We start from the raw sequence: 72,089 nt of genomic DNA on the forward strand, positions 1-72,089 counted from the left end.
GGGTCTTTTCCAAGGAGTCAGTTCTTTGCATCAGGTGGCCAAAGTATTGGAATTTCAGCTTCAGCATCAGTCCTTCCAATGAATATTCAGAACTGATTTCTTTTTGGATTGACTGGTTGAATCTTCTTGCAGTCCAAGGGACTCAAGAGTCTTCTCCAACACCACAGTTCAAAAGCATCAATTATTAGGCACTCAGCTTTCTTTATAGTCCAACTCTCACATTCATACATGACTACTGGAAAAAAGTATTGGTGTTAATTCTCCCTTTAAATGTTTAGTGGAATTTATCAGTGAAACCATCTGGCTTTCCTTTGGGGGTAGTTATTTTAATTGATATTTAATCTCTTACATGAAGGTTATAGATATGTTCAGATTTTATTTCAACTTGAGTCACATTCAATAGCTTATGTCTTTCTAAGAATTTGTCCATTTCACCCAAGTTATCTAATAGGTCAGCATACATTTGTCTTTGTTTTTCCTTATATCCTTTTTTATTTCTGTAAGATCAATAACACTGTATTCTCTTTCATTTCTAATTTTAGTAATTTTAGCCTTCTATTTCTTGGTCAGACTAGCCACAAATGTTTTGCTGATTTTTTTTTCCAAAGGACCAAGTTGTAGTTTCATTCATTTTCTTTATTGCTTTTTTTATTGCCTGTTTTATTTATTTCTACTCTGAGCTTTATTGTTTTCTTTCTTCCACTTGCTTTATGTTTAGTGGCTCTTCTTTCTCTGATTTCTTAAGGTGGAAGATTATATTATTAATTTTTTAATAAAGGCATTTACAACTTTATATTTCCCTCTAAGCATCCTCGTGTTAACTGCATCTCATAAGTTTTGGTATGTCTTCATTCATCTCAAAATATTTTCTAAATTTCCTTGTGATTTCTTCTTTGGCCCATTGGTTGTTGGGGAATGTGCTGTTTAATTTCCACATATTTCTGTCAATAACAATTCAACCCATTTTTTAATCAGATGGTTTGGTTGTGTTTTTTTTTCATATTAATTTGTATGAGTTCTTTATATATTTTGGGTAATAACCCCTTATCAAGCACATCATTTACAAATATCTTTTCCCATTTAGTATGTTGCTTTTTTGTTTTGTTGATTGTTTCTTAGCTGTGCAAAAGCTTTTAAACTTAATTAGGTCCTATTTGTTTATTTTTGCATCTGTTACCCTTGCCCTAGGAGACAGATTCAAAAGGATATTACTAAGACATGTCAGAATGTTCTAACTATGTTTTCTTCTAGAATTTTTATGGTTTCCAGCCCCACATTTAGGGCTGGGCTTCTCTGGTAGCTTAGATGGTAAATGGTGGCTTAGATAGTAAAGAATCTGCCTGCAATGCAAAAGACCCAGGTTCAGGTGAGGAAGAGCCCCTGGAGAAGGAATGGCTACCCACTCCAGTATTCTTGCCTGGAGAATTCCATGTACAGAGGAGCCTGGTGGGCTACAGTCCATGGGGTCACAAAGAGTCAGACTGAACAACTAACACTTCACTCACTTCACTTCACTTCAAGACATGTCAAAGAGTGTTATAATTATGTTTTCTTCTAGAATTTTTATGGTTTCCAGTCTTACATTTAGATACTTAATCCATTTTGAGTTCATTTTCATGTATCTTTTTTTGTGCCAGTACCATACTGTTTTGATTACTAAAGCTTTGTAGTATAATCTGAAGTCAAGGAACATGATACTTCCAGCTTTGTTCTTTTTTCTCAGGATCTTATCTTGTAGGGTAGTTCTGAAGTCAATAAATTCGTTCCACTTCTATCTGGGGATATTTTAAATCTTAATTTTTGAAGAACAGTTTTGCTGGATAAATAATCTGGGGTTGACAGTCTTTTATTTCAGTACTTTGAATGTGCCATCCTATGGACCACTGGCTTCTATGGTTTCTGATGAGAAATTAGCTGTTAATCTTGTTGAGGATTCCTTGAAGGCAATGTCGCTTCTTTCTTGCTGCCTTCAAGATTCTTTCTTTGTCTTTGTCTTTTGTAATTTATAGTGGATATAAGTCTCTTTGAATTTATCATCCTACATGAAGTTCATTGAGTTTCTTAAAAGTGTAGATTAATGTTTTTCATCAAATTTTGGAAGCTTGCAGCCATTATTTCTTCAAATATTCTTCCTGCCTCTTTCTCCTCTCCTCTGGCAATGTACATCATGTTGCTCAGCCCACACATTACCCACCTCATGCGGGTCCCCAATGTCACCTGCTCAATCATGGGTAGCACCTTGGGATTTGTTCCCACATTTGAGCCAAAGGGAAGCTGTGGCAAGAGGCACAGAATGGCTTCTAGACTTTATTCCTTCTACGTACCTGCCTCTAATACCAGTTACTTTTGTTTGTCCTTGCTGTTGTGAAATGCTCAGAGTATTCTTCAAGATTCTTGAGTCGGCAGAGGCTAGTAAAGTGACTGTTACCCAGTTTAAAGGTCTTCATGCATCAAAGATGCAAAACTTCATCAGAGTCAAGGTATCTAAACATCTTCATTTCCTCTCTATGGAAGCATGATCTTCCCCCAAGTCAGAAAAATAGGAATCGTGAGGAGGACATGAATTCATAATAAATTTTATCTTTATTATTTAACTCAACTGAATATATTTACACACACCTTCCAGAATTTATTAAGGGCTATATAGAGTACCAAAGTATTAATGATGACAGTCCATGCTCTTATAAATGGGTTATTCTTGAGATAATCTGATATTTTGAAATTTTAAAAAAGCAGATGACATAAATCATGTCCTCAAAACATATATAAAGTGGTTAGTATTGAAAACATCTGACCTTACACCTAACTGGGAGATTTCATAGTTCTCATTTATCACCCATACTAGGTAGCTATCAACATAATCTGCCTAGCTGTGAGCAGGAACCAAGAAGCAACCTTAAGTATGGAGACACCCATGCCAATGACTAGCAGCAGAAAGGGAGAAAGACACTGGAATGTCAGTGCTACACTGGCCCCAAACTGCTTACTCCTGGATTTCTTGACATAAGACACGCAATAAATCCTTAATGTGTTTAAGCATTATTATTTGAGTTCCTAAGCCTTGGGGAGGGGATTCCCAATTGGCTCAGTGGTAAAGAATCCATCTGCCAATGCAGGAGACACAGGAAACTTTGGTTCATTCTCTGGGTTGGGAAGATCCCTTACAGGAAGAAATGGCAACCCACACCAGTATTCTTGCCTGGAAAATCCCTTGGATGGAGGAGCCTGTCCATAGTGGGCTATAGTCCATGGGGTCATAAAGAGTTGGACATGACTCAGCATGCATGCAAAAGCCTCAGGGGATGGGATGGGAGTGGAAAGAAAGAGAAAGGGAGACGAAGAGAGAAAGAAATGCAAAGGAGTTTTAGGAACTTTTTCTGAAAATTCTAGAGGACATCTAGAATTTTACTTAGATTTTTAAATTTTACAAGATTATCTAATTAGCAATTTTACCATGCTTCTAATTTTTATTCTAGTCTGTGTCACCATGAATGATTAGCAATAAAATCTTTTGATACATCACAGACTGATGTCCATTTCCTCGGGGGAGCAAAGGAGGGTAGACTGGGTCCCACTTTCCACTCCAGCTTGGAACAAAGAAAGGAGTAAGGAGTAACCACATGAGGAAAAGAAGGTCCTGAGAGTGCCCCTGGGGGAGATGGGGAGCTGGGAGAACCTGGCAAGCAGTGCCCAGCAACAGAGATGCTCACAGGAGTCCAACATCTCCATTCTGCCATGCCCAGGAGTTAGCAGGACATTGTCTTACACTCATGTAGCTGAATCCCCTGGTTCTCATGTGACTATCTGAATTCTGACCCCAGGCTCGCCTTAGCCTTAGTCCCAGTGTCTATCCTGACTCCAGTCTACCTACACAAGTGAAGTGATTCTTGTAACTTGACTCTGATCCTTAATATCAGCTTAATATCTGAAGCCTTTCCCCAGCTTTCCCTAACTTATTTCTTCTTTCTCCTTTATTATCCCCTACTACATGCCCCGTCTGACTATTTATTTACCTACAAAGAGCTGAAGCAACACAAGCTGAGATACATTCATCTCTCAAGCTCTCAAAGTCATGGTCCCTCTTCCCGTCCCCCTGCCATGCCTCCCCCATGCTTGTAGCCTGAGGGTATCTTCAAATTAAAGAGACCCCATTTCATTTTCCTAGAACCTTTCCTTTAAAGTACTTAGTAATTTGGAGGGCTTTTCCTGAATATTTTTCATTATTTTGCCTACATCCCATGTATGGGGATGTTTATGCTGTCCACTGCCCTTTATCACTTCACTGGCCATTGTCAAAAGCTCTGCTGCCTGGTCTTCCCTGGCTTGGCCAGTTTCTTTGTTATTAAAAGCACAATATCTCCCCTTACATTTTTCAATTATGCTCTTAAGATACTTGTTATCTGTGTTGTTGACATAATCATCAAGGTTCCCAGTCTCTAGGTCTTCCTTCCTGGTGAACAGCACGATCATGTATTTCATAACTTCTGCTCCAAAGATGTGCTCTAGATCCACCACTGCCTTTTTGTCCCATGTAGTGATCTGTCCCAGCTGTAACACCACAACCAGAACTGTACTCCCTTCTTTATAGTAGGACCTACAGTCCTTGACTGCCTTTTCAAGCTGGGATAGGTCCCCTTCAGCTCTGGACTCCTGAAAGAGTGGTGGAGTGTCCACAACCACAACATCCTGCCCTTTCCATGTCCTCCAGCCTTCCTGGAAGCTCGTGGTGACGGGCTGTGCTTTCAGCTGAGAGTGGAACTCCGGGCTCCCGAGGATGGTGTTCCCAGTGGCACTCTTCCCAGTCCCGCTCTTCCCCACGAGGATAATGCACAGGGGCTCTGTTGAAAAGAAAGCAGGAGATATTACCCTATAAATGAGATCAGAGATGCACAGAGCTCTTACAATACGTATTATTGGGGTTTTCCTTATGACTTTGCACTTGTACTGCTATCTCAGTCTTCCATTCAGGCCTCATAGTTCTCAATTGTGAATTTTACCAAGTTACTAATATCCACCTCAAAACAAAGATAGAAAGAAACCTATCGGATGCTCTTCTTTCCAGGAGAAATTATTAAATTATTTATCCTGAACCCACAATCTCATAGTTATACTTACAGGATAAAAAAAAAAAAAAAAAAAAAATGGGAGGGGGGAGGGAAAGATGGCGGAGGAATAGGACGGGAAGACCACTTTCTCCCTCACGAATTCCTCAAAAGAACATTTCAACGCCGAGCAAACTTCACAAAACAACTTCTGTAGGCTGGCAGAGGACATCAGGCAACCAGAAAAGCAGACCATTGTCTTCAAAAACAGGTAGGAAAAAATATAAAAGACGAAAAAGGAGACAAAGGAGGTGGGGAGGGAGCTCCGTCCCGGGAAGGGAAGCCCATCCAGGGAAGGGAATTTTAAGAAGAGAGGTTTCCAAACACCAGGAAACACTCTCCCTGCCGAGTCTGTGGTGAGCCTTGGAAACACAGAGGGCAACATAACAGGAAGGCAAAATAGATAAATAATTAAAACCAACAGATTACAAGCCCAACAGTAACTCCCCCAGCGGAAAAGCAGCACAGACGCCTGCATCTGCCACTGGGAAGTGGGGGCAGGGCAGGGACGCGCGGGAGGCGCGGGCTGCAGAGCTTTGTAAGAATCGGGCAGGAGCGCCCCACGCGCAACCAGAACGATCTAACTTGGGCTAGCAAACCAGACTGTGGGATAGCTACCACGCGAAAAGCTCGAACATAAGACACCGCCAGGACTGAGCACAGAACAAAGGACGGAACGGGAAAAGCCGGCTGCAGACCATCCCCCGCCGGGGACAGGCAGCCAGAGTCGTAAGGACTGGAAAGGGGCAATTGCAAACTCGGAGAGACTTTGCTTACCTAACTGCAAGCAAGCTCCTTTGCTAAGACTTCTGGGGGTGCTGGACAGTCACCATCTACCGCACGGGGTGCGCCAGCGGCCCACCCAGAAAGCTGAGCAGCAGCGGCAGAAAAGGTGACAAGCCGCGGCGATCGCGCTCGCCAAACTCCTGAGCTACTCGGACCTGGGAAGGGCACAAAGCGCAGTTCCAGCCGAATCTGTGCCTCTGAGGGCTGACTGAGCGCCGAACCTGAGCGGCTTGGACCGGGGAAGTGCACGCAGCCTAGGGCCGGCCCCAGACGGTTCCCGGCTGAGCATCCTAGAGCCAGAGCGGTTTGTGCGCCGCGAAAAAGGACAGGTCAAGCCGGGCAGAGATACTGCGTGCACACGACAGTGCTATTTGTTAGCAGCAGCCCCCCTCCCCACAGCGCAACTGTGAGCCTAAAAGGCCAGCAAACAGAAGAAGTTAAACAGAGGGAACCAACTTGGAAGTGATCCCACACGGCCCTTTACACCAGAAAGGGCCAGATATTTTTAATATTTATAAAATCATTCCTTTTTCTTTTTTTTTTTGCTTTTTTTTTCTAACTTTTTTTTAATTGTTAAGTCTTCTATTTCTCCTCTAATTTTTATTTCTATAACCTATTATTACTATATTTTTTTTTTGTTTGTTTTTTAAAAAGACTTTTTTTTTTTTTTTTTAAGGCAAACACCATATACAGTCTTTGGATGGTTGTTGATGGCTTTTTTTTTTTTTTTTTTTGATTGTTTGTTTGTTTTTTAATAATTCTTTTTCTTTTTTTTTTTTCTTTCTTTCTTCCTTTTTCCTTCTGCTTCTCTCTAATATTGTATCTTTGAAAATCCAACCTCTACTCTAGATTTTTAATCTTTGCTCTTAGGTTTTTGTGGTCAATTTTGTACATTTAAAAACCCAAACTTCACTATCCCAGTTTACCTGAGAGCGAGATTACTGGCTTGACCACTCTCTCCTCCTCTGGACTCTCCTTTTTCTCCACCAGGTGGCCTCTGTCTCTTTTCTCCCCCATCTCTCCTCTATCCAACTCTGTGAATCTCTGTGTGTTCCAGACGGTGGAGAACACCTAAGGAACAGGTTACTGGCAGGATTTGTCTCGCTCCTACTCATTCCTCTCTCTGATCCTCCTGGTCACCTCTGTCTACTTCCTCCCTCTCCTCTTCCCCGTATAACTCTGTAAATACCTCTGAGCGGTCCAGGCTATAGAGCGCACATAAGGAAGTGACTACTGGCTAGCTTGCTCTCTTCTCTTTTGATCTCACCGCATCTCATTCCAGTTACCTCTAACTACCCCCTCCATCTTCTCTTCTCCTTATAACTCAGTGAACCTCTCTGAGTGTCCCTCAATGTGGAGAAACTTTTCATCTTTAACCTAGATGTTTTATCATCAGTGCTGTATAGATGGAGAAGTCTAGAGGCTACTGTAAAAATAAAACTGAAAACCAGAAGCAGGAGGCTTAAATCCAAAGCCTGAAAACATTAGAGAACTCTTGAATTCAGGGAACATTAAGCAATAGGAGCCCATCTAATGCCTTCATACCTACACCGAAACCAAGTTCCACCCAAGGGCCAACAAATTCCAAAACAAGACATACCACGCAAATTCTCCAGCAACACAGGAACACTCCCCTGAGCTTCAATATACAGGCAGCTCAAAATTATCCCAAAACCTTTGATGTCTCGTAACCCATTACGGGTCACTCCATTGCACCCCAGAGAGAAGAAACCCAGCTCCACCCACCAAAACTCCAACACAAGCCTCCCTAACCAGGAAACCTTGACAAGCCACTGATAGAACCGCACCCAAAGTGAGGAAGCTCCATAATAAAGAGAACTCCACAAATTCCCAGAATATAAAAAGGCCACCCCAAACGCAGCAATATAACCAAGATGAAGAGACAGAGGAATACACAGCAGGTAAAGGAACAGGAGAGTTGCCCACCAAACCAAACAAAAGTGGAAGAAGTAGGGAATCTACCGGAGAAGGAATTCCGAATATTGATAGTGAAAATGATCCAAAATCTTGAAATCAAAATGGAATCACAGATAAATAGCCTAGAGACAAGGATTGAGAAGATGCAAGAAAGGTTTAACAAGGACCTAGAAGAAATAAAAAAGAGTCAAAATATAATGAATAATGCAATAAATGAGATCAAAAACACTCTGGAGGCAACAATTAGTAGAATAACGGAGGCAGAAGATAGGATTAGTGAAATAGAAGATAGAATGGTAGAAATAAATGAATCAGAGAGGAAACAAGAACAACGAATTAAAAGAAATGAGGACAATCTCAGAGACCTCCAGGACAATATGAAACGCTCCAACATTCGAATTATAGGAGTCCCAGAAGAAGAAGACAGAAAGAAAGATCATGAGAAAATCCTTGAGGAGATAATAGTTGAAAACTTCCCTAAAATGGGGAAGGAAATAATCACCCAAGTCCAAGAAACACAGAGAGTTCCAAATAGGATAAACCCAAGGCGAAACACCCCAAGACACATATTAATCAAATTAACAAAGATCAAACACAAAGAACAAATATTAAAAGCAGCAAGGGAAAAACAACAAATAACGCACAAGGGGATTCCCATTAGGATAACAGCTGATATTTCAATAGAAACTCTTCAGGCCAGGAGGGAATGGCAAGACATACTTAAAGTGATGAAAGACAATAACCTACAGCCCAGAATACTGTACCCAGCAAGGATCTCATTCAAATATGAAGGAGAAACCAAAAGCTTTACAGACAAGCAAAAGCTGAGAGAATTCAGCACCACCAAACCAGCTCTCCAACAAATTCTAAAGGATATTCTCTAGACAGGAAACACGAAAAGGGTGTATAAACTCGAACCCCAAACAATAAAGTAAATGGTAACGGGATCACACTTATCAATAATTACCTTAAACGTAAATGGGTTGAACGCCCCAACCAAAAGACAAAGACTGGCCGAATGGATACAAAAACAAGACCCCTCTATATGCTGCTTACAAGAGACCCACCTCAAAACAAGGGACACATACAGACTGAAAGTGAAGGGCTGGAAAAAGATATACCACACAAATAGAGACCAAAAGAAAGCAGGAGTGGCAATACTCATATCCGATAAAATAGACTTTAAAACAAAGGCTGTGAAAAGAGACAAAGAAGGCCACTACATAATGATCAAAGGAACAATCCAAGAAGAAGATATAACAATTATAAATATATATGCCCCCAATATAGGAGCCCCGCAATATGTAAGACAAATGCTAACAAGTATGAAAGGGGAAATCAACAATAACACAATAATAGTGGGAGACTTTAATACCCCACTCACACCTATGGACAGATCAACTAAACAGAAAATTAACAAAGAAACGCAAACTTTAAATGATACATTAGATCAGTTAGACCTAATTGATATCTATAGGACATTTCACCCCAAAACAATGAATTTCACTTTTTTTTCAAGTGCTCATGGAACCTTCTCCAGGATAGATCACATCCTGGGCCATAAATCTAAACTTGATAAATTCAAAAAAATCGAAATCATTCCAAGCATCTTTTCTGACCATAATGCATTAAGATTAGATCTCAATTACAGGAGAAAAACTATTAAAAATTCCAACATATGGAGGTTGAACAACACACTTCTGAATAACCAACAAATCACAGAAGAAATCAAAAAAGAAATCAAAATATGCATAGAAACTAATGAAAATGAAAACACAACAACCCAAAACCTGTGGGACACTATAAAAGCAGTGCTAAGAGGAAAGTTCATAGCAATACAGGCATACCTCAAGAAACAAGAAAAAAGTCAAATAAATAACCTAACTCTGCAACTAAAGCAACTAGAAAAGGAAGAGTTGGAGAACCCCAGAGTTAGTAGAAGGAAAGAAATCTTAAAAATTAGGGCAGAAATAAATGCAAAAGAAACAAAAGAGACCATAGCAAAAATCAACAAAGCCAAAAGCTGGTTCTTTGAAAGGATAAATAAAATTGACAAACCATTAGCCAGACTCATCAAGAAGCAAAGAGAGAAAAATCAAATCAATAAAATTAGAAATGAAAATGGAGAGATCACAACAGACAACACAGAAATACAAAGGATCATAAGAGACTACTATCAGCAGTTGTATGCCAATAAAATGGACAACGTGGAAGAAATGGACAAATTCTTAGAAAAGTACAATTTTCCAAAACTGAACCAGGAAGAAATAGAAAATCTTAACAGACCCATCACAAGCACAGAAATTGAAATGGTAATCAGAAATCTTCCAGCAAACAAAAGCCCAGGTCCAGACGGCTTCACAGCTGAATTCTACCAAAAATTTCGAGAAGAGCTAACACCTATCCTCCTCAAACTCTTCCAGAAAATTGCAGAGGAAGGTAAACTTCCAAACTCATTCTATGAGGCCACCATCACCCTAATACCAAAACCTGACAAAGATGTCACAAAAAAGGAAAACTACAGGCCAATATCACTGATGAACATAGATGCAAAAATTCTCAACAAAATTCTAGCAATCAGAATCCAACAACACATTAAAAAGATCATACACCATGACCAAGTGGGCTTTATCCCAGGGATGCAAGGATTCTTCAATATCCGCAAATCAATCAATGTAATTCACCACATTAACAAATTGAAAAATAAAAACCATATGATTATCTCAATAGATGCAGAGAAGGCCTTTGACAAAATTCAACATCCATTTATGATAAAAACTCTCCAGAAAGCAGGAATAGAAGGAACATACCTCAACATAATAAAAGCTATATATGACAAACCCACAGCAAACATTATCCTCAATGGTGAAAAATTGAAAGCATTTCCCCTAAAGTCAGGAACAAGACAAGGGTGTCCACTTTCACCGCTACTATTCAACATAGTTCTGGAAGTTTTGGCCATAGCAATCAGAGCAGAAAAAGAAATCAAAGGAATCCAAATTGGAAAAGAAGAAGTAAAACTCACTGTTTGCAGATGACATGATCCTCTACATGGAAAACCCTAAAGACTCTACCAGAAAATTACTAGAGCTTATCAATGAATATAGTAAAGTTGCAGGATATAAAATCAACACACAGAAATCCCTTGCATTCCTATACACGAATAATGAGAAAGTAGAAAAAGAAATTAAGGAAACAATTCCATTCACCATTGCAACGAAAAGAATAAAATACTTAGGAATATATCTACCTAAAGAAACTAAAGACCTATATATAGAAAACTATAAAACACTGATGAAAGAAATCAAAGAGGACACTAATAGATGGAGAAATATACCATGTTCATGGATCGGAAGAATCAATATAGTGAAAATGAGTATACTACCCAAAGCAATTTACAAATTCAATGCAATCCCTATCAAGCTACCAGCCACATTTTTCACAGAACTAGAACAAATAATTTCAAGATTTGTATGGAAATACAAAAAACCTCGAATAGCCAAAGCAATCTTGAGAAAGAAGAATGGAACTGGAGGAATCAACTTGCCTGACTTCAGGCTCTACTACAAAGCCACAGTCATCAAGACAGTATGGTACTGGCACAAAGACAGACATATAGATCAATGGAACAAAATAGAAAGCCCAGAGATAAATCCATGCACCTATAGACACCTTATCTTTGACAAAGGAGGCAAGAATATACAATGGAGTAAAGACAATCTCTTTAACAAGTGGTGCTGGGAAAACTGGTCAACCACTTGTAAAAGAATGAAACTAGATCACTTTCTATCACCGTACACAAAAATAAACTCAAAATGGATTAAAGATCTAAATGTAAGATCAGAAACTATAAAACTCCTAGAGGAGAACATAGGCAAAACACTCTCAGACATAAATCACAGCAGGATCCTCTATGATCCACCTCCCAGAATTCTGGAAATAAAAGCAAAAATAAACAAATGGGATCTAATTAAAATTAAAAGCTTCTGTACAACAAAGGAAAATATAAGCAAGGTGAAAAGACAGCCTACTGAATGGGAGAAAATAATAGCAACTGAAACAACTGACAAACAACTAATCTCAAAAATATACAAGCAACTTCTGCAGCTCAAGTCCAGAAAAATAAACGACCCAATCAAAAAATGGGCCAAAGAACTAAGTAGACATTTCTCCAAAGAAGACATACGGATGGCTAACAAACACATGAAAAGATGCTCAACATCACTCATTATTAGAGAAATGCAAATCAAAACCACAATGAGGTACCACTTCACACCAGTCAGAATGGCTGCGATCCAAAAATCTGCAAGCAATAAATGCTGGAGAGGGTGTGGAGAAAAGGGAACCCTCCTACACTGTTGGTGGGAATGCAAACTAGTACAGCCACTATGGAGAACAGTGTGGAGATTCCTTAAAAAATTGCAAATAGAACTACCTTATGACCCAGCAATCCCACTTCTGGGCATACACACCGAGGAAACCAGAATTGAAAGAGACACATGTACCCCAATGTTCATCGCAGCACTGTTTACAATAGCCAGGACATGGAAACAACCTAGATGTCCATCAGCAGATGAATGGATAAGAAAGCTGTGGTACATATACACAATGGAGTATTACTCAGCCGTTAAAAAGAATTCATTTGAATCAGTTCTGATGAGATGGGTGAAACTGGAGCCGATTATACAGAGTGAAGTAAGCCAGAAAGAAAAACACCAATACAGTATACTAACACATATATATGGAATTTAGGAAGATGGCAATGACGACCCTGTATGCAAGACAGGAAAAAAGACACAGATGTGTATACCAGACTTTTGGACTCAGAGGGAGAGGGAGAGGGTGGGATGATTTGGGAGAATGGGAATTCTAACATGTATACTGTCATGTAAGAATTGAATCGCCAGTCCATGTCTGACGTAGGGTGCAGCTTGCTTGGGGCTGGTGCATGGGGATGACCCAGAGAGATGTTGTGGGGAGGGAGGTGGGAGGAGGGTTCATGTTTGGGAACGCATGTAAGAATTAAAGATTTTAAAATTTAAAAAAAAATAAAAAATTAAAATTAAAAAAAAAAATAAAGGAAAAAAAAAATGTATATCTTAAGTCCCTTTCTCATACCCTGAGAGAATGTGGTTACCACCTACCTCTACAATCTGGTCTCATGTCCCCATTCCACATCTAGAGGTGTGAGCCCTTCATTTCCATCAAGACCACGACCCTTGGTCCCCTCACAAGTAGATGCTCAGTTCTACATCCTTCCTTCAAGTTGCTAGTGTACCCTCTGGAGCTTTCTGCTCAGTCATCTAAACTCTAGCCACTTCCCAAAGCCTGTTTCAAGTCAGGCTTCCTCCACGCAGCTCCTCTGACTTTCCCACATGCCTATGCTTTCAGGATCTCCATTAAGAATGTGAAAGGGCACACTGAACAGATATGCTCTTTTTGGTCTGATGTTCTTTCCAAGTGAGGATCTTTGAAGCAGAAGAGAATGGGATGAATAGAACTAGGCTGGAAGAATCTCAGCTCAGGTCAATAGAACTTGTAGCACTGAGTAGACGGGGACTTCTGCTTAAGCTCTGGGTAGGGTAGTGTGTCTGGATCAATCAAACCCACGTAGGGCCATGTGGGGCATGACCCTTGGGAGCACCCAGGCTCCCTGTGCTTGTCCAGTAAAATGGCCCCCCTTCTCCAACAGAGGGAAGAGTAAAGAGCCAGGAGGCAGTCCTGGATCCTTTGTTCTACTCTTCTCTTCTTCCTCCCCTCTCCTCTCCTCCCCTCCCTCTGCCTCTACCTTTCCCCTGCCTTGACCTCTTTATCCATTCTCTTGGTTCTTTACTGTCTCATCACCAGCACTAAGTGCTAAGCTCTGGGCAACAGATACACTGCAGGGAAGACAAGAGACTAGAAAAGCTCAACTTTTTTCCTCAAGATGCTCACCATTCAGTTGAAGAGATGGGAGAAGAGTCAGGAGAGAATCAGAGACCAAGTTAGAACTTCCAGGTGGCTAAGATGGTAAAGAATCAGCCTGGAATGCAGGAGACCCTGGTTTGATCCCTGGGTCGGGAAGATTCCCTAGAGAAGGGAATGGAAACCCACTCCAGTAGTCTTGCCTGGAGAATCCCATGGGCAGAGGAGCCTGTGGGCTACAGTCCATGGGGTCACAGAGTCAGACATGACTGAGTGACTAACACTTACTTTCTTACTCACAGGACAGTGCACGGAAAGGCACATACATTTAGTAAAATGTGGGCTTCCCTAGAGGCTCAGTGGTAAAGAATCTGCCTGCCAATGCAGGAGACACGGGTTCGATCCCTGATCTGGGAAGATCCCACATGCCACGATTACTGTGCTTGTGCTCTAGAGCCCAGGAGCTGAAACTACTGAGCCCACCACAACAAGAGAGTAGCCCCCGATCATTCCCTGAAACTAGAGAAAAACCCTGGCAGCAACAAAGACCCAGCACAGCCATAAATAAATAGTTTAGAAAATAATTAATAAAATTTGAGAAAGAAAGGAGAAAGAAGAGGTGGTCAATAGACGATACTTGTCATTTTGATCTCTCTGCCCTTCAGAAAATAAAGTTCTTGGACATTTAGGTCTGCTTTTTAAGTATGCATAAAAGGTTTTCTAGACCTCACTTACCTTTCTCTCTGAAAGTACAAGGCTTGTCCCCATTCTGCTGCACCATGCTCACAATTTCCTGCAGGAGTTTATCCACCTGGCATTGCTTCTCTTCCTCCCTAGCTCTGTAGTTGGAGAGACTGTATCGGTTTTTACATTTGTTGATGAGCTCCTCCAGCCTTTTACTTCTGGCTAAGAACTTTTCTAAGTCTTGATTCTCTAGATCTTCTTTCCTGGTGAGGAGAACGATCATGTACTCGATGAATTTGTCCCCAAAAATGCATCGGATTGTGCTTAGCACCATGTCATCTTTCTCATTGAAGGAGCCCAGGGGAGTCACCAGCAGGAAAGCATGAGGACCCGGGAAGGTGTTGTTCACAAGGTCTTGTTCAATGTCCTTTGAAGATGAGATGTCTGGAGTATCAATGATCAAAACTTGCCTCTCTCTCCAGATTCTGCTCTCAGACATGCACCTCCAGGTTACTGGCTCTTCACTGAATCGAGTCTCAAAGACCCGCTTCCCCAGAAGGCTGTTTCCAACTGTACTTTTCCCCACACCACGCTTCCCCACCAGCAGGACCTTCAGGGCTGGCAGCCTGGGGCTCGGTTCCCATCCTATCATGTGCTGATGCTGCTCCCCTGACCCTGGCACAAAAGGACAGATTCAGAGTCATTTCTCACAGTAGAATACAGAGATGTGGACAGCTTTTAGGATAGCTATAAATCTCTTTTGCATTTTTGAAAATCTCTTATTGCCAGTTTTTGTAGAGAATGGCCGTGATGCTCTGAACCAGGACACCTCTAGTCCCAGCCAGAAACTACCCAGCAAAGTGAAAGCCATGAAAAGGGCCATGACCAACTTAAGAGTGGTGTAAATGGCTTGAGATTTCTCAGGAACGTGAAAACGTTAAACGTGGCCTTCACTGGTCTTGAACCTCGGAATTCCTCTTATGTTGCTACCAAAATCAACTACTGAGGCATGAAGTTCATGGGCTAAGGCGGAACCATGGAGAGTGAGTTTAAAATGCATCTTAGTGGTATATTCATAAAATAGAACACAACTCAGGAATTTAACAAAAAGTAATGGACTGATATGCAGCCTAGATCGGTCTCCAAAACACGCTAAGTGAAGAAAGCCAAACACAAAGCCACATGCTATGTGATGTCATTATCTGAAGTTCAAGAACACACAAAATTAGCTCATATCAATGGAAGTTTAGGGAGAGGCTCCTTTCAAGAAGGGAGAGTAAGAACTCCTAAGGTGATGGAAATGCCCCATATTTTTAGCTGCTGCTGCTGCTGCTAAGTCACTTCAGTCATGTCCAACTCTGTGCGACCCCATGGACTGTAGCCTGCCAGGTTCCTCCATCCATAGGATTTCCCAGACAATAATACTAGAGTGGGTTGTCATTCCCTTTTCCAGGGAATCTTCCTGACTAAGGGATCGAACCTGGGTCTCGTGCATTGCAGGCAAATTCATTGCTGAGCCAGCAAGGAAGCCTGCCAGAGTTACTACTTTCCTCAAAATCACCTCACACAAGCCAACGTCCTATGGAAAGTCTTCTCCAACCCCATCATTTCTAAGGTGCTTCTTGGTTCCCATCATGTGTGATATTCCCTTACTGTCTCAAATCATTCAACCCAATTTTGTTCAATAACAGAAATATTTCTGGGGGTCCTGGCTGAAGGCCATCGACATAATTTTAACTCCCTACCGCTGTCTAAGTTCACGTATTTCTGGCTAATTTCACTCATCTGTAGAAAGAGAATACTGAAAATAGCACGTTCTTTATAAGATTGTTATGAGGACTATATTGTTGGGTTATTGTGAGGATTATATTTTATATGCTATGAAGAGTAAATAATTTACTGGCTTTATATATATGTGTGTGTGTATATTTGTATATATATATTTGGTCCAAAGTTCTTTCAGATTTTTCCATAGAATGTGATGAAAAAATCTGAACAAACTTTTTGGCCAACCCAATATATTTCCCAGCACATAATGTCAGGATTCCCTGGTGACTCAAGACAGTAAAGAGTCTGCCTGCAATGTGGGAGACCCGAGTTTGATTCCTGGGTTGGGAAGACACCCTGAAGAAGGAAATGGCAACCCACTCCAGTATTCTTGCCTAGAGAATCCCATGGACAGAGGAGCCTGGCGGGCTACAGTCCATTGGGTTGCAGAGAGTCGGATACGACTGAGTGACTTCACTTTCATTTTCAGTGTTGGTACTGCATTGCAGGCAGATTCTTTACTCTCTGAGCCACTGGAGAAGCCCTCAGCTGCAATAATTTTCGTTGTTAAAATTGTAAATTTAATTATTAATTTGAGAAGTCCTGCAAGAACACAGATCTCATCTATCTTAGTGTGAAATTTCAGTTCTTGCACAGAACTAGCCTGGAAATAACATCAGCAACAACAAAAAAAATGGCTGAATTAGTTGTGTATGTCCATATCATGAACCAGTTACATCCACTGAACAGAACTAGGCAGATCTGTGCATACTGACTCATGCTCTGTGCACAATACACCATTAAAGGCAATCACCACATGGATACTGAGCTCCATCACTGAATTCTGCAGATGTTATTCTCTTTAGTGTTATCCACGGAGCTATTTGGGGCTTCCTAGGTGGCACAGCTTTCTTTAGAAAGCTTTCTTTAAAGAAAGCTGAGTGCTGAAGAATTGATGCTTTTGAACTGTTGTGTTGGAGAAGACTCTTGAGAGTCCCTTGGACTGCAAGGAGATCCAACCAGTCCATCCTAAAGGAGGCCTGAATATTCATTGGAAGGACTGATGCTGAAGCTGAAACTCCAATAGTTTGGCCACCTGATGTGAAGAACTGACTCACTGGAAAAGACCCTGATGCTGGGAAAGATTGAAGGCAGGCAGAGAAGAGGATGACCGAAGATGAGATGGTTGGATGGCATTACTGACTCGATGGACATGAATTTGTGCAAACTCCAGGAGTTGCTCAGCTTCCTTCATAGCTCAGTTGGTAAATCATCTGCCTGCAATTCAGGAGACCCTGGTTTGATCCCTGGGTTGGGAAGATCCCCTGGAGAAGGGAATGGAAACCCACTCCAGTATTCTTGCCTGGAGAATCCCATGGGCAGAGGAGCGTGACAGGCTACAGTCCATGGGATCATAAGAGTCAGACACAACTTAGCAACTAAACCACCACCACCACCAGCAGCAGTTGGTGATGGACAGAGAAACCTGGCCTGCTACAGTCCATGCAGTGGAAAAGAGCTGGACACAACTGAGCATCTGGACTGAACTGAACTGAGGTGGCCCAGTGCTAAAGAATGTGCCTGCCAATGAAGGGTTTGATCCCTGAGTCTGGAAGATCCCCTGCAGGAGGGCATGGCAACCCGCTCTAGTATTCTTGCCTGGAGAATCCCATGGACAGAGGAGCCTCATGAGCTACAGTCCATGGGGTCGCAAAGAGTCAGGCACCACTGAGCAGGCATACAAGTGGAGTTATTTCTGCTTCCCAGCAGGAGTCCAATATTGGGCTCCCAGGCTGGAAGAAGAGGCTGAGTCAGGTAAAAAGCTGCTAGAGGCAAGCCCAGCTCTGAAACATCTGCAAGAAGGCTGGGGGTACCCATGCCATGTCCAGAGCCTCTGCTGGTGCTGCACTTACTCACAAATGTTTGAGACTCTCTCGGGGACAAACTGTGGGCCCCAGCCTCAGCTAGGGCTCCAGGATGCATTATTTTTTTCCAAAAAAATATTTTTTTTTAATTGGAGGATAATTGCTTTACAACATTGTGTTGATTTCCACCGTACATCAACATGAATCAGCCATAGGTATATATATATGGCCCTTCCCTCTTGAACCTCCCACCCCATCCCAACCCTCTAGATTGCCACAGAGCCCCATGTTGAATTGCCTGAGTCATACAGCAAATTCCCACTAGCTATCTATCTTACCTAGGGTAATGTATATGTTTCCATGCTACCATCTCTCCATTCGTCCCACCCTTTCCTCCCCACCCCCGCCATGTTCACAGGTCTATTCTCTGTGTCTGCATCTCCATTGCTGCCCTGCAAATAGGTTCATCAGCACCATCTTTCTAGATTCCGTATATATGCATTAATAAACAATAATTGTTTTTCTCTTTTTGACTTATTTCACTTTGTATTCTAGGTTCATCTACCTGTATTCTAGGTTTATCCACCTCATTAAAATGGACTCAAATGTTTCCCTTTCCATGGCTGAGTATATTCCATTGTATATTTGTACCGCAGCTTCTTTATCCATTCATCTGTTGATGGACATCTAGATTGCTTCCATGTCCCAGCTATTGCAAATAGTGTTGCAACTCAATACCAGAAAAACAAACGACCCAATCAAAAAGTGGACAGAAGACCTAAGCTGGCATTTCTCCAAAGAAGACATACAGATAGCTAATGGACACATGAAAAGATGCTCAGCATTGCTCATTATTACAGGATGAGCTTTTGTTCTAACTTACCTAGATAATTTTCCACTTTATTTTGATGCATGATGCATTCAAAAGAATACAGATATGAGCTTAACAGTTTTTAAGGATTGTCTTACCATGTGGATGGTCCTTCCTCTGAGATGTGTCTTCATTCATAATATGCTGAGATGTGTCTTCATTCACAGAATCCTAGAAAGAAAATGAAAAGGCGAAATGAGGCACACAGATCTAAAATCTCAGTTTTTCACAAAGTAAAGGAATGGAGACACAAGTATATAATTCAGAGTAATTTGATGATTAGGATGTGATCAAATCACAGTCATGGTCACAGTCATGGTCCCTGCTGGCCTGTGTAGTTTTGTCCATGATGAAACTGATCTTGGGACCCCACTGTTGCTACTGCTGCAATAGGCTTCCTGGAAGTAAGAGGGTTGAGTTTCTCTTTATCTCTTTCTGACTTACTTCACTCTGTGTCTAGGTTCATCTACCTGCATTCTAGGTTCATCCACCTCATTAAAACTGACTCAAAGGTGTTCCTTTCTATGGCTGAATAATATTCCATTGTATATATGTAACACAGCTTCTTTATCCATTCATCTTTTGACAGATGTCTAGATTGCTTCCATGTCTAGCTGGGTTTGTGGGGCTCAGAAGAGCTCCACAAATCCCATCTCACCCAGGGATTGTTCCTAAAGCACTTTCTAACTTTACTTCCCCGCAGTCCTCACTATGAGCCATCAGGGAAGCCCATACTATTACTCCACTAGTAATGTAATTCTGTAAAGTCTCCCAGGGTTCTTGCTATTCCTGGAGAAAATCCAGAAGCTTAAGGAGAGCTTCTGGACTCCCTAGAAGAAACTAGTCAAGCGAGGCCTGTGCAGTGCCTTTGAAGGACATGGGAGGGAAGAGATTGGCAATCAAGCTTCCCATGTTATCTCCAAGGTCTTCTTCCTTCACTGCACCCCCAGGAGAGAGACGACGCTTCTAACGTGAGATCCAGCAGTTTGGATCCTTCCCCATCCAGACAGGCAACTGGAGATAATGAAGAATGGACAGCCAAACAATTATCCCCTTCACCTGCCTGGAGAAGCCTCACTCCCCACAGTTAAACTGGCATGAAATCATGGGGCTTCCCTAGTGGTTCAGTGGTTAAGAATCTGCCTGAAAATGCAAAGGACATGGGCTTAATCCCTGGTTCAGGAAGATTCCATATGCTGCGTGGCAACTAAGCCCAGGTGCCACAGTTACTAAGCCTGTGCTCTAGAGTCCAAGACCCAAAGCTACTGAAGCCCAAATACTCTAGAGTCCATGATCCACAAAAAGAGAAGCCACTGAAATGAGATGCCCATGCACTGCAACTAGAGTAGCCCCCACTTGTCACAACTAGAAAAAGCCCACGGGTGACAATGAAGACCCAGCACAGCCAAAAATGAAAAATAAATAAATAAAATGTTTCTTAAATTGGCATGAAATCAGAAGTCTTAAAATCAACTAAAATATCACTCCACCTATTTGTGTGAAATGGATGGGTGCAGGAAGGGTAAGGCCCAAGAATGAATGAGGGGGGAAATTGTTAGCAGAGTAATTGTAAAATAGTACAGGCAAGACTCCTTAAGAGTCCCTTGGAGAGCAAGGAGATCCAACCAGTTCATCCTAAAGGAAATCAGTCCTGAATATTCATTGGAAGGACTGATGCTGAAGCTGAAACTCCAATACTTTGGCCACCTGATGCAAAGAACTGACTCATTTGAAAAGACCCTGATACTGGGAAAGATTGAAGGTGGGAGGAGAAGGGGACAACAGAGGATGAGATGGTTGTATGGCATCACCAACTCAATGGACATGAGTTTGAGTAAACTTCGAGAGTTGGTGTTGGACAGGGAGGCCTGGCATGCTGCAGTCCATGGGGTCACAAAGAGTCAGACATGACTGAGGGACTGAACTGAACAGGCAAGAGAAGAGGCTGAACTGAATTAGATGGTAGTCATGGTGACAGAGAGAAGCAGGTGGTTTCCAGGTGCCTCAGTCACACAAGATGATGACGCCCTGGAAGCCAAATGCCAGCTGGCAGTGGTATCAAAGCTGACATTTGAGCTTAGGTTTGAAGAGAATGGTGAGCAGGATAGTCATTGGCGGGACTGAGAAGAGAACCGAAGTAGAACAGATTTCAGAGGGAAAAACAAAAGTCTGGACATGTTAATTTTGAGATCCATCAAGAGAGCAACGTCAAATAGCAATCTGATGGATAAAGGAATCAGAACTCAGAGGAAGGACCTAGACTGAAGGGATTAATTTGGAAACTATTAGCCACAGATAAAGCACTTCATGGGAAATAGATGGGGAAACAGTGGAAACAGAGTCAGACTTTATTTTGGGGGCTCCAAAATCACTGCAGATGGTGATTACAGCCATGAAATTAAAAGACGCTTACTCCTTGGAAGAAAAGTTCTGACCAACCTAGATAGTATATTCAAAAGCAGAGACATTACTTTGCTGACTAAGGTCCATCTAGTCAAGGCTATTGTTTTTTCCTGTGGTCACATATGGATGTGAGAGTTGGACTGTGAAGAAGGCTGAGCACTGAAGAATTGATGCTTTTGAACTGTGGTGTTGGAGAAGACTCTTGAAAGCCCCTTCGATTGCAAGCAGATCCAACCAGTCCATTCTGAAGGAGATCAACCCTGGAATTTCTTTGGAAGGAATGATGCTGAAGCTGAAGCTCCAGTACTTTGGCCACCTCATGCGAAAAGTTGACTCATTGGAAAAGACTCTGATGCTGGGAGGGATTGGGGGCAGGAGGAGAAGGGGACAACTGAGGATGAGATGGCTGGAGGGCATCACGGACTCGATGGACGTGAGTCTGAATGAACTCCGGGAGATGGTGATGGACAGGGAGGCCTGGCATGCTGCGATTCATGGGGTTGCAAAGAGTCGGACATGACTGAGCGACTGAACTGAACTGAACTGAACTGAAAAGCTCAAAGCTGTAAAAATGTGGAATCACCTGAGGGAGAAAAAAGTGTCAAGAATGGAGGAAGGGCTTGAAGCAAGCCCTGAAAATGTCAGCTACTAGAGGTCGCCTGAGCAACTTCACTTTCACTTTTCACTTTCATGCATTGGAGAAGGAAATGGCAACCCACTCCAGTGTTCTTGCCTGGAGAATCCCAGGGGCAGAGGAGCCTAGTGGGCTGCCATCTATGGGGTCGCACAGAGTCAGACATGACTGAATTGACTTAGCAGCAGCAGCAGAGGTCGTAGAGGTGGACTCAGCAACCTCTTCGGTAGCAAGAGAGGAGACAAGAACAAGGAGAATGTGGTTTTACTGAAGCCAAGGGAAGAGAGGGTCTAATGAGTCATTTGTGTGTCCAGTACTATGAAGGGTAAAGTCAGAAAAGGACTTAAATGTATCTATTAATTTGCCAGTAAAGTAGCCTCATCTTTCCAGTTTATGGATAAATGTCCCCTTGTTGCTGTCATTGTTTAGTCGATAAGTCATGCCTGCCATTTTCGTGACCCCATGGACTGTAGCCTGCCAGACTCCCCTGTCCATGGGATTTCCCAGGCAAGAGTACTGGAGTGGGTTGCTGTGTCCTTAAAAAAACAAAATCCTGTGCAACATTTCACTTATTTGTGCCTTTATCTCACCAGCTCTAACAACAGAGATCCTTGGAGACCTTAACAAGAATTCTCACCTGGAATCTACTGTCTTCATCCCTTAAGTTCACTGCATATGGTCCTTCATTTTCCACCAAATCCTCGACCTTGCAGAGGAGCTCCTTCACCTGGGCCTCCTGCTCATCCTTACTTGCCTTGTTGTTGAAAGTGCAGTATTGACCACTAGAGCGCTGAACCAAGTCCCAGATAGATGTGTTGTTTTTAACGTAGTCCTCCAGCGAGCCCTCCTCGTCCTTCCGAGTGAAGATGATAATGGTGTGCCTCCTGGCTTTCTCTTCAAACACATTCTGGATGTGCTCGGCTGTTTGTCTGTCCTCCACTGTATAGTTGCCAAGGGGAATTACCAGAAGCACAGCGTGGAGGCTGGGAGCCGAGAGCTCCAAGCAGCGCTTAATGTTATCCGAAGAGAAAATGTCGGGGGTGTCGATGACCAAAACCTCCCTCCCCTGCGTGACCCCACTCCCTCTCTGGCAGCTTCTAGTCACTGGCTGCTCACTGAACCTGGACTCGAACACGGCTTTGCCCAGAATGCTGTTTCCTGTGGCACTTTTCCCTGCACCATGCTTCCCTAAGAGAAGAAGCCTCACTTCCATCCTGGAGGAGCCCCGCTCTGACTCGCTCTCCTGACTTGGGCTTCGAGTGCTTCTGCTGGGACAAAAAAGCAACACATCAGTAATCAAAGCTTAGCTGGTAAAGAATCTGCCTGCAATGCGGGAGACCTGGGTTCGATCCCTGGGTTGGGAAGATCCCCTGGAAAAGGGAAAGGCTACCCACTCCAGTATTCTGGCCTGGACAATTCCATGGACTACAGTCCTTGGGGTCGCAAAGAGTTGGACACGACTGAGCCACTTTCACTTTCAGTAATCAACTCACAGAATGAATAGAGGAACAGCATGAAAGTACCTTCTCTTTCTGACTCTTTTCTCTGAGCATTAGGACAATGGAAGTCCTAGACTCAGACTAGATGGGGACAAGGAATCTTGTTTCCAGATTCTTCTCTGTGCTCTTGTTTCTAAAACAAACCCATGTTCTCGCTAGACCTCAACTCAGAGCTGGGTATTTCACCACCCTCTAGTGTCCTTTTTGAAAAGCAGACTGGGAGGAGTGGGGTTTATGAAGTTAGAAGTGTTTGTTGTAAAATTTGGGAAAACCTCAAAAATACTGAAGGAGAAAATAAAATTCATCTGTACTCCCAACACACACACACACACACAAAAAGGTAAAAACAAAATAAATTAAAAAATAAACCCATATTGGTAAAAATGTCAAAATATTGTTGATTGCCTAAACAAACACCAACCCTTTCTCTATACCCATCACCAGCTCTACATGCTGGAGGGAATCTACACACTCTCTGAGATACAGAGGACAAAACTCCCCTTTTTAAAAAAAAGGAGAGGGGGGGACACAGATGGCCATGTGCTAATTAATCCCTGGAATTTGTGACCAAGTGCATTATTTACCTGGTACAGGGCTTAGCTAGTGTAACTAAGGACCTTGTGATGGGAGATATCCTTGGGTCACCGTGGTGATGGTAGTTTAGTCACTAGGTTGGGTCCAACTCTTAGCAAACCCGTGGACTGTAGCCTGCCAGGCTCCTCTGTCATGGGTTTCTCCAGCCAAGAATATTGGAGTGGGTTGCCATTTCCTTCTCCAGGGGATTTCCCCAACCCAGGAATTGAACCTGGGTCTCCTGCATTGAAGGCATATTATTTACCAACTTAGCTATGAGGGTCACCAAGGTGGGCCCAATATAATCACGTTATGAGAGGTTCTAGAGTGAGAAGAGATGGGAGAACAGAAGCAGAGATCACAGACAGAGAGGCTCGAAAATGCTTCACTGTTGACTTTAAAGACGGAGGAAGAGGTCACGAGCCAAGCTGGAAAAAGCAAGAAAACAGATTCTCAGGATCACAGCCCTGCCCAGCACCTTGATTTTAGGACTTTCAACTTCCAGAGCTGTCAAATAATAAATCTTTGGGTTTTGAGCAATTAAGTTTGTGTCAATTTGCAACAGCAATAGTAGGAAACTAATACACTCTCTCCCAACTTCCCTTCCAGCTAAGGGTGTCCATGGGACCCCCTTCTCCCTGGTGAGAGCTCAGGGAATACTTGCTTGGGCCTTCTGGAAATGCTATTGTTTTCCTGATGGTAGGGGCAAACTCAAGTCGAGAGCTCCTGTTGTCACCCCTTGCCTCTTCTTCTTGCATGAAATTTTAATGTGATTGCAGGAATCACAGCGGATATTGTGGGCAATGAGGCAGCAAATAAGAGGGACAAGAAGTCAACGTTCATCACCAAGCTAAAGGTGGCAGAGTAGAAAGATAAAGAGGGTCCCTGATGATGTCACTGAGCTGCTGGAACACCCTTGAGACCCCTTGGTTAAATAAACAATTAATAGTCTTATAAGTTAAGCTGCTGCTACTCAAAATGGGATTCACAGACTAGCAATATTGCCACCAACTGAGTCCCTGTTAGAAACGCAGAGTCCTGGCCCCACCCAAGCCCCCTGCATCAGCACCTGTAGTTTCACAAATTCCAGGTGATTCCCATGAACCTTCACGTTTGAGAAGCCCGGGTGGGAGTCACATTTAGTTCCTAACTGACTCAGAATCCACAGAAAGAACCAAGCTTCCTCATCCATTCCTCCAGTAGTCCATCTTTCCCAGATGATTCTGTCAGGTACCAGGGACCCCTATTGTCCAAGTGTGCCCCAAGGTTCTCTGTTGTGTCCCCTGGATTTGGTCTATTTGTGAACGAGAAAGCCTTACTCACCAAAAGCAATATGACTTCATTAGTATAATTTTAAAATAAGCCCTACTTTTCTGATCGAGCAAGTCCCAACTCCTTGCACATGTTCAAGATTTTCTTGCTACTCTCAGCTTTTTTATCTTCTCTAGAACTTTTCAATCAGTTGTCACTTTCCTGATGAAATGCTGAACATTATTGCATTGAACTCACAGCTTTGGTTGAGAAGAACTGACATCTCAATGCTGCTGCTTTTTGTTGATCAGTTTTAAATATGTTCTAATTTCAACTGTGATTTCTTTCCAACCCATAAATTTTAAAAAGTGATTATTAAAAAATATATTGGGAGACTATCTTTTCATTTATTTTTGAATGTTATTGCTCTATGGTCAGAGAACAACATCTGTATGAAATAGCTGTCACCGGTAGAGGTTTACTTCTTGGCCAAATAAAATTTTTGTAAATGTCTCCTGTGGGCCTGGAAGGAATGTGTGGCCTGTAATCATAGGTGCCTTTCACAATCAGGGACCCCACCTCACATCTGCTCCCTTAGTTCCAGTCCCCTAGTATGCACCCCCACCTCCTGTCTGCCTGGAAACCCTCCATTTTACACCACGAGATGGCAACCCACTCCAGTGTTCTTGCCTGGAGAATCCCAGGGGTGGGTGAGCCTGGTGGGCTGCCGTCTATGTGGTCGCACAGAGTCGGACACGACTGAAGTGACACAGCAGCAGCAGCAGCAGCAGCAGCAGCAGCAGCAGCAGCAGCATGTCCCCTCCGTGTCAAGCCCCTCCTGGTTTTTCCAGATTGAACTGGACTTCCGCAATAACTTAACTTCCTGCTTCTACCCTTCTCCTAGAATCTGTCATCCTTCTACACTCAGAGACAGACGGTATCACTCATCAGCCCCAAGTCCCCCAGTGGCCTCCTACCCATTCAAAGAACAGGTAAAGCCTTCACAGTGGCATCACCAACTCAATGGACATGAGTTTGAGCATGCTTTGGGAGCTGGTGATGGACAGGGAGGCCTGGCGTGCTGTGGTCCATGGGGTCGCGAAGAGTCGGACATGACTGAGTGACTGAACTGAACAAGACCCTGCCCGATCTGGCCTCATCCACCACCTGTTTCCACCTTGCTTGTCTGCCTCCCTGACAGTCCTCAAATATGTGACCTTGGGGCTTCATGCTGGTGGCTCACCTGAGCTAGAACATCCTCCCCCCACACTCATGCCAGGCAGGTTCACTTTCTTTAGGTCTCCACCAGACCTGTCTCTGTGGTTCAAGAGGCCTTCTTCAGTCATCCTATATTTAAAAGCTACTCTCCCCCCACACGCCGCAAACACACCCCATCCCCCTGCCCTGCTTTGTTTTTCTCCACAGCACCCACTTTCAGTGAAAGGTGCATTCACTTGCTTATCGCTTTCTTGTTTTGTCTCCCCATTACTAGAAGGAACTTGTTCTGTTTCATTCACTAGCATATCTACAACGTCAAGAAGACATTCAATAAATACTCGCTATGACTGAGCAGATGGTTACTGACTTGAAGGACAAGGAACCACAGCTGAAGAAAGTGAAGGAGAAAAGCCCTTATTCTGTGCAGCTATTTTGAAAGTTCCCACCTCTTATGAGAAGAGTATTGGTGGACTGTGAGGAAGAATCAGAGAAGATAGCAAAGGAAGGACATACACCTGCCCTCAAGAAGCTTCACCTTAGAGGAAATATAGGGCTGAGCTGAGGAGAAGCTCATCAGGGCCATGGATGGAGGCCTGGGTTCCTCCCTACAGGCATCTGCTGGATCTCCACATGATGCGAGAGGCAAAGCCCATCTCAGCTCAAAACACGCACCTCCAAGGTTACGGCAAGGAGAGAAGCCCAGTCACTGTTGGGACTCTTGTTCTATGTCCCTGAGTCCTAATATTATGTCTGGCATATAGTATATGCTCAATGAATGGTGTGAAATAAATGGTGAGAGTGTCAGATGTGAGGAAAGGAAGAAAAATTGTTTCTAGAAGTGGAGAGGGAGACTGAAGTGATGCCCCTTTGAATAATAAATAATAAAAGTAATAATTTGAATAACTTTGAGTAATAAAAGAGAAGTGACTTTACATTGTTTCCTGACCAAGTGAAGAAGTGGTATATTTTTGTACATTAAATTTTTTAAAAGATTAGTGAGTAAATAAGCTTGAGGAAGCAGAGACCTTCAGTAGGCCAAAGAAATAAGGAATTTATTTCCCAAGTACACATCATTGTTTCATATGGTTCCTCATCATCATGAACTGGATGAGTCTTTATTAGACTCCCTTCAGCCAGTGATGCCATATTGAATCAAAAATAATTTTCTCTCCCTCTGTGTGTGTGTGTATATATATATATATATATATATTCACATACAATTGCCCAATCTGTGCCATTTTCTCCCAAGGGTACAGAAAATTCTTTTAAGGACAAAAGGGAACCAACCCACCCCTACTCTCTCCTTGATAACTCACATTTTCTCATCATCTCCCAGAGAAGATGAGACACCAACTCTGGAGACACCAACAGAGCAACAGAGAGAAAAAGACACACAGACAGACTTTCTCTAGAACTCCTGTTGACATTCTGAGGCAGCCTCCACCTTCTTCTCAGGATATAGCCCAAGGGGGAACATGGCTTCAGGCATCCATCCAACCAAAGCTTCCTCCCATATCAAGGGCAGTCCACATGCACAGAAAAAGGTGGTCAGAGAAGCTTCTGGAGCCCTTCTTGGAGAGATCTCAGTTCCAGCCCAGCAGGAGGAAGGAAAAGAGTTCACAGGTGACAGCCTAGGAGGCTTAATTTTAGATAAAATCTGAAAATATTTTGGCTTTCTGACCAAACACTGACCGCTTTCAATGCACAGTTAATGGAATCTGAATTGTGCAAGGGCTGGGAAATTTTTTTTTTTTAAATTTTTTATTTTTTAGCTTTTGAACCGTGGTGTTGGAGAAGACTCTTGAGAGTCCCTTGGACTGCAAGGAGATCCAACCAGCCCATCCCAAAGGAAATCAGTCCAGAATGCTCACTGGAAGGACTGATGCTGAAGCTCCAATAGTTTGGCCACCTGAATCAAAGAACTGACTCACTGGAAAAGACCCTGATGCTGGGAAAGATTGAGGGTGAGAGGAGAAGGGGACCACAGAGGATGAGATGGTTGGATGGCATCACCGACTCAAGGGACGTGAGTCTGAGTAGACTCTGGGAGTTAATGATGCACAGGGAAGCCTGGCATGCTGCAGTCCATGGGGTCACAAAGAGTCGGACACGACTGAGAGATAGAACTGAACTGAACTGGGAAATAACAGGAAAGTGAATGTGGAAAATCAGTGTCCAAATGGCCAGGTTCCCTGCCCCCTGCTTCTCAAGGAGGCAGGCAGCTACCTGAATTCCCGAGGGAGGGGCTAGGGGATGGTACTCTGTGTCACAGTCGTGAAATTAGGGGATTAGAAGAGCGGGTCGCGCCCCTTGTTTTTCTTCCGGGCCCTCATCTCAGCCTTAGGTGGGGAGAGTAGCCCCTCCCAGACCTGCCCCTTCCTGGGAAGGCTGCCCTCGGGCAAGACTCCCAGGACGGCGGGAACCACTGGGTTCTTGGCCCCGCAGGCTGGAGCGGGAGGGACATCCCAGAGCCCCTGCAAACAAGCCCTCCAGGTGGCCATGCCCAGCCCTGGGGGTCGGCCGCCTTCCCCTGCCCCGTCCCCGCCCGGCGCCCCGTGCACAGGTATCCCCGCCGCACACTCACCTCGGTCCGGTGCCCTGGTCTCTCACAGCCTCAGCGCCGCCGGGTCCCGCCGGCCGCTGGGCTGGGTGAGGCGGCCGCTCGGTCTGCTCAGGGGATGGTGGAGCCGCGCGGGTAGAGCAGGGCAGAGTCAGGAGCACTTCGAAGGAGGAAGAGGTTTCTAGAGATAGGTTTGGAGCGCGGGGAAGGGGTGGGGGGGAAGTTCAGTAAAGCGATGCCAGATCAGCAGGGTGAGAACCTCAGGGTCAGGGACAGCGCCCATCCAGCTCGGCGCGCCCGCAGGCAGGGGTCCCTGCGGGACCGAGGGGCGGAGCCTCATCCAAGCTTCCGAAGGGGTCTCCGGAGGAGAAGGCTGGCTGTGCCCAGGGCCCAGGACGGGGTGCCTCCGGGGGCAGCGCCAGCGGTGGGGAGGGCCCGCAGGTCCCCGCCCCCAGCCTTCCTCTGGATGCGGGTGGAAACCCGCAAACACTGCTTACCTTCCCCCACCGCGTCCCTGCCCTCCTTCCGCCCTGCAGCAGCGCTCCCCGCTTGCTGTAACAGCGGCTCTCCTGCCTCCGAGGTGGGAGCTCTCCTTGAATCCCATCCCCGGAGAAACTGGGGCCTCGGACCCGCGCTGCTTCCGGAGGAAGTCAAGTTCTTTGCCCAGAGCTAGTCAAACGTTTGAAATGCTAGACCTATTCCTGCTTTCTGGAGAGTTTTTATCATAAATGGATGTTGAATTTTGTCAAAGGCTTTCTCTGCATCTATTGAGATAATCATATGGCTTTTATTTTTCAATTTGTTAATGTGGTGTATTACATTGATTGATTTGCAGATATTGAAGAATCCTTGCATCCCTGGGATAAAGCCCACTTGGTCATTGTGCATGATCTTTTTAATGTGTTGTTGGATTCTGATTGCTAGCATTTTGTTAAGGATTTTTCATCTATGTTCATCAGTGATATTGGCCTGTAGTTTTCTTTTCTTGTGTCATCTTTGTCAGGTTTTGGGATTAGGGTGATGGTGGCCTCATAGAACGAGTTTGGAAGTTTACCTTCCTCTGTAATTTCCTGGAAGAGTTTGAGTAGAATAGGTGTTAGCTCTTCTCAAAATTTTTGGTAGAATTCAGCTGTGAAGTCGTCTGGACCTGGGTTTTTGTTTGCTGGAAGAATTCTGATTACAGTTTCAATTTCCATGCTTGTGATGGGTCTGTTAAGATTTTCTATTTCTTCCTGGTTCAGTTTTGGAAAGCTGTACTTTTCTAAGAATGTGTCCATTTCTTCCGCGTTGTCCAATTTATTGGCATATAATTGCTGATAGTAGTCTCGTAAGAGACTACTGTATTTCTGTGGTGTCTGTTGTGATCTCTCCATTTTCATTTCTAATTTTATTGATTTGATTTTTCTCCCTTTGTTTCTTGATGAATCTGGCTAATGGTTTGTCAATTTTATTTATCCTCTCAAAGAACCAGCTTTTGGCTTTGTTGATTTTTGCTATGGTCTCTTGTTTCTCTTGCATTTATTTCTGCCCTAATTTTTAAGATTTCTTTCCTTCTACAAACCCTGGGGTTCTTAATTTCTTCCTTTTCTAGTTGCTTTAGGTGTAGAGTTAGGTTATTTATTTGACTTTTTTCTTGTTTCTTGAGGTAAGCCTGTATTGCTATGAACCTTCCCCTGAGCACTGCTTTTACAGTGTCCCACAAGTTTTGGGTTGTGGTGTTTTCATTTTCATTCATTTTTATGCATATTTTAATTTCTTTTTTGATTTCTTCTGGAATTTGTTGGTTATTCAGCAGCGTGTTGTTCAGCCTCCATATGTTGGCATTTTTAATAGTTTTTCTCCTGTAATTGAGATCTAATCTTACTGCGTTGTGGTCAGAAAATATGCTTGGAATGATTTCAATTTTTTTTGAATTTACCAAGGCTAGATTTATGGCCCAGGATGTGACCTATCTTGGAGAAGTTTCCATGTGTGCTTGAGAAAAAGGTGAAATTCATTGTTTTGGGGTGAAATGTCCTATAGATATCAATTAGGTCTAACTGGTCCATTATATCATTTAAAGTTTGTGTTTCCTCCGATGCTTTCCTAGAGTTCATAAAACGAAACCCTTTTTCCTGAGACATAAGTCTTCAAAGCTTCTTACTAAAAGAGGTCAAATGCAGAGGAAGACCTTATTTTATTTTATCGTGGTTAAAAAAAAAAACAAAAACAAAAAACCCTCACACTGTTTAACACTGGATTCACTATCTTGGCCATTTTGAAGTGTACAGCTCAGCAGCATCACGTGTCTTCTCCACGTTGTGTAGAGTTCCAGAACTTTTCCATCAGAAAACCTGAAGCCCCAGGCCCATTCGATGAGAATGCCCCTCCTCCAGCCCTAGATAACCACTTTCTACTTTCTGTGTCTATGATTTTGGACAACTTTGGATACTTCTTGAGACTGGAATCTGATGGTGTTTGTCCTCTGTGACTGACTTTTTCCGCTTAGCTTAACATCCTTGCAGTGAGAGGACTTTCAGTCACCGTGCAGAGACCCTTGAACTCACATTGCTACACCAGGCTGCAGTCCTTGAAATGTCTGAGGTGGGTTGAGCCTCCAGGGACCAACCCGTTGAAGGAGAAGCAGTGGGAACTGCACCAGGTTTGAGGGGCTGCTCTGTCCCCGTGGGGTCCCCCTCCCCTCTGGGCTGGTCTTCAAGTTCATTCTGCCACCAAGAGGGACACACCTTGGAGGGGAAACTGAAAAAGGCTCACCCATCCCCTATCCTACTTGTTTCTGTTCAGTTGCTCAGTGATGTCCAGGTCTTTGCAACCCCTTGGACTGCAGCACGCCAGGCCTCCCTGTCAATCACCAACTCCTGGAGTTCACTCACACTCAATGTCCATTTATTCAGTGATGCCATCCAACTTCCCCATCCTCTGTCATTCCCTTCTCCTCCTGCCCTTAGTCTTTCCCAGCATCAGGGTCTTTTCCAATGAGTCAGTTCTTCACATCATTTGGCCAAAGTACTGGAGATTCAACTTCAGCATCAGTCCATCCAATGAATATTCAGGGCTGACTTCCTTTAGGAGTGATTGATTGGATCTCTTTGCTGTCCAAGGGACTCTCAAGAGTCTTCTCCAGCACCACCCCTTAGTAAGGAGGACCCTCTTCCAAGAAGACTCTCTCCATCTCCATGGGGCACTGGGTCATTTCATATAAAATCAACTTATTAAAAACCATCAGGTAGAAGCCTGCCACTCGGTCAATCAACATCCCAGCTGTGTCACTATAGGAAGTGGCGGTCAGGTCATGGCAGGGTCACAGGCCTAATGGGATATCATGTCCCCAAAATTGAGAAGACGATGAACTGAGATGAAGAAAACTCCCTCCTTCTTAGATGAAACAGAAGCTGTGGAGAGCACTCCGAGGAAAACCAAAGCTTCAAATAATTCATCCATGATTTAGCAAGTTGGTTATTTGCTGAGCTGACCAGTTTGCAAAATGATCTTCAACACATCACTTCCTGGGGAATGGACCTCTTCAGGGAAGGTTCCTGGCTGGGCCCTGATCCAGGGAAGAATGGGACTTCTCTGCCCCCTAGTGGCCTTGGGGGTAATGACAAGGGCAGCAAAACCACTCCCCAGAAGGCGAGAGGAGACTGGGACGACAGAGGATGAGATGATTGGGTGGCATCACCGACTGGATGGACATGAGTTTGAGCAAGCTCCGGAAGTTGGTGAAGGACAGGGAAGCCTGGCCTGCTGCAGTCCATGGGGTCACAAAGAGTCTGACACCTCTTAGTGAATGAACAACAGTGATGAGGAGGCTGCCTTAAGGGGTGGGCAAAACCCACCTTTCATTTCCCTCTTGAAGGCCTGGCTGGGAAGAGTCAGGCAGTTTTAAGCAGAGTCCTATTAGGTTTCTTTGCCTGGCTCTTAGATCCTGCTTCAAACTGACTGTTCTGAGGCCTGTTGGGAGAAGTGTCAACTGGAGATGGTCAACTGGAGGGCTTTTCCGGTGTCTTCTCTTCCTAGGCCATTGCAGCAGGCATTGGGGCCATTGTCCAGGAGAAGCGCTGGGGCAAACTCTCAGTGAGTCAGGCATCCTCTGCCCCACCTTGTCCTCTGTCCCCCTACGACATCTGTTTTCGTGCTCTATTTTTCTGTCTTCACTCCTTTGGTTTCAAATATCCTAAGATCTTTCCTGGAGGGGTAGGGAGGGTTTATCCCGGGCCAGGAAGCTGGGGAAGAGGAGGTTGGTTTGAGGCCGGGACCCCACGGCTCTGCCATCCATGGAGGGGGACCGCCTCTTGAACCTCTCTCTTCTAGGGCTGCGCATCAGGTCTGCTCACCCTGGCTGGCATCGCCACGGCCGTGGCCACTGTCGTCTTCTGTGTGAATAGCTTTATCTGGCAAGGTGATGGCTTCTATGACATCAGCTCCGTGTGTGATTCCTTAGTCCCGGTCACCCCCACCTCTTGGTACCAGTGAAGAAGTTCCTATTCATCGTGGGAGGAGGAGGACTGCAGAAGATACATGCAAATGCTGATGGTGAGAAAGGAGAGTCAGTCTCCCAAGAACACATCACAGCTGTAAATTGCGGGACTGGGGCACCAGAGGGCAGAGATGGAGGCCCTCTGAGCGTGGACCTCATCTGACATTGTTGGTTCAGGAGGTTTTAACTTAAACTGAAGACACCATTCAGATATCTGGGCATGATCATGCCCTAAATCAAAGGGGATGAGGAGCAAAGACGAGGCAGGATATCCTGAGCCACCCTTCTGTCTTTCCTGGTGTGTGACTGCTATCGCTCATCCACTGCTGGGTAACACATGGCCCTCAAATGCAGTGACTTAACACTGCAGTTGGTTAGTATGTCTCACATTCTGTGGGTTGACTAGGCTCACAAGGGCACTCCTCACTTGGGTTTTCTCAGGCAGTTGCAGTCATGGGTCAGTTGGGTGTGAAGTCATCCAGGAGTTTGATTGGCTGGACTGCCAAGATGGCGCACTCACATGTCAGGGGGCTCAGCTGGGGAGTACCAGCCAGGGAGGCTACAATGGCTTCTCCATGTGGCTTGGGCAACCGGGTCACAATAGGCAGCATCCCACTGTGAGCATTTTAAGATGTAGGCAATGGAAGCTGCCAGGCCCTAGTGTCACTTCCACTGTATGTTGTTGATCAAAGCATTCCCAGGCTTTGATTCCAGATTCCAGGGGTTGAGCAATAGTTTCCACCTCTTCACAGGGTGTGATAAGGTCACCCTGCAGACAAGCAAATAGGATGGAGACTGGCTGCCCCTGTGGTTGGAAAATGCAGTCTGCTTCTGGGTGAGAAGGAGTTAGTTGAACAGACTCTGATACCTCCTAGCAAGATGAGAGTAACAGAGGAATCACAGGAGCTGACTCCTGACTGTAACTTTTTTTTCCCCTTTATCTTCAGGATTTGTTCCTAGGAATCTGTGCTCTGCTCCTGACTATCTGTGCTCTGCAGGTCATTGTGTCCTTGGCTTCCCTAGGCATGGGTCTTCGAAGCTTCTGTGGCCAGAGCTCCCGGGCCTTGGTAAGCTGTTAGGGAGAAAGATCTCCTGGAGCAGGAAGTGGAACCCACTCCAGTATTCTTGTCTGGAGAATCCCAGAGACAGAGGAGCCCGGTGGGCTACAGTCCACTGGGTCACAGAGAGTCAGACACGACTGAAGCGACTGAGCACACATATCATGCAGGGAAAGGGCGGGTCTGGCCGGTGCAGCTCTAGGGAAGGACAGCGGGGCAGGAACACGGCTGAGCCGAGGTCATGCCCCCCTCACTCAGCCTTTGCCTGTGCTGGGCTCTGCCCTTTGCTGTCTGGGGAAGGTGACCCCATCACTTTGTCCTGGGTTAATATCTGCCTCCCCTACTTCTTTGCACTCAGTTCCCCACTTTCTCTCTTTTCTGGCCTAGATCTTGTCTAGCTCCCCTTCTTCCATCAGCTTTTCCTTCCCTTCTTCTTTCCTTTGCCTGATTGCCAAATGGAGCTGACTCTGTCCCATCCTTTTCCTCCCAAGGATTGATATTCTTCCTGTTTTGTTTTGTTTTGTTTTGTTTTCAGCAGGATGAGGAAGGGTCAGAGAGGAATCTGCTGGGGGAGAATTCAGTGCCCCCCTCCCCTTCCAAGGAGAAGACCACGGCTGTCATTGTACTGTGAGCAGCCAGAGACCCTTGCCTGGGCTCTGCATGTCCCTCCCGAGTCACCCAGCATCCCTCACCGCCCAGTCCCACAGACTTGCTTCCACTTTTCTTCTCCCCACCCTCACCCACTGTGGCCACTCCAGGGTCTTCCATTCAGCAAACAGGTATTGTCATGTTACCCCCAGTGCTGATTAAACAGAAGCAACCCCAAAAAAATGATTTTGTGCAGAAAAGATGTAGTCTTCTTTTGTTAATATACCTGGTGCATTGATACTCATGAAATTAAATGAGAATTACATATGAGATCCAACCAGTCTGTCCTAAAGGAAATCAGTCCTGAATGTTCATTGGAAGGAATGATGCTGAAGCTGAAACTGCAATACTTTGGCCACCTGATGAATAGAATTGACTCATTGGAAAAGACCCTGATGCTGGGAAAGACTGAAGGCAGGAGGAGAAGGGGGCGACAGAGGATGAGATGGCTGGATGGCATCGCTGACTCAATGGACATGAGTTTGAGTAAGCTCCAAGTGTTGGTGATGGACAGGGAGGCCTGGCATGCTGCAGTCCATGGGGTAGCAAAGAGTCAGACATGACTGAGTGAACTGACTGACTGACGTATCATATAAGACTAAATTTTTGTTCTGCTCTATATCCCAAGTGCAAAAACTCCTTTTGACGATTTCCTTCTGTTCAAAGTAAAGTAAAAATAGCTATCATAGGCTTAGGATCTTTTTACCTATTGTCATCAAGCATCTATAACGGATCTGTGGGCTTTACGGAGCCAGCGAGACATGGACCAAGATCATTGCCTTCCTCCCTCCCATTCCTCCTGCCCTTCCTCTCCCTCCCCCTCTGTATTTTTACTTTCTTTCATTCCTCCTTCCCTCCCTTCCTTCTTTTCTTTCTTCTCTGTCTCCTCCATCTCTTTCTTACTCTCTTCTTTTTTGCAGTAATTACTGTTGGTTCTCTCACTACACACACACACACCCCACACACACATACACCTGTTATTCACCTCTCATGGTAAATGATATGACCGATAAGGTTTTTACTTTTAAAATTTTCTATGTACAATATAAATATATAGATATAAGCATTTCTGTTATGGAACCAGATTCATTTGGCCAATACACAGCAAGCATCACCAAATGCCAAGATGCTGAGGTTTGCATCTGAGAAGGCATTTATATGAGACAGCCAAGTGAGGAGACGGGAGAATGAATCTCAAATATGCCTCCTGAAGGCAAGGGGCTTGGAGTCTTTGTGGGGTAGAGAAGCAGGGTGGTCTTAGGTGTGGAGCAAGGTGACTGGAAGTGGGGAAAGGTGAGGTAGCTGGCACTCTGTACCAGCGTGTCTGATTTATGGGCATCGTCACGGGATGCATGTCCAAAAATGGAGGCACTAGCATGACCAGAGGGTGGAGTGTTCTGATGTCAAAAGGTCATTCACTGGACCCCCATGCAGGCTGAATTTTAGGGTTGGTGGTCCCAATCTGTCTTAGCCACCTTGAACTGGACAGGGGCTGACTCCAAGTCCTGGAAAACAACCTATGCCATTGTTGCTACAAGCTTCCCTTGTGGCTCAGACAGTAAAGAATCTGCCTGCTGTGTAGGAGACCTGGGTTCGATCTCTGGGTCAGGAAGATCCCCTGGAGAAGGAAATGGCCACCCACTCCAGTATTCTTGCCTGGAGAATTCCATGGACAGAGGAGCCTGGTGGGCTATAGTCTATGGGGTCACAAAGAGTCAGACACGACTGAAGCAACTTAGCAGCAGGAGCAGCATAGTTGATTTATAATGTATTAGATTCAGGGTTTTTTGGAGTATTTTCAGTAAACTTGATTTTTTAAAAGTTTAATTTTTATTTTATTTAAATTTTAAATTTTATATTGGAGTATAGTTGATTTATTAAGTCTAATGATTTTGAGATTCATCCATGTTGTTGTGCATCAGTAGCTCATTTCTTTTTATTTAGAAGTTACATTCCACTGTGTGGATATACCACAGTTTCTTCATCTGATCACCTGTTGATGGATATTTGAGTTGTTCCTGGTTTTGGACCACCGCAGGTAAAGCATCTGTAAATAGTCAGGAGGTACAGGTCTCTATGGACACATTCTTTCTTTTCTCTTGGGAAATACCTAGGAATGAGATGGCTGAAAGATCACGGTCTATGGTTACTTTTTTTTTTAATTATTTTTTTTAAATTTTAATTTTACTTTATTTTACTTTACAATACTGTATTGGTATTGCCATACATTGACATGAATCCACCACGGGTGTATACAAGCTCCCAATCCTGAATCCCCCTCCCACCTCCCACCCCATATCATCTCTCTGGATCATCCCCATGCACCAGCCCCAAGCATCCTGTATCCTGTATCAAACATAGATTGGCACTTTGTTTCTTACATGGTAGTATACATGTTTCAATGCCATTCTCCTAAATCATCCCACCCTCTCCCTCTCCCTCAGAGTCCAAACGTCAGTTTTTACATCTGTGTCTCTTTTGCTGTCTCGCATATAGGGTCATCATTACCATCTTTCTAAATTCCGTATATATGTGTCAGTATACTGTATTGGTGTTTTTCTTTCTGGCTTACTTCACTCTGTATAATTGGCTCCAGATTCATCCACCTCATTAGAACTGATTCAAATATATTCTTTCTAATGGCTGAGTAGCACTCCATTGTGCATATGTACCACAGCTTTCTTATCCATTCATCTCCTGATGGACATCTAGGTTGTTTCTATATCTTGGCAATTATAAACAAAGCTGCGATGAACATTGGGGTACATGTGTCTCTTTCAATTCTGGTTTCTTTGGTGTGTATGCCAAGCAGTGGGTTTGCTAGGTCATAAGGCAGCTCTATTTGCAATTTTTAAAGGAATCTCCACACTGTTTTCCATAGTGGCTGTACTAGTTTGCATTCCCGCCAACAGTGTAAGAGGGTTCTCTTTTCTCCACATCCTCTCCAGCATTTATTGCTTGTAGACTTTTGGATCGCAGTCATTCTGACTGGTGTGAAATGGTACCTCATTGTGGTCTTGATTTGCATTTCTTTTATAATGAGTGATGTTGAGCATCTTTTCATGTGTTTGTTAGCCATCCGTATGTCTTCTTTGGAGAAATGCCTATTTAGTTCTTTGGCCCATTTTTTGATTGGGTCGTTCATTTTTCTGGAGTGGAGCTGCATAAGTTGCTTGTATATTTTTGAGATTAGTTGTTTGTCAGTTGCTTCATTTGCTATTGTTTTCTCCCATTCAGAAGGCTGTCTTTTCACCTTGCTTATAGTTTCCTTTGTTGTGCAGAAGCTTTTAATTTTAATTAGATCCCATTTGTTTATTTTTGCTTTTATTTCCAGAATTCTGGGGGGTGGGTCTTAGAGGATCCGGCTGTGATTTATGTCGGAGAGTGTTTTGCCTATGTTCTCCTCTAGGAGTTTTATAGTTTTGGTCTTACATTTAGATCTTTAATCCATTTTGAGTTTATTTTTGTGTATGGTGTTAGAAAGTGATCTAGTTTCATTCTTTTACACATGGTTGACCAGTTTTCCCAGCACCACTTGTTAAAGAGATTGTCTTTAATCCATTGTATATTCTTGCCTGCTTTGTGGAAGATAAGGTGTCCATAGGTGTGTGGATTTATCTCTGGGCTTTCTATTTTGTTCCATTGATCTATATGTCTGTCTTTGTGCCAGTACCATACTGTCTTGATGACTGTGGCTTTGTAGTAGAGTCTGAAGTCAGGCAAGTTGATTCCTCCAGTTCCATTCTTCTTTCTCAAGATTGCTTTGGCTATTCGAGGTTTTTTGTATTTCCATACAAATCTTGAAATTATTTGTTCTAGTTCTGTGAAAAATATCGCTGGTAGCTTGATAGGAATTGCATTGAATCTATAGATTGCTTTGGGTAGTATCCTCATTTTCACTATATTGATTCTTCCAATCCATGAACATGGTATATTTCTCCATCTATTAGTGTCCTCTTTGATTTCTTTCATCAGTGTTTTATAGTTTTCAATATATAGGTCTTTAGTTTCTTTAGGTAGATTTATTCCCAAGTATTTTATTCTTTTCATTGCAATGGTGAATGGAATTGTTTCCTTAATTTCTTTTTCTACTTTCTCATTGTTAGTGTATAGGAATGCAAGGGATTTCTGAGTGTTGATTTTATATCCTGCAACTTTACTATATTCATTAATTAGCTCTAGTAATTTTCTGGTGGAGTCTTTAGGATTTTCTATGTAGAGGATCATGTCATCTGCAAACAGTGAGAGTTTTACTTCTTTTCCAATTTGGATTCCTTTCATTTCTGTTTCTGCTCTGATTGCTGTGGCCAAAACTTCCAGAACTATGCTGAATAGTAGCAGTGAAAGTGGGCACCCTTGTCTTGTTCCTGACTTTACGGGAAATGCTTTCAATTTGTCACCATTGAAGATAATGTTTGCTGTGGATTTGTCATATATAGCTTTTATTATGTTGAGGTATGTTCCTTCTATTCTTTCTTTCTGGAGAGTTTTTATCATAAATGGATGTTGGATCTTGTCAAAGGCCTTCTCTGCATCTATTGAGATAATCATATGGCTTTTATTTTTCAATTTGTTAATGTGGTGTATTACATTGATTGATTTACAGATATTGAAGAATCCTTGCATCTCTGGAACAAAGCCCACTTGGTCATTGTGTATGATCTTTTTAATGTGTTGTTGGATTCTGATTGCTAGAATTTTGTTAAGGATTTTTGCATCTATGTTCATCAGTGATATTGGCTTATAGTTTTCTTTTTTTGTGGCATCTTTGTCAGGTTTTGGTATTAGGGTGATGGTGGCCTCATAAAATGAGTTTGGAAGTTTACCTTCCTCTGCAATTTTCTGGAAGAGTTTCAGTAGGATAGGTGTTAGCTCTTCTCGAAATTTTTGGTAGAATTCAGCTGTGAAGCCATCTGGACCTGGGCTTTTGTTTGCTGGAAGATTTTTTATTACAGTTTCAATTTCCGTGCTTGTGATGGGTCTGTTAAGATTTTCTATTTCTTCCTGGTTCAGTTTTGGAAAGTTGTACTTTTCTAAGAATTTGTCCATTTCTTCCACGTTGTCCATTTTATTGGCATATAATTGCTGATAGTAGTCTCTTATGATCCTTTGTGTTTCTGTGTTGTCTGTTGTGATCTCTCCATTTGCATTTCTAATTTTATTGATTTTATTCTTCTCCCTTTGTTTCTTGATGAGTCTGGCTAATGGTTTGTCAATTTTATTTATGCTTTCAAAGAACCAGCTTTTGGCTTTGTTGATTTTTGCTGTGGTCTCTTTTGTTTCTTTTGTATTTATTTCTGCCCTAATCTTTAAGATTTCTTTCCTTCTACTAACTCTGGGGTTCTCCATTTCTTCCTTTTCTAGTTGCTTTAGGTGTAGAGTTAGGTTATTTATTTGATTTTTTTCTTGTTTCTTGAGGTATGCCTGTATTGCTATGAACTTTCCTCTAAGCACTGCTTTTATAGTGTCCCACAGATTTGGGGTTGTTGTGTTTTCATTTTCATTCGTTTCTATGCATAATATGATTTCTTTCTTGATTTCTTCTGTGATTTGTTGGTTATTCAGAAGTGTGTTGTTCAGCTTCCATATGTTGGGATTTTTAATAGTTTTTCTCCTGTAATTGAGATCTAATCTTAGTGCATTGTGGTCAGAAAAGATACTCGGAATGATTTCAATTGTTTTGAATTTATCAAGGTTAGATTTATGGCCCAGGATGTGATCTGTCCTGGAAAAGGTTCTGTGAGCACTTGAGAAAAAGGTGAAATTCATTGTTTTGGGGTGAAATGTCCTATAGATATCAATTAGGTCTAACTGGTCTATTGTATCATTTAAAGTTTGAGTTTTCTTGTTAATTTTCTGTTTAGTTGATCTGTCCATAGGTGTGAGTGGGGTATTAAAGTCTCCCACTATTATTGTGTTATTGTTCATTTGCACTTTCAACTTGTTAGCATTTGTCTTACATATTGCGGTGCTCCTATGTTGGGTGCATATATATTGAAAATTGTTATATCTTCTTCTTGGATTGATCCTTTGATCGTTATGTAGTGTCCTTCTTTGTCTCTTTTCACAGCCTTTGTTTTAAAGTCTATTTAATCGGAGATGAGTATTGCTACTCCTGCTTTCTTTTGGTCTCTATTTGCATGGAATATCTTTTTCCAGTCCTTCACTTTCAGTCTGTATGTGTCCGTTGTTTTGAGGTGGGTCTCTTGTAGGCAGCATATATTGGGATCTTGTTTTCGTATCCATTCAGCCAGTCTTTGCCTTTTGGTTGGGGCATTCAACCCATTTACGTTTAAGGTAATTATTGATAAGTGTGCTCCCGTTGCCATTTACTTTATTGTTTTGGGTTCAGGTTTATACTCCCTTTTCCTGTTTCCTGTCTAGAGAATATCCTTTGGTATTTGTTGGAGAGCTGGTTTGCTGGTGCTGAATTCTCTCAGCTTTTGCTTGTCTGTAAAGCTTTTTATTCTCCTTCATATTTGAATGAGATCCTTGTTGGATACAGTAATCTGGGCTGTAGGTTATTTTCTTTCATCACTTTAAGTATGTGTTGCCATTCCCTCCTGACCTGGAGAGTTTCTATTGAAAGATCTGCAGTTATCCTTATGGGAATCCCCTTGTGTGTCATTTGTTGTTTTTCCCTTGCTGCTTTTAATATTTGTTCTTTGTGTTTGGTCTTTTTTAATTTGATTAATATATGTTTGGGGTGTTTTGCCTTGGGTTTATCCTGTTTGGAACTCTCTGGGTTTCTTGGACTTGGGTGATTATTTCCTTCCCCATTTTAGGGAAGTTTTCAACTATTATCTCCTCAAGAATTTTCTCATGGTCTTTCTTTTTGTCTTCTTCTTCGGGGACTCCTATAATTTGAATGTTGGAGCTTTTCATATTGTCCTGGAGGTCTCTGAGGTTGTCCTCATTTCTTTTAATTCATTTTTTCTTTTTTCCTCTCTGATTCATTTATTTCTACCATTCTATCTTCTATTTCACTAATCTTATCTTCTGCCTCCGTTATTCTACTATTTGTTGCCTCCAGAGTGTTTCTGATCTCATGTATTGCATTATTCATTATATATTGACTCTTTTATTTCTTCTAGGTCCTTGTTAAACCTTTCTTGCGTCTTCTCAGTCCTTGTCTCCAGGCTATTTATCTGTGATTCCATTTTGATTTCAAGATTTTAGATCATTTTCACTATCAATATTCGGAATTCTTTCTCAGGTAGATTCCCTATCTCCTCCTCTTTGGTTTGGTTTGGTAGGCATTTCTCCTGTTCCTTTACCGGCTGGGCATTCCTCTGTCTCTTCATCTTGGTTATATTGCTGTGCTTGGGGTGGCCTTTCTAAATTCTGGGAATTTGTGGAGTTCTCTTTATTATGGAGTTTCCTCACTGTGGGTGGGGTTGTATCAGTGGCTTGTCAAGGTTTCTTGGTTAGGGAGGCTTGTATTGGAGTTCTGGTGGGTGGAGCTGGATTTCTTCTCTCTGGAGTGCTATGAATTGTCCAGTAATGGGTTGTGAGACATCAATGGTTTTGGAGTAGTTTTGAGCTGCCTGTATATTGAAGCTCAGGGGTGTGTTCTTGTGTTGCTGGAGAATTTGCATGGTATGTCTTTCTCTGGAACTTGTTGGACCTTGGGTGGTGCTTGGTTTCAGTGTAGGTATGGAGGTGTGTGATGAGCTCCTATTGATTAATGTTCCTTGGATTCAGGATTTCTCTGATGTTCTTAGGATTTGGACTTAAGCTTTCTGTTTCTGGTTTTCAGTTTTATTTTTACCCTAGCCTCAGGACTTCTCCATCTATACAGCACTGATGATAAAGCATCTAGGTTAAAGATAAAATGTTTCTCCACATTGAGAGTCACCCATAGAGGTTCACTGAGCTACACATAGAAGAGAAGAGGGAGGGGGTAGTTAGAGGTGACTAGAATGAAATGAGGTGGGATCAAAAGAGGAGAGAGCAAGCTAGCCAGTAATCACTTCCTTATGTGTGCTCCACAGTCTGTATCACTCAGAGGTGTTCACGGAGTTATAGAGGGAAGAGGAGAGGTAGGAAGTAGACAGAGGTGGCCAGGAGGATAGAAGAGGGAAATGAAAGGGAGAGAGAGAGATCTGGCCAGTAACCCGTTCCCTGAGTGTTCTCCACTGTCTGGAACACACAGAGATTAGCAGGGCTGAGTAGAGAAGAGAAGAGGGAGGCAGGAGACAGAGGCCACCTGGTGGAGAAAAAGGAGAGTCCAAAGGAGGGGAGAGTGGTCAAGCCAGTAATCTCGCTCTCAGGTAAAATTGGGTACTGAAGATTGGGATTTTACATGTACAAAATTGACAACAAATACCAAAAAGCAAAGATTAAAAATCTGGAGTAGAGATTGGATTTTCAAAAATACACTATTAAAGAAAAGAAGAAGAAGAAGAGGAAAAAAGAAAGAAAAAACGAGCTAACAAATGAAACAAACAAAAAACACCACCACCAACAACAAAAAAACAAAGCCACAAGAATTATTAAAAATAATAATTAGAGAAATAGATTACTTAAAATGTAAAAATTTAAGAAAGTTTAAAAAAAGACAAACAAAAAAAGAAGAAAAAACAATCACGCAACCTCATCAACTCAAAAAAAAAAAAAAATCCCCCCCCCAAAAAAAAATTGATTGTAACATTAGTAAAGGTATATCTGGCCCTTTCTCTGGTGTTGTGGGTTGTGTGGGCACACTTCCAAGGCGGTTCCCTCTGTTTAACTTCCTCTGTTTGCTGGTCTCTTCTGTGTCTGATTTCCATCTTGACAGAGGGAGGGCAGTGGTGGATACACTAGGCTCACTATTCAGTTGTGCTGTGGGGAAGGATGGATGCTGCAAACAAATATTACTGGCGTGTGCTTGCAGTGTCTCATCCACTCTGGGCTTGCCCCTGCTCGTGGTGCACACCACTCCAGCTCTACGTAGCTCTGCCGGGGAACCGTCTGAGGCCAGCCCTAGACTTCACGCATCTCCCCTGTCTAAGCCGCTCAGGCTCAGCGCTCAGGAAGCCCTCAGAGGCGCAGATTTGGTTGGGCCTGCGTTTTGTGCCCTTCCCAGGCCCGAGTGGCTCAGGAGTTTGGCGAGCGCGGTCGCTGCGACTGTGGCCTTTCCCTGCCGCTCAGTTTCCTGGGTGTACCGCTGGCGTTCCTTCTCAGGAGGATGATGACCGTCCAGAACCCCCAGAAGTCTTAGTTAACAAAGAAGCCTGCTTGCATTTTGGTAGGTAATGTCTCTCCAGGGCTGTGATTGCCCCCTTCCAGCCCTTAAGGCTCTGGCTGCCTGTCACCGGAGGGGGATGGTCTGCAGCCGGCTATTTCTGATCCATCCTTTGTTCTGTGCGCAGTCCTGGCAGTGTCTTATGTTCGAGCTTTTCACGTGGCAGCTATCCCACAGTCTGGTTTGCTAGCCCAAGTTAGTTTGCTCTGTCCACGCGCGGGGCGTTCCAGCCCTATTCTCAAAACAAAACAAAACAAAACAAAACAAAACAAAACACTGTAGCCCGCACCTCCCACAGCCCGATTCTTAAAAAGCACCACCGGCTGCGCCTCCCATTCCTCCCTGCCAAGCCCCCACTTGCTAGTGGCGGATGCAGGCATCTGCACTGCTTTTCTGCTGGGGGAGTTACTGTTGGGCTCATAATCTGTTGGTTTTAATTGTTTATTTATTTTTCCTTCCTGTTATGTTGCCCTCTGTGCTTCCAAAGCTCGCCACAGACAGCTGCAAGAATGTTTCCTGGTGTTTGGAAACCTCTCTTTTTAAGAGTCTCTTCCTGGGACGGGATTCCCTTCCCGGGACGGAGCTCCCTCCCTACCTCCATTGTCTCTTTTTTCGTCTTATTATATTTTTTCCTACCTGTTTTTGAAGCCAATGATCTGCTTTGCTGGGTGCCTGATGTCCTCTGCAGGCATTCAGAAGTTGTTTTGTGGAATTTACTCAGCTGTGAAATGTTCTTTTGATGAATTTTTGAGGGAGAAAGTGGTCTCCCCGTCCTATTCCTCCACCATCTTAGGACCGCCCCCCTGTGGTTACTTTTAAAGAAAGCAACCAAGTGCTTTCCAAAGCCCTGGCGCTATTTTATATCCCAACCATGTCCTCCACGTGCCCTCCAGCACTTGGTGCGGTCAGTGTATTTAGTCCTAAGCATTCCAGGAGTCCTCTTTAATGGCTGCATTGTGTTTCCACGAAATCGCTGTGCTATATGCTCAGTCACTCAGTTCTGTCCAACTCTGCGACCCCATGGACTGTAGGCTCCTATGTCTGTGGAATTCTCCAGGCAAGAATACTGGAGTAGGTTGCCATGTCCTTCTCCAGGGGATCTTCCTGACCCAGGGATCAAACCCGAGTCTCCTGCATTGGCAGGTGGATTCTTAAACTCTGAGCCACCAGGGAAGCACCTACTGATGAACTTTTACCTCTCTTCCTGTGTTTTTGTCTCTAGAAACAAAGCTGCGATCCTGGGTTGTGTAACTGGAGCTCTTATTTCTGTGAGATGGAGTCTTTGAAATAGGATTTCTCACTGAACAGTATTAATATTTAAAAATGCAATAAATGTTATCAGAGTGCTTTCCAAAAAAGGCTGGAATTGCTTACATTTTACCTGCAATGAATTAAAATGGCCTTTGTCCTCCTTAACCTCACTACTAACTCTTCACAGTAGCAGATACAGAACACATTTTAATTTGTGCAAATTGTTTTGATATTTATCTCCTTAACTATTTGTGAAGTTGAGTATCTTTTCATATAAGTATTAGCTATTTGTTGTTCTTCTGGAAAAATCTACACATATATTGCACATTTTCCTTGATTTTGTAAGCTTTTTTTATAATATGGATTTTAAGATTTCATTTTTTTCAGATTTTTTTTTTTTGGTCTTTAACTCTGATATCATAATAATATATTAAAGATATCTTTTTATGGATAACTTCTGGGTTCATGTGTTGTTTAACAAAGTATACCCAACTCTTGTCATTTTATTTTTTACAGATAAGAATTTACTCTTCCTTGGACTTTTATATAGTGTGGGGTAGGAGCTCAGTTTTATTAGCTTCAAGTTAGAAACCCATTTGGGTAAGCACCACTTACTACATAAATCATTGTTTCTCTGTTTTTTTGTCTTAATAATCCCATTATTAACTAGGATTCTGCTTACTGGTTTGCCTTTTTTTAAGAAAAAATATTTATTATTTATATGTTTCCTCCGGGTTTTAGTTGCAGCATGCAGGATCTTTTAGTATGGCATATGAATTCTTTGTTTTGGCCTGTGGGATCTAGTTCTCTGGCCAGAGATTGAATCCAGACCCCCTGCATTAGAAGTGTGTATCTTAGCCACTGGACAACCAGGGAAGCCCCTGATTTGTCTTTTATGTCAATACCAGACTGATTTGATTAGGCCAGGCATTTTTCATCCAAAGAAAATACTTAATAAATATTAATGTTGAGAAAGTATTAGTTAATTCTACATACAAAATGTTGGGATTTCAGTTGAATTAAATTACATATATAGCAATTTTGGAAGAATGTGTGTTTTTATACTAGTATAATACTTTCATACAAGAACATAGTGTTGTTGAAACTGAGTCTCTGTACATCTATATTGAACTGAATCTTGAGACAGGGTTTGGGGTGAAGTAGAAAAGAATAGTTTTACTGCAAGCCACCAAGCAAGGAGACTGGGCAGCTTGTGCTTAAAAGACCCAAACTCCCTGCAGGCTTTCAAGGAAAGGTTTATAAAGACAAGGCGTGGAGGTCCTAAGGTGGCAGAGGAATAAGACAGGGAGACCACTTTCTCCCTTACAAATTCATCAAGAAAAAACATTTGAACATTGAGCAAATTCCACAAAACAACTTCTGAATGCTGGCAGAGGACATCAGGCACCCCAAAAGACAGCCCATTGTCTTTGAAAGGAGGTAAGACAAAATATAAAAGATAAAAAGAGAGGCAAAAGAGGTAGGGATGAAAATCCATCCTGGGAAGGGAGTCTTAAAAAAAGAGAGAAGTTTCCAAACACCAGGAAACACTCTCACTGGCAGATCTGTGGTGAGCCTTGGAATCTCAGAGGGCAACTTAACCAGGAGGAAAAATAAATCAATAAATAAAACCCACAGGTAGCATGCCTAATGAAAACTCCCAGGGGAGAAGCAGTGCAGATGCTTGCATCTGCCACTAGCAAGTGGGGGCTGGACAGGGAGGCCTGAGCTGCATTGCTTAGGGCAAGGACTGGGCCTGAATGCCCAGAGGGCAATCTGAGGGAACTAACTTGAGATAGCAACCCAGACTGTGGGATAGCTATCCCATGAAAAACCCTAACCTAAGACACTGCCAGGCCCACTCACAGAGCAAAGGATTGAGCAGAGCTAGCTGGCTATGCTCCGGCCCATCTTCCACCAAAGACAGGCATGTGAGGGCAGTCAGAGCAGAAAGGGGGCAATCCTGGCCCCAGAGAGGCATCCTCTACCAAACTGCAAGCAGGCTTCATTGCTAAGCAAGACTTCTTCAGATTCTGGATGGTTGACATCTGTTGGAAGGGTTGCAGCCAGAGATCAGCTCTTCAGAAGAGACACAGGGCACACCTGAGAAGGCGTGCCCATTGTACACCCAGAAAACCAAGCAGCTGGGACAGGGGAGGTGATAAGAGATACCTCTTAACTGGGGGTGACTGTGCTTGCCAAGCACCTGGTCACCTGAGCTGCTTGGACCTGGGAAAGGCACAAAATGCAGGCTCAACTGAGTCTGTGCCTTTGTGGAGTACCTGAGAACCTGAACCTGAGTGGCTTACACCTGGGAAGTGCACACAATCCAGGGCCCACCTCAGACACTTCCCAGCAGAGCAAGCTAGAGCCTGAGGAGTGTAGACCATGAAAGCACACATGGTGTGAGCAGGGGCAAACCCAGTGCAGCTGAAATACGGCAAGCATTCCCCACACACGCCAGTGATATTTGTTTGCAGTGTTCCTCCCTCCCCACAGCATGACTGAACAAGTGAGCCTAAAATAGTGACCACCACTGCCCCCTTGTGTCAGGGCAGAAATTAGACACTGCCAAGATCAGCAAACAGAAGAAGCTAAAATAATCAGAGGGAACCTCTTTGGAAGTGACAGGTGCAATAGATTAAAATCCTATAGTTAGCACCAACTACATAGGAAGGGGCCTATAGATCTTGAGAAGCATAAACCAGATTAAGGAACTATCTGAAAATGAACTGACCCCACACTATCCACAACAGCTCCAGAGAAAGTCCTAGATATATTTTTACTATTATCATTAAAAAAAATTTTCTTTTAATTTATTTTTATTTTATTCCCTTAATTTTCATTTTTATAAACTACTATTACCTTGCAAAAAATAACTCTATTTTAAAAGCAAACTTCATATATATATTTTATAATTTCTGTGACTTTGTTTTCTTTTTTTAATTTTGTATTTTTGAGAATCTAACCTCTACTCTAGATTTTTAAGCTTTGTTTTTTGGTATTTGTTATCAACTTTGTACCTTTAATAATCCAATCTTCAGTACCCATTTTTACTTGGGAATGAGATTACTGGCTTGATTGCTCTCTCTCTCTTTTGACTCTCCTTTTCCTCCACCAGGTCGCCTGTATCTCACCCATCCCCCTTTTCTTCTCTACCCAGCTCGGTGGATCGCTTGCTGTGTTCCGGGCTGTGGAGAACAGTTAGGGTACTGATTACTGGCTGGATCTGTCTCTCTCCTTTTGATTCCCCCTTTTATCCTCCTGACCACCTCTGTCTCCTTCCTCCCTCTTCTCTTTTCTGTGTAACTCTGTGAACATCTCTGAGGGATCTGGACTGTGGAGAGCACATAGAGAAGTGATTACTGGCTAGCTTGCTCTCTCCCCTTTTGATTCCTCTCTTCTCTTTCTGGTCACCTTTATCTCGCTCCTCCCTCTTCTCTTCTCCATGTAACTCTGTGTACCTCTCTGGGTGTCCCTCACTGTGGAGAAACTTTTCATCAGTAACCTAGATGTTTTACCATCAGTGCTGCATAGATGGAGAAGTCTTGAGGATACTGCAAGAATAAGACTGAAATCCAGAGGCAGGCAGCTTAAGTCCAAAACCTGAGAACACCAGAGAACTCCTGACTCCAGGGAACATTAATCAAGAAGACCTCATCAAATGCCTCCATAACTACATTGAAACCAAGCACCACCAAAGAGCCAACAACTTCCAGAGCAAGACATACCATGCAAATTCTCCAGCAACACAGGAACATAGCTCTGAGCTTCAATATACAAAGCCACACCAAACCCATTGACATCTCAAAACTTATTACTGGACACTTCATTGAACTCCAGAGAGAAGAAATCCAGCTCCACCCACCAGCACACTGACACAAGCTTCCCTAACCAGGAAACCTTGACAAGCCACACATCCAACCATACCCACAGCAAGGAACCTCCACAATAAAGAGGAACCATAAACTGCCAGAATACAGAAAGGCGACCCCAAACTCAGCAATATAAACAAGATGAAAAGGCAGAGAAATACTCAGCAGGTAAAGGAACAGGATAAATGCTCTCCAAACCAAACAAAAGAGGAAGAGATAGGGAATCTACCTGATAAAGAATTCCAAATAAAGATAGTGAAAATGATCCAAAATCTGAAAACAAAATGGAGTTACAGATAAATAGCCTGGAGACAGGATTGAGAAGATGCAATAAATGTTTAATAAAGACCTAGAAGAAATGAAAAAGAGTCAATATATAATGAATAATGCAATAAATGAGATCAAAAACACTCTGGAGGGAACCAACAGTAGAATAACAGAAGCAGAAGATAGGATAAGTGAGGTAGAAGATAGAATGGTAGAAATGAATGAAGCAGAGAGGAAAAAAGAAAAAAGAATTAAAAGAAATGAGGACAAGTTCAGAGACCTCTGGGACAATGTTAAATGACCCAACATTCGAGTCATAAGAATCCCAGAAGCAGAAGACAAAAAGAAAGACAATGAGAAAACACTTGAGATAATAGTTGAAAACTTCCCTAAAATGGGGAAGGAAATAGTTATCCCAGTCCAAGAAACCCAGAGAGTCCCAAACAAGATAAACTCAAGATGAAACACCCCAAAACACCTATTAATCAAATTTAAAAATATCAAAGATCAAACACAAAAAACAAATATTAAAAGAAGCAAGGGAAAAACAACAAATAACACACAAGGGGATTCCCAAAAGGATAACAGCTGATCTTTCAATAGAAACTCTTCAGGCCAGAAGTGAATGGCAGGACACACTTAAAATGATGAAAGAGAAAAACCTACAGCCCAGATTACTGTACCCAACAAGGATCTCATTCAAATATGAAGGAGAAATCAAAAGCTTTACAGACAAGCAAAAGCTGAGAGAATTCAGAACCACCAAACCAGCTCTCCAACAAATGCTAAAGGATTTGCTCTAGACAGGAAATACAAAAAGGGTGTATAAACTCCAACCCAAAACAATAAAGCAAATGGCAACGGGATCATACTTATCAATAATTACCTTAAACATAAATGTGTTGAATGCCCCAACCAAAAGACAAAGGCTGGCTGAATGGCTACAAAAACAATGCCCCTATATATGTTGTCTACAAGAGACCCACCTTGAAACAAGGGACTCATACAGACTGAAAGTGAAGGGCTGGAAAAAGGTATTTCATGCAAATAGAGACCAAAAGAAAGCAGGAGTAGCAATACTCATCTCCGATAAAATAGACTTTAAAACAAAGGCTGGGAAAAGAGACAAAGAAGGACACTACATAATGATCAAAGGATCAATCCAAGAAGAAGATATAACAATTTTCAATATATATGCACCCAACATAGGAGCACCGCAGTATGTAAGACAAATGCTAACAAGTTGAAAGTGCAAATGAACAATAACACAATAATAGTGGGAGACTTTAATACCCCACTCACATCTATGGATAGACCAACTAAACAGAAAATTAACAAGGAAACACAAACTTTAAATGATACAATAGACCAGTTAGACCTAATTGATATCTATAGGACATTTCACCCCAAAACAATGAATTTCACCTTTTTCTCAAGCGCACACAAAACCATCTCCAGGATAGATCACATCCTGGGACATAAATCTAGCCTTGGTAAATTCAAAAAAACTGAAATCATTCCAAGCATATTTTCTGACCACAATGCACTAAGATTAGATCTCAATTACAGGAGAAAAACTATTAAAAATCCCAACATATGGAAGCTGAACAACACGCTGCTGAATAATCCACAAATCACAGAAGAAATCAAAAAAGAAATCATATTATGCACAGAAATGAATGAAAATGAAAACACAACAACCCAAAACCTGTGGGACACTGTAAAAGCAGTGCTAAGGGGAAGTTCATAGCAATACAGGCTTACCCCAAGAAACAAGAAAAAAGGCAAATAAAAAACCTAATTCTACACCTAAAGCAACTAGAAAAGGAAGAAAGGAAGAATCCCAGGGTTTGTAGAAGGAAAGAAATCTTTAATATTAGGGCAGAAATAAATGCAAAAGAAACAAAAGGGACCATAGCAAAAATCAACAAAGCCAAAAGCTGGTTCTTTGAGAAGATAAATAAAATTGACAAACCATTAGCCAGACTCATCAAGAAATAATGGGAGAAGAATCAAATCAACAAAATTAGAAATGAAAATGGAGATATCACAACAGACAACACAGAAATACAAAGGATCATAAGAGACTACTATCAGCAATTATATGCCAATAAAATGGACAATGTGGAAGAAATGGACACATTCTTAGAAAAGTACAACTTTCCAAAATTGAAGCAGGAAGAAATATAAAATCTTGACCGACCCATCACAAGCATGGAAATTGAAACTGTAATCAGAATTCTTCCAGCAAACAAAAGCCCAGGTCCAGATGGCTTCACAGCTGAATTCTACAAAAAATTTCGAGAAGAGCTAACACCTATCCTGCTCAAACTCTTCCAGAAAATTGCAGAGGAAGGTAAACTTCCAAACTCATTCTATGAGGCCACCATCACCCATCATACCAAAACCAGACAAAGATGCCACAAAAAAAGAAAACTACAGACCAATATCACTGATGAACATAGATGCAAAAATCCTTAACAAAATTCTAGGAAACAGAATCCAACAACATATTAAAAAGATCATACAACATGACCAGGGATGCAAGGTATTTTTAATATCCACAAATCAATCAATGTAATACACTACATTAACAAATCGAGAGATTAAAACCATATAATTATCTCAATAGATGCAGTGAAAGCCTTTAACAAAATCCAACATCCATTTATGATAAAAACCCTCCAGAAAGCAGGAATAGAGGGAACATACCTCAACATAATAAAAGCTATATATGACAAATCCACAGCAAACATTATCCTCAATGGTGAAAAATTGAGAGCATTTCCCCTAAAGTCAGGAACAAGACAAAGGTGCCCACTCTCATCACCACTATTCAACATAGCTTTGGAAGTTTTGGCCACAGCAATCAGAGCAGAAACAGAAATCCAGATTTGAAAAGAAGTAAAACTCTCACTGTTTGCAGATGACATGATCCTCTACATAGAAAACCCTAAAGACTCCACCAGAAAATTACTAGAGCTAATCAATGAATATAGTAAAGTTGCAGGATATAAAATAAACACACAGAAATCCCTTGCATTCCTATACACTAACAATGAGAAAAAAAGAAAAGAAATTAAGGAAACAATCCCATTCACCATTGCAACGAAAAGAATAAAATACTTTGGAATATATCTACCTAAAGAAACAAAAGACCTATATATCAAAAACTATAAAACACTGATGAAAGAAATCAAAGAGGACACTAATAGATGGAGAAATATACCATGTTCATGGATCGGAAGAATCAATATAGTGAAAATTACCCAAAGCAATCTATAGATTCAATGTGATCTCTATCAAGTTACCAACGGTATTTTTCACAGAATTAGAACAAGTAATTTCACAATTTGTATGGAAATACAAAAACCTTGAATAGCCAAAGCAATCTTGAGAAAGAAGAATGGAACTGGAGGAATCAACCTGCCTGACTTCAGGCTCTACCACAAAGCTACAGTCATCAAGACAGTATGATACTGGCACAAAGACAGAAATATAGATCAATGGAACAAAATAGAGAGCCCAGAGATAAATCCAAGCACCTATGGACACCTTATCTTTGACAAAAGAGGCAAGAATATACAATGGAGAAAAGACAATCTCTTTAACAAATGGTGCTGGGAAAACTGGTCAACCACTTGTAAAAGAATGAAACTAGATCACTTTCTAACACCATAGACAGAAATAAACTCAAAATGGATTAAAGATCTAACATAAGACCAGAAACTATAAAACTCCTGAGGGAAACATAGGCAAAACACTCTCTGACAGAAATCACAGCAGGATCTTCTATGACCCATCTCCCAGAGTATTGGAAATAAAAGCAAAAATAAACAAATGGGACCTAATTAAAATTAAAAGCTTTTGTACAACAAAGGTAAGTATAAGCAAGGTGAAAAGACAGCCTTCAGAATGGGAGAAAATGATAGCAAATGAAGCAACTGACAAAAAATTAATCTCAAAAATATACCAGCAACTCCTCCAGCTCAATTCCAGAAAAATAAATGACCCAATCAAAAAATGAGCCAAAGAATTAAACAGCCATTTCTCCAAAGAAGACACACAGATGCCAGACAAACACATGAAAAGATGCTCAATATCACTCATTATCAGAGAAATGCAAATCAAAACCACAGTGAGGTACCATTTCATGCCAGTCAGAATGGCTGATATCCAAAAGTCTACAGGCAATGAATGCTGGAGAGGGTGTGGAGAAAAGGGAACCCTCTTACATTGTTGGTGGGAATGCAAACTAGTACAGCCACTATGGAGAACAGTGTGGAGATTCCTTAAAAATCTGGAAATAGAACTGCCATGTGACCCAGAAATCCTACTGCTGGGCATACACACCAAGGAAACCAGAATTGAAAGAGACACGTGTACCCCAGTGTTCATTGCAGCACTGCTTATAATAACCAGGACATGGAAGCAACCTAGATGTCCATAGGCAGACAAATGGATAAGAAAGCTGTGGTACATATACACAACGGAGTATTACTCAGCCATTAAAAAGAATACATTTGTATCTGTTCTAATGAGGTGGATGAAACTGGAGCTTATTATACAGGGTGAAATAAGCCAGAAAGAAAAACACCAATACAGTATACTAACACATATATATGAAATTTAGAAAGATGGTAATGATAATCCTATATCTGAGACAGCGAAAGAGACACAGATGTATAAAACTGTCTTTTGGACTCTGTGAGAGAGGGCAAGGGTGGGATGATTTGGGAGAATGACATTGGAACATGTATATTATCATGTATGAAATGGATCGCCAGTCCAGGTTCAATGCATGAGACAGGGTGCTCAGGGCTGGTGCACTGAGATGACCCTGAGGGATGGGATGGGGAGTGAGGTGGGAGGGGGTTTCAGGATGGGGAACACGTGTACACCCATTGCAGATTCATGTCAATGTATGGCAAAACCATTACAATATTGTAAAATAATTAGCCTTCAATTAAAATAAATAAATGTATATAATAAAAAATAAAAACATTAAAAAAAGACAAGGTGAGGGAGGAGGTTTGTAGGGTGTGTGGGCATTCTTCTGATTGGTTGGTGGTGAGGTCCTTGGGAGTCAGCATCATCAACCTTCTGTTTCCAACCTGTCTGGGGTCTTCATGCCTGTGGACTGCATACAGTTCACTTCTTCCACCTAGGGAAAGTTTCAGTATCTATGAAACTGCTCAAAGAACATGGCTCAGAATCCTATCTATAGTCCCTGAGGAAGAACTAAAGATCCTTGACTTTGTGAAAGTCACTTAGTCGTGTCTGATTGCTTGCAACCCCATGGACTGTAGCCCACCAGGCCCCTCTGTCCTTGGAATTTCCCAGGCAAGAATACATTTCCTTCTCCATCCTTGATGTTATTTAATGGCTAAAGTATTAATATTTTGTCTTGCTTGACTGTTTCCCTTTCTGCCTTTTCCCACCTCTCTAAGTTTAGCCTTTGACTAAAGTTTTTTCTATAGACAAAAAGCAGGTGAAGGACATGAGTGGTGAATGATGATTTACTCCGGGAAGGTCTTATTGTGTCCTGCAAGATTACAATAGTGAGTTTTTCTACTAGTTCAGATCTTGTTTTATTGTTCTTCAAAGCTTTCCACTCCCCTCCAGTGAGTTCCTTCTTGATCATGTGGCCTCCCTCATAGCAAGTATCTTCACTAGCCTGTCCTTATGGCAAACATTTTCTTGCTTTTCCTCATAATTTTAACACCTATGTCTGTTGCTCTAAGTAATATCAGTTCAGTTCCAGGTCAGTTGCTCAGTCGTGTCCGACTCTTTGCGACCCCATAAATCGCAGCACGCCAGGCCTCCCTGTCCATCACCAACTCCCAGAGTTCACACTAACTCCTGCCCATCGAGTCAGTGATGCCATCCAGCCATCTCATCCTCGGTCGTCCCCTTCTCCTCCTGTTCCCAATCCCTCCAAGCATCAGAGTCTTTTCCAATGAGTCAGCTCTTCGCATGAGGTGGCCAAAGTACTGGAGTTTCAGCTTTAGCATCATTCCTTCCAAAGAAATCCCAGGGTTGATCTACCTCAGAATGGACTGGTTGGATCTCCTTGCAGTCCAAGGGACTCTCAAGAGTCCTCTCCAACACCACAGTTCAAAAGCATCAATTCTTCAGTGCTCAGCCTTCTTCACAGTCCAACTCTCACATCCATACATGACTACTGGAAAAACCATAGCCTTGACTAGACAGACCTTAGTCAGCTAAGTAATGTCTCTGCTTTTGAATATGCTATCCAGGTTGCTCATAACTTTTCTTCCAAGGAGTAAGCGTCGTTTAATTTCATGGCTGCAGTCACCATCTGCAGTGATTTTGGAGCCCAAAAAAATAAAGTCTGACACTGTTTCCACTGTTTCCAATCTATATCCCATGAAGTAGTGGGACTGGATGCCATGATCTTCGTTTTCTGAATGTTGAGCTTTAAGCCAACTTTTTCACTCTCCCCTTTCACTTTCATGAAGAGGCTTTTTAGCTCCTCTTCACTTTCTGCCATAAGGGTGGTGTCATCTGCATATCTGAGGTTATTGATATTTCTCCTGGCAATCTTGATTCCAGCTTGTGTTTCTTCCAGTCCAGTGTTTCTCATGATGTACTCTGCACTGAATTAAATAAGCAGGGTGACAATATACAGCCTTGACGTACTCCTTTTCCTATTTGGAACCAGTCTGTTGTTCCATGTCCAGTTCTAACTGTTGCTCCCTGACCTGCATACAGATTACTCAAGAGGTAGGTCAGGTGGTCTGGTATTCCCATCTCTCTCAAAATTTTCCACAGTTTACTGTGATCCACACAGTCAAAGGCTTTGGCATAGTCAATAAAGCAGAAACAGATGTTTTCTGGAACTCTTGCTTTTTCCATGATCCAGTGGATGTTGGCAATTTGATCTCTGGTTCCTCTGCCTTTTCTAAAACCAGCTTGAACATCAGGAAGTTCATGGTTCACATATTGGTGAAGCCTGGCTTGGAGAATTTTGAGCATTACTTTACTAGCATGTTAGATGATATATATATATATATATATATATATATATTTGTTTTAATTTCATCCATTGTTAAGCTTGACAAGGTACTTCCCAAGTGGCGCTAGAGGTAAAGAACCCGCCTGCCAGTGCATGAAACATAAGAGATGCAGATTTGATCTCTGGGTCTGGAAGATCCCCTGCAGGAGGGTATGGCCACCCACTCCAGTATTCTTTCCTGGAGAATTCCATGGACAGAGGAGCCTGGTGGGCTACAGTCCTTAGCAAGGCACAGTCAGACAGGACTGAAGGAACTTAGCATGCACACATACAAGCTTGACAAAGATAGATTCAGGCTGTCTATTCTGTTAGGAATTTCTACTTTTGTTTAACATAATGTATGTGAGATTTACTATGTTGGTGCCAGTAGCTGTATTTTGTTCATTTTACTGCTGTGTATTATTCCATTAAATAAGTATTCTGTAGTTTGCTTATTTTATCTACTATTTATGGATATTTGGGTTGTTTCTAGCTTTTTACTGTTGTGAGCTTCCTTATAAAAATATGTTCAAGTATTTATTCATGTATGAGTTTCTCTAGAGCTACTTCCTTTAAACATTTTTGTTTGTGTATTCAGTAAAAGAATTTTTTGAATCTCTGTGTTCCCTTGAGAATTTTAAACTGAACTTAAAATTTTTTTCACATGAATGTTTGCAAAGAATGCAACTTCTAACACATTATAGATATTAACATTTAAAAATAAATTGCTACTTTTCTTAAAAAATAATATAAATAACATAGAAGTTAGCTACCAACAGTAAACTGTTTTAAAAATACATGAACATGCTCTTTTATAATAGAAATTTTATAACTGTTCCTTTTTCTCCTTGACTGTCCATTTACATCCTCCATAGACTTGTATCTTATTATAAGGGATTTTTCTGCTGGATGATTTCCATCAACCTCGTGTATATTTCTGCTACAAAATATATGTGAAAATCGAAAAAAATGTTGACTTTAAAACTTTAAGTGTAAAACATCTCTTCTGTATTTAAGTATTATTAGTACACAGTTGATCAAAACAACACAAACATATCACAACATTTGTAAAATAATAACTGCAAAAGTAAACTTTTAAATTTTAAGGATGCATCTCATCTCTCAGAATCAATGAGACATTCCCCCATTTATTTCATAAATGCATGCGTGACCATTACTCTGTGGTAGAATGAGACAATATTCAGATCAATTCAACTACTATTTTTTGTTTTAATCAGTGCAGGCACTGAGCAACCTTGTTCACATAAATAAAAAATAAGGAATAAAACCAATTTTTAATGGCAATACCATTCAATTCTCTGAACTTCTTTTAAGAAAAGTGCCCGAAAACCCACATAGTGATCTACTATTAATTTTTAATTGTGTATTAATGGATATATCTGCTTTTGGTTTTTGTTGAAAATAAAATAATGTAAACTGCTTGACCTGCAAAAGGAGTTATTAGTCAGTCATTGAGACATTAGATTTTGCAACATCAGGGAAGTGAATCAAAAAAGCTTTACCAAGACCTATCAAATGACTATATTATATCTTTTACTCTTGAGGATGAAAGGTATCCATTTAGCTGGATATATCTTAAACATTTTGAAAGAATTGAAATATTATAAGCTTTGATAAATCTTTATCAATGTGTATATTTTTTATCTTCCAGTTTCATTGAGATATAATTAACATACAGTGCTATGTAAGTTTTAGATGTAGAGCATAATGATTTGACTTATATACATCATGAAATGATTATTACAGTAAGTTTAGCAGATACCCATTATCTCACATAAATACAAAATTAAAGACATAGGAAAAATATTTTTCCTCTTAGGATTTACTCTCTAAACAACTTTCATGTATAATATACAGCCATGTTAATTATATTTACCGTGTTATACCAGACATCCCCAATATGAATTTATCTGATAACTGGAAGTTTGTGCTGTTTAATGGCCTTTGTCCAATTTCGCTTTCCTCACACACTGTATCTGGTAAGCACAAATCTGACCTCATTTTCCATGAGTTTTTTGGTTTGTTTTTGAGGTATATTTGACCCACTAAACTTCGTTAATTCCTGTTGTACAACATGAAGTGAAGTGAAGTTGTTCAGTTGTGTCTGACTCTTTGCGACCCCATGGACTGTAGCCTACCAGGCTCCTCCGTCCCTGGGATTCTCCAGGCAGGAATACTGGAGTGGGTTACCGTTTCCTTCTCCAGGAGTTGTACAAAATAGTGATTTAATATTTTGATACATTCCAAAATGATCACCATAATAAGTCTAGTTATTACTTACTGTTACTTATCATCATACAAATATATTACATAATCATTGACTATTTCCCCCACATTGTACATTTTCTACCTGTGACTCATTTATTTTGCACCTGGAAGTTTGTAACTCTTAATTTCTCTCACCTATTTCTTTTCCTCCTCTCACCCTTTTCCCCTTTGGCAACTACCTGATTTCTGTACCTATAACTCTGTTTCTATTCTGTTATGTTTGTTCATTTGTTTTGTTTTTAAAGATTTCACATAAAAGTGAAATCATGCAGTATTTTTCTTTCTCTGTTTAACTTATTTCACTATGCAAACATCCTCCAGGTCTATGTGTGCTGTTGCAAATGGGAAGATTTCATTCTTTTTATGGCTGAGTAATATTTCATTTTATATCCATCTATCTACCTCTAAGTGCATATCAATGGATGAACAGATAAAGATTGCTTCCATATCTTGGCTATTGTAAATAAGGCTGTGGTGTACATAGGGGTGTACATATCTTTTTTAGTTAGAGTTTTTGTTTTCTTCAGGTATATACTTAGGAGTGGAATTGTTGGATCAAATGGTAGTTCTATGTTTAATTCTTTGAGGCATCTTCATACTGTTTTGCATTCAGTTCAGTTCAGTTCAGTTCAGTCACTCAGTTGTGTCTGACTCTCTGTGATTCCATGGACTGTAGCATGCCAGGCCTCCCTGTCCATCACCATCTCCCGGACTTTACCAAAAATCATGTCCATTGAGTCGGTTATGGCATCCAACAATCTCATCCTCTGTTGTCCCCTTCTCTTCCTGCCTTCAATCTTTCCCAGCATCAGGGTCTTCTCAAATGAGTTAGCTCTTTGCATCAGGTGGCCAAAGTATTAGAGTTTCAACTTCAGCATCAGTCCTTCCAATGAACACTCAGGACTGATCTTGTTTAGGATGTACTGGTTGGATCTCCTTGCAGTCCAAGGGACTCTCAAGAGTCTTCTCCAACACCACAGTTCAAAAGCATCAATTCTTTGGTGCTCAGGTTTCTTCACAGTCAAACTCTCACATCCATACATGACTACTGGAAAAACCATAGCCTTGATTAGACGACCTTTGTTGGTAAAATAATGTCTCTGCTTTTTAATATACTGTCTAGGTTGGTCATAACTTTTCTTCCAAGGAGTAAGCGTCTTTTAATTTCATGGCTGCAATCACCATCTGCAGTGATTTTGGAGCCCCCAAAAATAAAGTCTGATACTGTTTCCACAGTTTCCCCATCTATTTGCTATGAAGTGATGGGACTGGATGTCATGATCTTAGTTTACTGAATGTTGAGCTTTAAGACAACTTTTTCACTCTCTTTTTCACTTTCATCAAGAGACTCTTTAGTTCTTCACTTTCTGCCATAAGAGTGGTGTCATCTGCATATCTGAGGTTATTGATATTTATCCCGGCAATCTTGATTCCAGCTTGTGCTTCTTCCAGTCCAGGGTTTCTCATGATGTACTCTGCATAGAAGTAAAATAAGCAGGGTGACAGTATACAGGCTTGATGTACTCCTTCTCCTATTTGAAACCAGTCTGTTGTTCCATGCCCAGTTCTAACTGTTGCTTCCTGACCTGCATACGGGTTTTTCAAGAGGCAGGTCAGGTGGTCTGGTATTCCCATCTCTTTCAGAATTTTCCACAGTTTGTTATGATCCACACAGTCAAGGGCTTTGGCATAGTCAATAAAGCAGAAATAGATGTTTCTCTGGAACTCTCTTGATTTTTCGATGATCCAGAGGACGTTGGCAATTTGATCTCTGGTTCCTCTGCCTTTTCTCAAACCAGCTTGAACATCTGGAAGTTCACGGTTCATGTATTGCTGAAGCCTGGCTTGGAGAATTTTGAGCATTACTTTACTAGCATGTGAAATGAGTGCAATTGTGCAGTAGTTTAAGCATTCTTTGGCATTGCCTTTCTTTGGGATTGGAATGAAGATTGAACTTTTCCAATCCTGTGGTCACGGCTGAGTTTTTGAAATTTGCTGGCATATTGAGTGCAGCACTTTCACAGTATCGTTTTCCAGGATTTGAAATGCCTCAATTGGAATTCCATTTCCACTAGCTTTGTTCATAGTGATGCTTCCTAAGGCCCACTTGATTTCACATTCCAGGATATGTGGCTCTAGGTGAGTGACCACAGCATTGTGATTATCTGGGTCATGAAGATATTTTTTTGTGCAGTTCTGAGTATTCTTGCCACCTCTTCTTAATATCTTCTGCTTCTGTTAGGTCCATACCAATTCTGTCTTTTATTGAGCCCATCTTTGCATGAAACATTGCCTTGGAATCTCTAATTTTCCTTTTTTTCTAGTCTTTTCCATTCTATTGTTTTCCTCTATTTTTTTGCATCAGTCATTGAGGAAGACTATCTTATCTGTCTTTATTATTTTTTGGAACTCTGCATTCAAATGGGTGTATCTTTCTTTTTCTCCTTTCCCTTTAGCTTCTCTTCTTTTCTCAGCTATTTGTAACGCCTCCTTAGACAAACATTTTGCCTTTCTTTTTCTTAGGGATGGTCTGGATCACTGCCTCCTGTACAATATTATGAACCTCCATCCATAATTCTTCAGTCACTCTATCTATCAGATCTAATCCCTTGGATTTCTTTGTCACTTCCACTGTATAATCCTAAGCGATTTGATTTAGGTCATACCTAAATGGTCTAGCAGTTTTCCCTGCTTTATTCAATTTCAGTCTGCATTTGGCAATAAGGAGTTCATGATCTTAGCCACAGTCAGCTTCTCGTCTTGTTTTTGTTGACTGTATAGAGCTTCTCCATCTTTTGCTACAAAGAATATAATCAATCTGATTTCATTGTTGACATCTGGTGATGCTCAGGTGTAGAGTATTTGCTTGTGTTGTTGCTAAAAGGTATTTGCTATGACCAGTGCATTTTCTTGGCAAAACTTTATTAGTCTTTGCCCTGCTTCATTCCACATTCCAAGGCCAAATTTGCCTGTTACTCCAGGCGTTTCTTGACTTCCTACTTTTGCATTCCAGTCCCCTATAATGAAAAGGACATCTTTTTGGGGTGTTAGTTCTAAAAGGTCTAAAAGTTAGGTCTTCATAGAACCATCCAACTTCAGCTTCTTCAGCCTTACTGGTGTGGAATCCTCAAGGAGGAAGAAATGAGAAACTTTTTTTCTTCTATATTCCTTAGGATTATGTATCCTGTCTGAGGAAAGTCTCTGGATTAAACCTTCTGGCAATTCCTGTTATCTTAAAATGTAAAGTATGGAAGTAGGTCTGGTCTTTACAAGGATTATGTAACAATAATGTATCCTGCCTGAAGAGAGTCTCTGGGCTAAGTTCAGTTCAGTTCACTTCAGTCGCTCAGTCGTGTCCGACTGTTTGCAACCCCATGAATCCCAGCACGCCAGGCCTCACTGTCCATCAACAACTCCCGGAGTTCACTCAGACTCATGCCCATCGAGTCAGTGATGCCATCCAGCCATCTCATCTTCTGTTGTCCCCTTCTCCTCCTGCTCTTAATCTCTCCCAGCATCAGAGTCGTTTCCAATGAGTCAGCTCCTCGCATGAGGTGGCCAAAGTACTGGAGCTTCAGCTTTAGCATCATTCCTTCCAAAGAAATCCCAGCACTGATCTCCTTCAGAATGGACTGGTTGGATCTCCTTGCAGTCCAAGGGATTCTCAAGAGTCTTTTCCCACCCCACAGTTCAAAAGCATCAATTCTTCGGCGCTCAGCCTTCTTCACAGTCCAACTCTCACATCCATACATGACCACAGGAAAAACCATAGCCTTGACTAGACGGACTTTAGTTGGCAAAGTAATGTCTCTGCTTTTGAATATATCATCTAGGTTGGTCATAACTTTTCTTCCAAGGAGTAAGCGTCTTTTAATTTCATGGCTGCAGTCACCATCTGCAGTGATTTTGGAGCCCAAAAAGTACAGTGTGACACTGTTTCCACTGTTTCCCCAGCTATTTCTCATGAAGTGATGGGATGAGAGGCCAGGATCTTTGTTTTCTGAATGTTGAGCTTTAAGCCAACCTTTTCACTCTCCTCTTTCACTTTCATCAAGAGACTTTTGAGTTCCTCTTCACTTTCTGCCATAAGGGTGGTGTCATCTGCATATCTGAGGTTATTGATATTTCTCCCAGCAATCTTGATTCCAGCTTGTGTTTCTTCCAGTCCAGCATTTCTCATGATGTACTCTGCACTGAAGTTAAATAAGCAGGGTGACAATATACAGCCTTGACGTACTCCTTTTCCTATTTGGAACCAGTCTGTTGTTTCATGTCCAGTTCTAACTGTTGCTTCCTGACCTACATACAGATTTCTCAAGAGGCAGGTCAGGTGGTCTGGTATTCCCATCTCTTTCAGAATTTTCCACAGTTTATTGTGATCCACACAGTCAAAGGCTTTGGCATAGTCAATAAAGCACAAATAGATGTTTTTCTGGAACTCTCTTGCTTTTTCCATGATCCAGCGGATGTTGGCAATTTGATCTCTGGTTCCTCTGCCTTTTCTAAAACCAGCTTGAACATCAGGAAGTTCATGGTTCACGTATTGCTGAAGTCTGGCTTGGAGAATTTTGAGCATTACTTTACTAGTGTGTGAGACAAGGGCAATTGTGTGGTAGTTTGAGAATTCTTTGGCATTGCCTTTCTTCGGGATTGGAATGAAAACTGACATTTTCCAGTCCTGTGGCCACTCCTGAGTTTTCCAAATTTGCTGACATGTTGAGTGCAGCACTTTCACAGCATCATCTTTCAGGATTTGAAATAGCTCAACTGGTATTCCATCACCTCCATTAGCTTTGTTCATAGTGATGCTTTCTAAGGCCCACTTGACTTCATATTCCAAGATGTCTGGCTTTAGATTAGTGATCACATCATCATGATTATTGGGGTCATGAAGATTTTTTTTGTACAGTTCTTCTGTGTATTTTTGCCACCTCTTCTTAATATATTCTGCTTCTGTTGGGTCCAGACCATTTCTGTCCTTTACCGAGCCCATCTTTGCATGAAATATTCCCTTGGTATCTCTAATTTTCTTGAAGAGATCTCTAGTCTTTCCCATTCTGTTGTTCTCCCTCTATTTCTTTGCACTGATCACTGAAGAAGGCTTTCTTATCTCTTCTTGCTATTGTTTTGAACTCTGCATTCAGGTGCTTATATCTTTCCTTTTCTCCTTTGCCTTTTGCTTCTCTTCTTTTCACAGCTATTTGTAAGGCCTCCCCAGACAGCCATTTTGCTTTTCCACATTTCTTTTCTAGCTAATCCTGTTACCTTAAAATATAAATTATGGGAGTAGGTCTGCTGAGATCTTTACAACCTCCAGATATTCTTTGGATTCATTGGAGAGTATATAATTCCATTGCTAACACTAGCAAAGGGGTACTCTTTCTACCCCCTTCCGATGTCTATGTCAGAAGCTTTCTCTATTTCCTTTAAACTTTAGTAAATCTTTATTAAACAAAAGGTCTGAGTGATCAAGCCTCCTCTCCAGCCCTGGATTGAATTCTTCTCCTCTGGAGGCCACGAATCCTGGAGTCTTTGTATGATTCAACAACAACCTTTTCAAGGTCTTGTAGTTCTTCATAGAACTGTTCAATTTTAGTTTCTTCAGCATTACTCGTTGGGGCACAGACTTGGGTTACTGTGATATTGAATGTTTTGCCTTGGAAACGAACTGAGATCATTCTGTCGTTTTTGAGTTTGCACCCAAGTACTGCACTTGGGACTCTTTTTTTAGACTATGATGGCTACTCAATTTCTTCTAAGGGATTCTTGCCTACAGTTCAGTTCAGTCGCTCAGTCGTGTTCAACTCTTTGCGACCTCATGAATCGCAGCACGCCAGGGCTCCCTGTCCATCAACAACTTCCGGAGTTCACTCAGACTCACGCCCATAGAGTCAGTGATGCCATCCAGCCATCTCATCCTCGGTCGTCCCCTTCTCCTCCTGCCCCCAATCCTTCCCAGCATCAGAGTCCTTTCCAATGAGTCAACTTTTCGCATGAGGTGGCCAAAGTACTGGAGTTTCAGCTTTAGCATCATTCCTTCTAAAGAACACCCAGGGCTGATCTCCCTCAGAATGGACTGGTTGGATCTCCTTGCAGTCCAAGGGACTCTCAAGAGTCTTTTCCAACCCCACAGTTCAAAAGCATCAATTCTTTGGTGCTCAGCCTTCTTCACAGTCCAACTGTCACATCCATACATGACCACAGGAAAACCCATAGCTTTGACTAGACGGAACTTAGTCGGCAAAGTAATGTCTCTGCTTTTGAATATACTATCTAGATTGGTCATAACTTTTCTTCCAAGGAGTAAGCCTCTTTTAATTTCATGGCTGCAGTCACCATCTGCAGTGATTTTGGAACCCCCCCCCCCAAAATAAAGTATGACACTGTTTCTACTGTTTCCCCATCTATTTCCCATGAAGTGATGGGACCAGATGCCATGATCTTCGTTTTCTGAATGTTGAGCTTTAAGCCAACTTTTTCACTCTCCTCTTTCACTTTCATCAAGAGGCTTTTTAGTTCCTCTTCACTTTCTGCCATAAGGATGAGGTCACCTGCATATCTGAGGTTATTGATATTTCTGCCGGCAATCTTGATTCCAGCTTATGTTTCTTCCAGTCCAGCGTTTCTCATGATGTACTCTGCATTGAAGTTTAATAAGCAGGGTGACAATATACAGCCTTGATGTACTCCTTTTCCTATTTGGACCCAGTCTGTTTTTCCATGTCCAGTTCTAAGTGTTCCTTCCTGACCTGCATACAGATTTCTCAAGAGGCAGGTCAGGTGGTCTGGTCCTCCCATCTCTTTCAGATTTTTCCACACTTTATTGTGATCCACACGGTCAAAGTCTTTGGCATAGTCAATAAAACAGAAATAGATGTTTTTCTGGAACTCTCTTGCTCTTTTGATGATCCAGCAGATGTTGGCAATTTGATCTCTGGTTCCTCTGCCTTTTCTAAAACCAGCTTGCCTACAGTAGTAGATATAATGGTCATCTGAATTAAATTTGCCCATCCCAGTTCATTTTAGTTCACTGATTCCTAAAATGTCTATGTTCACTCTTGGCATCTCCTGTTTGACCGCTTCCAATTTGCCTTGATTCATGGACCTAACATTCCACATTCTTGCACAATGTTGTCCTTTGCAGCATTGGACTTTACGTCTATAATCTGTCACATCCACACTTGAGCGCTGGGTTTGCTTTGATTCTGTCTCTTCATTCTGAAGCTATTTCTTCACTTTTCTCCAGTAGCATATTAGCCTATGAATGTCTACAAATGTGTCATGACGTGTTTCCACCATTATAACATCAGACAGAATGGTGTCACTGCCCTAAAAATACTCTGTGCTCCACCTATTCATCCAAGTCTCCAAACCATGGAATCACTGAACTTTTACTCTCCTCATGGTTTTGCCTTTTCCAGAATGTCAGAATTGGAATCATGCAGTACACAGCCGTTTCAGATGGTGTCCTTTACTTAGTAATGATAGCTTGTGGTGAACGGTGTAGAATTTGTGATCTCCGAAGATTTAGCTTTGGGACCAGAAACTAGGCTTGATCACTCAAGAGATTTTGCATAGCAGAGTTTTATTAAAGTGAAAAAGGACAAAGACAGGGACAGCATTTTGCGTTCAACCCACAGTTTTTTCATCAGCGCGCACTCTATGATTTACATTTTGTTCAATTAAAAAGAGCAGGTTCCATATTTGTGAAAACAGAGGCCTAGACCTTGTTCAGTATATCCCTCCCCAGAAGGGGTGAGAGAGAACTGGGGTGATCAGAAACTTGTGAGAATACAGCACAAAGTCCCAGTTGTGGCTTAACGGATGACTGAAATAACAGCATTTGGCTTGTCCTGACAGCCCCATTATGGTAGTGGATTGGGAGGAAAGTGGACCAGGGGCCTCAGTGAGCACAGAGAAAGTTGCCCGAGTGTCCAAAAGAAAATCAACTGATTGGCCCCCACAGTTATTAATATCTGGAGTTCCTTGGGTGTAATTAGGATGGGAGCTTGTGTGGGGACTCCTGGGCACCTTCAGTCCCAACTGTCTTGAGAGTCCAACCCCTGGGGCCTACAATTTGGAGGGCAGTCTCTTCTCCAGTGTGATCCTTTGTAGACTGGACATGAATGGGGCTTGAGGAGGGTGGGGAGGGGGCTTAGATGCCTGAGGGCAATCCCGCTTTAGATGCCCTTCCTTTTCACAGTAATAACAAGCCTATCCCTTTTTACCTGGGTCCCTTTGGGCATTTTTCCTCAGGCTGTTTCAGAGCAGATCTAACAGCCATTGTTGCGGCTTCAGTCTTTGGCCTGGTTCTTTTTTCCTCCTCATATTCTCTACCATAATATATGTCTGAGCCAGCTGTAACAGTTTTTTAAAAGACTGATTTGGTCCAAAGGCCTGCTTTTGTAACTTATGGCAGATATCTGGAGCTGACTGAGTGAGAAATCTATCCTTTAAGGTCATTCTTCCTCTGCACTTTCAGGATCAACATCAGTAAACTTGCGGAGAGCCTCCAATAGTCTATCTAAGAATTTACCAGGAGTTTCCTTCTCTCCCCGTTCTATGTCAGTCAGCTTAGCATAGTTTAGAGTCTTAGCATGCACTTGCTTGAGTCCTTCAAGAATCATCTGACAAAGTGGCTCTGTTCTGGGAACTGCTTGGCTCCCAGTAGGAAGGAGGGCTATTTTATGTTCCCTCTTTACCGTTGTCTCACGTTCAAGCCATTGATCTCCAAAATTAGTAGCTTCCCCCCAAACTCAAGTTTTTGAGTCAGGAGTGTTCTGTTCCAATACATGCATTACATCTCTCCAAATAAGGTCATAAAATAAAGTTAGTCCTGTAAAACCATCTACGTACCTTTTGGATCCTCTAGATAGTCTCGACTGCAATTGGGACTGTTTGAATTTCTACCTAGATTGAGGCAACCCCTCCTGGAAGGGTGCCCTGATTCTCAGCCTGTTCACTTGGGAGCCCCAGATACAGGGGCAAAGTAAAAGAACAGGAGGGGGCTGAAGGCTTCACACCCAAATCTGCACCCTTAGGACACAAGTCTGGCATGTCTCAAAGAGAGATAAAGATCAACATATATGGCACTTCTACTCATTTCTTTTGTTTTCCACAGAACAGATTTAATTGTATAATCAGTACATATCAGTATATATCAGTATTATATCTGAGACACTTCAACAGGCCAGGGTTCCCCATCTTCCAAAAGATACTATGGCCATTGAGTATCATAGAAGAAGATCAGGTGTGTCTTTTTAAATTCTGGGGATCAAACTTGTCCCAGCTTTTTAAAAATGCATTTTAAAGGAGTGGTTCTGGAGCTGATAACTCCCATCTGTAAGAGAGAAAAAAGCAGCATCCACAGCCTTGGCTTCTTCCCATCGGAGGTGTTTCTCCATGCTCTAGATGAGGGTGTAGACAGACTTTCCACTGAAGCTTTCCTTCCCTGGTCAGACTTAGTCTGTCCCTTACCAATGCAGTCACCTTAACTCGTCCCTCCTGCTTCTGCCACTGAGGCAGGGTGGAGGTGCACCAGGGGTAGACCTGATGGCATCCCAAATTGACTCAGTTCCACACCATCATGAAGACCTTTGTTTGATTTATCCTTTTCCTCTGATGCCACGTGGGGTGGAGCAGAGTAGTCTTTTGGAATGTTTCCCAAGCTAGTACTACTAGGGGAAGCGTCCGTCTCACATGCGCCCATGCACATTCCTGAGTGCAGTCCTGACCACAGTAGAAATGGTGAGTCATAAAGGGATGAAAAAAAAAAACCCCAAGATGTCCCTTCTGAGTGTCACCATGCCAGTATATATGATAGCAGAAGAGGTAGTGGAGGGTTGGCCAGTGAGGAAAAAGTGATTTTTGTCCTCAAGCTACTAGGGCCAATCCTTCAGTTCATTTCCACAGATTCCACAAAAAGAATATCTAAGGAGTTGAAACAGAAGCCACTGGAGAACCTCCTCTGATCCACTAACAGTTAGCACTACCAAAGGAAGAAGCCTGTTGCACTTCCAATCTGACCAGATCCTGCAATTCCCAGTCTGTGTCCTCAAAAATCTAATGGTCATCAGCAATGCTTCTATCCACATAAATGAGAGGCATAGCAGTGATAAAGACTCACTTTCAGGTCATGGCCCCTGAGACAGGCAGGCAAGAGAGTAACCTCTAGCCTGAGAGACCTTCCTGGAGCTACAAGGAGCTAGAGCTCTGCCTCTCTCCCAAACATACTCGTAACTTTCAGCTCCTAGCAAGGCTAGGTGCTTCCATACAGGGGGTCTGAGTAAAAGTACACTATAATGGCATGGATCACAAGTCCCTTGAAAGTCTGTGATCTGACTGGTTAGGTTAGTATATGCAATTATGAAATGGTCAAAGAGACCAGGAAAAGGTGACCAAGGGAAGTAAAGTTCAGTCCACACACTTTGCCCATTTCTGGCCGCTCCACTCGCAGGGACGTTTGATGACTCCTGGCATTGACAGGTCGGTATAAATCCCCGATAAGGCTCCCCTTTTGGGGGCCTTGCCTTCAGTCATTACAAGGCACTGTGAAACCTCAGAGCAGGGCTCATCACTTGCTTCAAGCAAGGCGTGTCATTCATTCACACAAGCACACTGTAGAATTAGTAAAGTAAAGCAGAAAACGTGTGTCCTGAGTAAGCAGAGAGGCTAGAGCTCTGAGTGTTCTTACCTTGTCCTGAAGATCACGGATGAGTCCCCATGATGATAGCTTATAGTGAACAGTGTCAGATTTGTGATCTACAAGAAGAAGATTTAGCTTCAGGACCAGGGCCCAGGCTTGATCACTCAAGAGCTTTTGTGTAGCAGAGTTTTAATATAGTGAAAAAGGACAAAGAAAGCTTCTGACATAGGTATCAGAAGGGGGATGGAAAGTGCCCCCTCACTAGTCTTAGAAAAGGGAGTTATATATTTTTTCAATTGGTTATTACAATAAATCAAAAGAATTTTTGATTAATTAATTTTTTAATTGAAGGATAATTGCTTTACAGAATTTTGTTGTTTTCTGTCAAACCTCAACATGAATCAGTCATAGGTAGACATATATCCCCTCCCTTTGAAGCTCTTTCCCATCTCCCACCCCATCCCACCCCTTTAGATTGATACAGAGCCCCTCTTTGAGTTTCCTGAGCCATGTGGCAAATTCCTGTTGGCTATCTATTTTACATACAGTAATGTAAGTTTCCATGTTACTCTTTCCATACATCTTACCCTCTGCTCCCTGCTCCCCAAGAATGTCTCAAGGTTGTAAAGATCTTACCAGAACCACTTCCATAATATACATTCTAAGATAGTAGGATTAGTCAGATTTTCAAGAAGGAGAAACTGTCCTCAAGCAGGATAAATTTTTGTTATATAATCCTTACTAAGGAATGTGGGGGGGGGGAGGTAAGTTTGTTCTTTTCTCCTCCTTGAGAATTCCAGACTCCTATCTTATCCTTGAGCCCCACACTCCTTTCTTCTCCTTTGGGACCCCAGACTTCTTATCAACCTATCTAGAAATTGACTGTCTCAGTAATACATATTTAAAGTTCTTCCATGTCTTTTCATGGCTTGATAGCACATTTCTTTTCATTGGTGAACAACATTCCATTGACTGGATGTACCACAGCCTATTTATCCATTCATCTACTAAAGGTCATTTTGCAAAGTGAACTCGCTCAGTAGTGTCCAACTCTTTGTGACCCTGTGGACTCTAGCCCTCCAGGCTCCTCTGACCATGGGATTCTCCAGGCAAGAATACTGGAGTGGGTTGCCATTTCCTTCTCCAGGGGATCTTCCCAACCCAGGGATCAAACTTGGGTCTCCCACATGGCAGGCAGATGCTTTATCCTCTGAATCAACAGGAAAATTGGCTGCTATCAAATTTTGGTGACCACGAATAAAGCTATTTTAAATATTCATGTGCAGATTTTTGTGTAGACCTAAATAATATATTTTTAAATAAACGGATGAGAAAGGAATTCTAGGGATGATAGAAGCCATAAAGAAAACATTTGTTAAAATTTCCAGTCCAAGCAAAAAATTTAACATAGTGAGCTTAAGAGATAAACAGCAGGGGTAGTATTTGTAAGACATTTGACACCACTTGACAGTTCTATTTTACTGAGCGTGTTGTGAATTTAAATGTGAGACACAAATCTCAAACTTCCCTATTTTGTTTTATTGCCTGCATGCCTATGGCAGAAGAAAGGACTGCCAGGAATCTACTGTGGATCTGTCCAAGACACCGTATGAGTATTAAGACCTGTTAGGAATGCTGCTACTGCTGCTGCTGCTAAATCACTTCAGTCGTGTGTGACGCTGTGCCACCCCATGGACTGCACCTACCAGGCTCCTCTGTCCATGGGGTTTTCCAGGCAAAAGTACTGGAGTGGGGTGCCATTGCCTTCCCCGTGTTAGGAATGACTAGATTTCAATTTACATCTCACAGTAGGGAAACACTTTATTAAATAAGAGAACCATAATTCCACAGACTTAGAGAGATGAACGGTTATTTTCATGGGACAGAACTACAGTTTTCAAGGACTGAATATCTCATAAACTCTTTTGTAGGAATAATACTTGTTGCTTTACCCTGCACCTGTAGGGGCAGGAAGGAACAACTCTCTTCCTTCTTTATTGCTGGTATTTCTTTCACCAGCAATTAGAAGCACCTGCGGTTTAAAGGGCTTCCCTAGTGGCTCAGTGGGTAAAGAATCTGCCTGCAGTGCAGGAGACCCAGGTTCGATCCCTGGATTGGGAAGATCCCCTGGGGAAGGGAATGACAACCCACTCCAGTATTCTTGCCTGGCGAATTCTATGGACAGAGGAGTGTGGTGGGTTACAGTCCATGGGGTCACAAAGAGTTAGACATGACTGAACAACTAATACATGGTTTGAAGAGCCGTCAGTAGAATTCCAA

The 72,089-nt window shown here is 42.2% G+C and overlaps 1 protein-coding gene and 1 pseudogene across 1 annotated transcript; one reads left to right on the forward strand and one right to left on the reverse strand.

The window, feature by feature from the left end:
• LOC102187124 (GTPase IMAP family member 8) lies at positions 3,285 to 29,214 on the reverse strand. Its single transcript, XM_018046733.1, has 5 exons — positions 29,080 to 29,214; positions 22,592 to 23,219; positions 19,016 to 19,088; positions 14,466 to 15,089; positions 3,285 to 4,838 (listed from the first exon to the last, which is right to left on the reverse strand). The coding sequence occupies exons 2-5, from the start codon at positions 23,165 to 23,167 to the stop codon at positions 4,162 to 4,164; spliced, it is 1,950 nt and encodes a 649-aa protein (XP_017902222.1). The 5' UTR covers positions 23,168 to 23,219; positions 29,080 to 29,214; the 3' UTR covers positions 3,285 to 4,161.
• On the forward strand, positions 32,569 to 35,421 carry LOC102191609 (annotated as a pseudogene).

The sequence above is a fragment of the Capra hircus genome, chromosome 4, assembly GCF_001704415.2.
Source record: "Capra hircus breed San Clemente chromosome 4, ASM170441v1, whole genome shotgun sequence".
Lineage (NCBI taxonomy): Eukaryota > Metazoa > Chordata > Mammalia > Artiodactyla > Bovidae > Capra > Capra hircus.

Excerpts from the sequence above, each read along its gene's own strand:
- LOC102187124 (XM_018046733.1), bottom strand. The coding sequence starts at position 23,167 with ATGGAAGTGAGGCTTCTTCTCTTAGGGAAGCATGGTGCAGGGAAAAGT. Across the intron at positions 19,089-22,591 it reads ATGAAGACAGTAGATTCCAG|GATTCTGTGAATGAAGACAC; the intron begins GTGAGAATTCTT and ends TTTTCTTTCTAG. Across the intron at positions 15,090-19,015 it reads GAGGAAGGACCATCCACATG|GGTCAGGGGAGCAGCATCAG; the intron begins GTAAGACAATCC and ends CTTTTGTGCCAG.